Source organism: Oryctolagus cuniculus, chromosome 16 (genome assembly GCF_051225735.1).
Source record: "Oryctolagus cuniculus isolate XC-2025 breed Fujian yellow rabbit chromosome 16, ASM5122573v1, whole genome shotgun sequence".
Classification (NCBI taxonomy): domain Eukaryota; kingdom Metazoa; phylum Chordata; class Mammalia; order Lagomorpha; family Leporidae; genus Oryctolagus; species Oryctolagus cuniculus.
Window position 1 is genome coordinate 40,961,661 of NC_142882.1, and position 72,089 is coordinate 41,033,749.

The following is a 72,089-nucleotide window of genomic DNA, read 5'->3' on the forward strand; positions in this document are numbered from 1 at the left end:
ATTGACTTATTATGAAACAAAAGAATGAAAGGTTAGCTTTAAAAACTAAATATAGAGGGGTCTGGTGACATGGCATAATGGGCTAAAGCTGCTGCCTGCAGTGGCAGCATCCCATATGGGCACTGGTTTGAGTCCTTACTGCTCCACTTCTGATCTGGCTCTCTGCTATGGCCTGGTAAGGCTGTAGAGGATGACCAAAGTTCACCTGCATAGGAGACCAGAAGTTCCTGGATCCTGGTTCCTGTCTTTGGATTGTCCTAGCCCCAGCTGTCGTGGCCATTTGGGGAGTGAACCAGCAGATAGAAGACATTTCTCTCTGTCTATCCCTCTCTCTGCCTTTCAAATAAATAAAATATTTTTAAAAATAAGTAAGGAACTTGTATTTATATTCTGGATATCATTGAAAATGTTGAGAATTTGACTACAGTATGTTGTGGTGAAGTTCTTTTCTGGTCATGTCTGTTCTGTGTGCTTTCTGTTTGTGGACATCCTTTTCTTCAAATTGGGGACGTTTTCTGTAATTATTTCATTAAATGTGGGGAAATTAGGCACACGAGGAAATTCAAAGATGGCGCCCAAAGGAAGTAAGGTGGGTGGAATCCATGGGGAAAGGGCCCAGGACTTCACATAGTAAAGAAGCTTCTGAGGGAACTGTTAGATGCCAAAGTTTGAGAATATGGCTGAGTGGCATCAGAGAAAACAGGGATATAATGACAAAAAAACAAGGAAATCTCAACCCTAAGACAATCTAGGAAGTGCTCTAGAACTTGGGGCTGGCCTGATCAGTCAGTAACTTCTGGGTTTTTCTTGGCTGCTGTCCTGATTTATTTTACTATGTGGGAGACAGCTTCTCATCAAAACAGAAAAGCCCAAGATTCAGATTGTTCCTGCTGAGATTTGCCACCTGCAGTACATTGGTTCTTTCTGAGGACATTTACTCCAAACTACACACAGAAGGGACACCATAGCCCATTTGGAAGAGGGCATTCTAAGAAATGTACAGGAGGCCAGGAGAGTTAGTGATTATTATCTTGTTCACAAAACAATTAATGCCATTAATGCTATGTCTCCCCAAAACAGCCCTGGGATCTTCTCAGACACCCCACATTGGACCTCTTACCATGCAACCAAGGTGGTTTAAATTGGCAGCCACAGAGGAGCTATGTGGGATTTAAAATTATAATCCATAATGGTTTGCCAGTTACCTCTGACAGGATCTTTATTTTAGAATGCTTGTTGCCAAACACTTGAGAGTAGGGGAAATTCTAATTAATTCTCCTATGGCTCAGCCCTGAATGGATTACAATGTGCTGCAAAGGACTGCTCAGTTTTCTGGCTGTCATCATACTTCATTTAATCAGGAGTTGCTTGGATCAGGTTGGGGAGAAAGCACAAGCTCTGTGTTCATACACCTGTGTGTTTTCATTCCAACTGTACCACCCCAAGACCTGACCTTTCACCATTATAATTTGCCAGTTTGCTTGCTAATGATGTTTCCCAGTCTCTATAGTAACAAGCTAACTTGTTTTAGATAAAATAATTGAGAAGCACATGAAACGTGATATAAACATTTCAAATTAAAATGCCGTCTAATAGGGCTAAATTAATATTATATATAGTACATGGAAGTAGTCAAAAAACAAAATCTAAACTTATTATGGTAAATAGCTCTGAAATTCTGATGTCAAAATATTTCTAAACTTGTTTTTTGTTACATCATACCTCTTAGGGTATAATGCATAATTATTAAAATAACAGCACAATTATATGTCTGACAATAAGATAGGGCTAAATTAGCACTGTGTAACAGTATCAGGCTTTAAGTAATGTGGTCTGTACTGGGACTGAACTTCAGCTTCAGAATGGAGAGGGAGAGACAAAAAGACAAAGATGGAAAGAGAGAGAGAGAATGTTCTAGAAATGGATCCCACTGCAATGACTGAATCCCCAAAAAGCAGCCAGGCAGCTGAAGAAAATGTTCTAAGGACAGAAAATTCATGTGAAGTTCAGGCAAGTGTTATGGATAGATTCAGTTTGGACAGTGGGAATGGCAACAATATTTTTCTGTGAGATTTGATAGATTTAATTGAAGAGTTCATTTAAAAATACAAATTCCTTAGGTCCTACTTTAGACAAAATAAATTAGAATTTCTGGTATGGAAGCATGGCTTTTTAAACTGTAATTATCAGATAAAATGCAGAGAGCTCTCAAGCACCATTCACACATTTCTGTGGTTGGTAAGATCTTGCATAACTATGGTATAATGTTTTAATCAGGAAATTAGATTGGTACAATTCAGTCATGTCATTTACACATCACCAGTTTCACATAAACTGATTCGTGTGTCTCTCTGTGTGTGTATTTATTTCTGTGCAGTTCATCACATGTGCAGATTTGTATGGCGTCCACCATATCAGAATGCACAACAAGGCCATGCTTCCATTTTAATCACAACCACTGCTTTTCCTACACATGGCAATGAGGAATCTGTTTTGCCCTCTCTAATTTTGCTATTTAAAGAATATTATGTGAATGGAATCATGGGGTATGCAATCTTTTGAGACTGAGTTTTTTCACAGAGTATAACTTTCTGGAAATGCATCCAGGTTGAAGTATACATCAACAGTATGAATAAGATTTATTTATTTTCAAAGAGTCACAAAGTTATAAACAGGGCAAAAAAAAAGGGGGGGGGAGAGGGAGGAAGGGAGGGGGGAGAGAGAGGGAGGGAGGGAGTGGGGAGAGAGAGGGAGAGTGTGATCTTCTATCTTCTGTTTCACTACTCACAATGGCCAGTACTGGGCTAGGTCAAAGCCAGGAGCCAGGAACTCTGGATCTCCCGCATGTGTGGGAGGTAAACTCAGTTTTCCAGGAGCAGAATCAGGTGTTTTTCTTTCATGAGAGATTTTTCATGAAATTCTGGATCCTGGCTACCTGGAGTGCGACCACACAGTGGCATTTCATGGACGCCATCTATTTTCATCAGCAGCAAATTTTCCAGTTCTGACATCTTAACATTTATCAAATTTCAAGCAGAAGAGAGAAAATTAAGAGAAGGTAAAGCCCACTCCTCATGGAGAAGGAAATGGTTTTTATTAATTTTTTTACCAGTATCGATACTAGATTTTGGTAAATCCTAACACATGTACTTCAAAATGTTTATATTAATTTCCACTCAAAAAAGATAAAAGAATGTGTTCTTTTTTTCCACACTTTTTCCAAAATTGCATAGTTTTTTTAAATATTTGTCCTTATGGTACAGCATTATTTTTATTTATATTACCTTGATTATGAAAAAAATTTTAAATGCCTATGTTTATTTTTTTAGTGAGTTACCTGCCCATTGAATATTTTTCTATTGGACAATATTTTATTATTGATTTAAAGCACTCTGTACATTAATTTGATCATATTTTAGTGTGTTGCAGATAGTGAACATATGCTCCCCATGCATTTATTTATCTGACCATTTTTGTGATAATTCTGATGCAGAAGAAGGTGAATTTACAGAATGATCAAATGTGCCAATCTTTTCTTTATGACTTCTGGAATTTGCATGAGGATGAAGAGTTTCCTCATTCAGGTTTCTAAACACATTTGCTGGCTTTTCTCTTGGAATCTTTATGTTCTGTGAAAAGGCCATCCGTTCTGTTTCACTGATCCCCGTGGAGGGACTTGGTGTCGACTTTGTAGCTGGAAGTCAGCCAGGGTCTTGCCCTACTTCTTTTCCTGGCACCAGACTCCCCCTGGTAATTCCCTTGGGCAGGTCCCCCACTTAATTTGGAGCTCTGCAAGCCTGTGCCCAAGAGCTCACGTCCCAGCACAGCAGTTCCACAGCACTTTAATTAATTACCTTGCCAGTTGCTCCAGGGATTACCTTGGCTCCCCATCTAAACTTTTCCCTATCCTGGTGGGTTTTCTGGTGTTCTATTTGGGAAACTTTCTTTTTTCAGAAGTCCCCACTGAGTTATCATTTGCTCAACTCTGTGGGGTTTCTTTTCCAATTAAATCCCATCTGTTTTATAACTTTAAGAAATTCTTCAATAAAACTTTCCCTCTGAAGGCATCCTTCCTGTTTGTCTAGTATTGGTTGTTCTGTCATTTCCAAGTGAAAGCTTAGGTAGTCAGTCAATTTGACCTAGAAATGAAGGATGAATTTTAAAAATACCTTGTTGTATGCATTCTAAAGACTGAAATGAGGGATTAATTTCTAATTGGATCATCATTCAAAGTAGATATCATATTAATATATAAAAATCTAGATTATATCGGCAAGAAAGTTTCTTGCTACACAAAGTATACTTTCCAAATATGCAATTAATTGGGTCGAAGTATTTGTTAATATTAATTTTGAGGGGAAAATTTCAAATTTGATGTGACTACCAAGCCAAGATAAAAGCAGCTTTAATTGTTCATATTGGGCTGGCGTTGCGGCTCACTTGGCTAATCCTCCGCCTGCGGCGCCGGCACCCTGGGTGCTAGTCCCAGTTGGGGCGCCGGATTCTGTCCTGGTTGCTCCTCTTCCAGTCCAGCTCTCTGCTGTGGCCTGGGAAGGCAGTGGAGGATGGCCCAAGTGCTTGGGCGCCTGCACCCGCATGGGAGACCAGGAAGAAGCACCTGGCTTCTGGCTTCAGATTGGCACAGAGCCGGCCGTAGCGGCCATTAGGGGAGTGAACCAACTGAAGGAAGACCTTTCTCTCTGTCTCTCACTGTCTATAACTCTCTCTCTGTCTCTCTCACTGTCTAACTCTGCCTGGCAAAAAAAAAAAAAAAAAAATTTGTTAATATTTTTAAAGGATGTCAGTTACTGTCATTTATAAATAAAATTATTACTAAAGTTTTATGCAGATTGTGAGTGAAAGTATAACTTAATTAGCTTTGGAATGAGAATTTAAGACCTGTCGTGCAATGAATGCATGAATGAAGCTCAATCCAGAGCTGTTAATTTATACCTTGCAACTGCAATGATGCTGGCTGGCACCACTGTGGAACAAGAGATTGGCAGGAAACAATGATAGCACATTTTAGAGAAGACATAAGAGGATCTCTGTTCTCTAGGTGGCTGTTTGACACCAGTGACATACCAGCAATGCGCTGCGTCTGAGTCATTTAGGGAGCGGCGGAAGACATTGCTCTTGAGCAGTATCTGCAGGTGCATAAACCATGGCAGCAGTGAAAAAGCCAGAGCAGAAGATGGAAACAGAAATCTCTCATTTGCTCTGAAGATTTCACCATGAAACACGAGCTACCTCCAGACTCCTACAAGATTCTGAATTTAAAAAATCCTGTTTTAGGCAACAATTTAAAACACTCATATGACTTATTTGTGCTTATGTCAATTTATATAAATGGGACTAATCCAGATTTAAGCTAGAAATACCCACTGGCACAGATGACATTTTAACTCATGAGACATACAGAGTTCACTAGAGGAATGCTTGAAGATATATAAGAAAATGCACACATTTAGAAAAATGTTTTCTAAATATGAAGTTAAAGTTATACATAAACATTTGTATAATCATGTACCTAAACAAATATATAGAAATTGTTATTTCATAAAACAAAACCTTTAGCCTGCTGGTTTTTCGTTGCAATATTTTGGATCACAGCTTACATTTTTTTTTTCTTTTTTATTTTTTTTATTTTTTGACAGGCAGAGTGGACAGTGAGAGAGAGAGACAGAGAGAAAGGTCTTCCTTTGCCGTTGGTTCACCCTCCAATGGCCACCGCGGCTGACGCGCTGCGGCCAGCGCACCGCGCTGATCCGATGGCAGGAGCCAGGAGCCAGGTGCTTTTCCTGGTCTCCCATGGGGTGCAGGGCCCAAGCACCTGGGCCATCCTCCACTGCACTCCCTGGCCACAGCAGAGTGCTGGCCTGGAAGAGGGGCAACCGGGACAGAATCCGGCGCCCCAACCGGGACTAGAACCCGGTGTGCCGGCGCCGCACATTTTATGGAACCAGCTATTTCCACATAAACTCTGGAACTCCTTTGTTCCGTGGGAAGGATGTTCTCAGAGACCTGTACCAATATTGAATTGAATTGCTTTATTCTAGTAAATACGTATCATGTTCCCAGAAGGAATTAGTCATTATGCTTGGTTCTGATTTTGAAGAATATAACATTAGAAGCCTGAACACTCTGTTGGAAGATTTATAGCCAAAATGGAGAGAAATGTACATCTATATACATGAGACTAAACATCAGAATAAGACATGTGGTAATTGCAGGAAAAAAAAAAGAACACAAAAACGAATAATTACTGTCAGAATGTAGCAAAGCACTTTGCCAGTGAGCTGGCATTTCATTTAGTTCCTTAAGAAAACATGGTTTCAGCAAGTGACTATGGAGATAAAATAGGTCACAGACAAGGGCAAATGAAGGAGACTGTGAGTTAGAGGGACATTTCCGCATGCATGCATGCCTGGCAGTAGGGCAAATGCAAAGTGTGAGTTGAGTGTATTGGAGTGTGGGTGTGGCTAAAGGACTCATTTATAGAAATAACATTGAATAAGGGCTATATTTTCATCTTCACTTTAAAAAAATTAAGATAAAATGCTTTCAGGTAATGGGAAGACATGGAAAACTATCTGTTGTTTAGATATCAAGCATTGCAGTGCTAAAGGAAGTGAAATGGGACATTTGCATCTCTAAATTATGACCAGTGTTATACTCTCTGATACTCCTGCTCCTAACCTGAGTAGTATTTCAGTGGTGATCTTAGGGAGGCTCTTTCTATATTTAAATATTTTAAGCATTTATAAGCATATGTAAATCACTATTTATAAAAAGCATCTTTACTATGAAATACAATAAAATTTTAAAGTATGCATAAGGCTTCCACTTAAATTATTGCTTATGACATTATTTGCAGGCAGATAAGTGAGTATAAAAGTACAAAAATTTTTGTGACTTTTCAATATAGTCGTATTTTTTCTACAGAAAATATATCATTTTCCTATTTTAAGTGTGTATATGTGATTTTGTGTGCAAAACACTGGGAAGTATGTAACATGTAACATGGTGTCTGAAATTTTAAACTTTCTAAATGATAAATTCAAGGACCAAGTTTGATGTGTTCACCAAGGAATCTCCTGCCATTGCTTAGTTGTGAGTCATACTTGAATTACTCAAAATACATGGATTGAGTGACACATATTGTTTATTGTAGAAAATTTGAAGTACAGAAATTATTTTTTATAAAGGAAAACTAAAGTCACTCATAATTCTCTTACCTAAAGATGACCACCATTAAGAAATTGTTGAATGTCCTTCATGTTATATTTCCATATGTACTTATGAAACAACTATTTCTAAGTTTTTTAAGCCTATGAATATAATTACATACTTTGTGCTTTATTTACTAAGAATTACTAAACATTCCAAAGTAAGACTAATTTATTTATTTTTAAAATTTATTTATTTCTTTGACAGGGAGAGTGACAGAAAGAAAGGGAAAGGCAGAGAAAATGCAAGATCTTCCATCCACTGGTTTACTCCCTGAATGTCTACAATGATCAGGGTTGCTGATTTCATTTCATTTGGGTAAGTTCCCAGAGTGGAATGACTCTGACACATGGTAGATCTACTTTCAGATTTCTGAGGAATCTCCATACTGTCTTCCATAATGGTTGTATGAGTTTACATTCCCCCCAACAGTGCGTTAGGGTACCTTTCCCCTTGCCAGCATTTATTCTTTTTTGCTTTCTGGATGATAGTCATTCTTACCTGGGTGAGATGAAGCCTCCTTGTGGTTTTTATTTGCATTTCCCTGGTGGCTAGTAATCCTGAACATCTTTTGATCTATGCATCAGCTAGTTGAATTTCATCCTTTGAAAAATGCCTGTTCATATCTGTAGCCCATTTCTTAACTGGATTGCTTATTTTGTTGTTGTTGAGTTTCTTGAGCTCCTCATGTATCCTGGATATTAATCCTTTACTGGTTGTATAGTTTATAAATATTTTCATCCATTCTGTATGTTGTCTCTTCATTTTGTTGAGAGTTTCCTTTGATGTGCAATTACTTCTTGGCTTGATGTAATCTGGTTTGTCTATTTTTTCCTTTATTGCCTGTGTCTGTGGGGCCTTATCCGAGAAGTGTTTACCTATGTCAATGTCTTGCAGTGTTTCTCCTGTTTTCTTCTAATACTTTGATAGTATCAGGTCATAGATTGAAATCCCTGATCCATTCTGAGTTGATATTTATGGAAGGGGGAAGATAGGGATCTTGTTTCATAGTTCTGCATGAAGAAATTCAATTTTCCCAACACCATTTGTTGAAGAAACTCTTCTCCAGGGAGTGATCTTAGGTTAGTGTCAAATGTTAGTTACAGATGTGTGGATTAATTTCCAGAGTCTCTAATCTGTTCCATTGGTCTACATACCTATTCTCATGCTAGTATCAGGCTGTTCTAATTAAAACTGCCCTATCACATGTCTTGAAATCTGATTTTCTGATATTTTGTGATATTCTAGTGATATTTTTTTAAAGATTTATTTATTTTACTTGAAAGTCAGAGTTACACAGAGAGAGGAGAGGAGAGGCAGAGAGAGAGAGAGGTCTTCAATCCATTGGTTCACTCCCCAATTGGCTGCAATGGCTGGAGCTGTGCATATCCGAAGCCAGGAGCTGGATCTCCCACATGGGTGCAGGGACCCAAGGACTTGGGCCATCTTCTACTGCTTTCCCAGGCTATAGCAGAGAGTTGGATGGGAAGTGGAGCAGCCGGGTCTCCAACCAGTGCCCATATGGGATGCTGGCTCCTCAGGCCAGGGCGTTAACCTGCTGTGCCACAGCACTGGCCACAGATATTGTTGTTTTTTAAGATTGCTTTTGCTAATTGGAGTTTCATGATTTCATATGAATTTTAGGGTCATTTTTTTCCAAATCTGAGAAAAATCTCTTTGTGATATATATATATATATATGTATATATATATATATATCACAGGCAGAGTGGACAGTGAGAGAGAGAGACAGAAAGGTCTTCCTTTTTTTGCCGTTGGTTCACCCCCCCCAATGGCCGCTGCGGCTGGCGCATCGCACTGATCCGAAGCCGGGAGCCAGGTGCTTCTCCTGGTCTCCCATGCAGGTGCAGGGCCCAAGGACTTGGGCCATCCTCCACTGCACTCGCGGGCCATAGCAGAGAGCTGGCCTGGAAGAGGGGCAACCGGGACAGAATCCGGCACCCCGACCGGGACTAGAACCCGGTGTGCCGGCGCTGCAAGGCAGAGGATTAGCCTATTGAGCCACAGCGCCGGCCTTGATATTTTATTTGATATTACATTTAATCTGTAAACTGCTTTGGGATATTTTGTTAGTATTTCTTCCAATCCATGAACATGGAAGATTTTCCCATTTTTTAATGTCTTCTGCTGTTTCTTTCATTATGTTTTGCAATTTTCATTGTAGAGATCTTTCAAATCCTGGGTTATAATTATTCCAAAGTGTTTAAATTTTTTGTAACTATTGTGAATGGACTGATCTTACAAGCTCTTTCTCAGCCATGGTACTGTCTTTGTATTCAAATGCTATTCATTTTTGTGTGTTGATTTCATATCCTGCAACTCTGCCAAGCTCTCTTGTGAGTTCCAGTAATCTCTTAGTGGAGTCTTTTTGTTCCCTTATGTATAGTATCATATCTCCTGCAAACAGGGATAATTTGACTTACTCCTTTCCCAATTGTATCATTTTGATTTCATTATCTTGCCTAATGACACTGGCTGAAACTTCCAGAACTCCATTGAATAACAATGGTGAGAGTGGGCATCTGGTTTCATATCTTAGTGGAGGGGCTTCCATCTTTTCCCCATTAAATATGACACTGACTATGCATTTGTCATATATTTCCTTGATAGTGCTGAGGAATGTTCCTTCTATACCCAATTTGCTTAAGGTTTATCACGAAAGGATGTTGTATTTTATCAGATGCTTTCTCTGCATCTGTTGAAATAATCATATGTCTTGTATTCTTCAGTTTTTTAATGTGATGTATCACATTTATTAGTTTGTATGTTAACCATCCCAGCATACCAGGGATAAATGGCACTTGGTCTAGGAGAATGATCTCTCTTGTGTGTTGTTGGATTCTGTTAGCTAATATTTTGTTGAGGATTTTTTCATCTATGTTCATGAGTGATATTGGTCTGTAGTTCTCTTTGTTCTGGTTTTCACATGTTCTTGTGTAAGAATATAAAGAGAAAAATGGAAAATTTGTGTAAGATATGCTTCAAATTACCTTAGTAATGAAATAGAGTTCTAAAGGTTGAACTTCCATTAAAATTATTTTTTCTTATTTGTTTAAGGAAAAAAAAGGACAGTGGTGCTTAAATTAGGAAAGAAAAAATCATATTTAACCTAGAAATACTGTGCTGTCAATAACTGGGGTGATTTCAATTTAATCCCATAAAATCAAAACAAAATCAAATGCACCTGTTTTATCCGGTATTTAAATTTAGGGTCCAGAGCTTCTAATAAAGAATGATTTGATCTGAAAATGTATTTTCTTGGCTTCTTCATTTAACACAGGGACTAAAAGTACCACTTTTTCATCTGAAGCCAAATTCCACTGATTAACTGTGCTCTACTTGGCAGGAAGTATTGTCAGTTAACTCTAGAATGTTTAGAACATATCTTCAGAAATTCATTTTTTCTGTGAAAACATGGATGAGTCTACAGTAAGTGGTCACTCAGTTCATGCGCTGTCTCCATGTCTCAACTACTCCTCCCAGCACAGAACCAGTGGTGGAAGAGACAGATATGACTTGTCCAAAACTTGTATCTGGTCAGTGGTAGGAGTTGAGTTAGTGTTCCACACTTGTCTGATTGGAAAGCTTGGAATTCTTCCTCCATCTACAACAGCTATCTCTGGTAAGCCATGATTTTCATTGTAGTCAGTAAATTTGAGGTAGACTGACTGCTGTAGAGAGGGTTGTGCCTTCTGAATAGAACTGGATAGCGAGACACAGAGGAGCATCTGCCTGAGGTCTGTGGTATTCTCTGTCTCTACTGCTTTACAGATCTCCCAGGCCTGTGCATTTCCAACTCCCTCCCGCCTTTACATGGTCATCATATTCTACTTCTCTCATCTTTTAATTCCATTTTTCTATGAACTTTTTGAAGTGCCCTTGTAGATAGGCTATAGTTTAATTAAACAAGAACAAACACATTACTTCCATTTTCTTTAAAGCAAAACAAAATTAATCATAGCAAAATAAACATTTCCAGTATTAATGTTATAAAATAAACGAAAACAAGATTTAGTTTAGAATTCCCTTCAGAGTACCGTTTCCTTTTAAAAGAGTTTAAGACTTTTTTGTTTATGAATATAACATTTCAAATATTCTTGTTTATGCTATATTTTCATTAACACTAGTTTAAATAGTAAAAACTACTTAAGACTGTATTAAATTAGTTAAAACTAGTGAAGTGAAGGCCGGTGCCACGGCTCACTAGGCTAATCCTCTGCCTGCGGCGCCGGCACCCTGGGTTCTAGTCCCGGTTGGGGTGCCAGATTCTGTCCTGGTTGTTCCTCTTCCAGTCCAGCTCTCTGCTGTGGCCCGGGAGTGCAGTGGAGGATGGCCCAGGTCCTTGGGCCCTGCCACCCGCATGGGAGACCAGGAGGAAGCACCTGGCTCCTGGCTTTGCCGGTTATAGCGGCCACTTGGGGGGTGAACCAACGGAAAAAGGAAGACCTTTCTCTCTCACTAGCTCTGCCTGTCCAAAAAAAAAAAAAAAAAAAAAAAAAAAAAAAGCTAGTGAAGTGAAATGATATAATGAATTAAATGTAATAATTTAATCCAACAAAAATAAAGTTTTATTATGCCAACTCTTATAGCAGAATACTGTTTTATATAAAGATGAGGAGAACTGAAACACACAGGAAGTCTCCAAGTATGGATGACCATCACGAAAATGACAGCAGCAAAGCAAGTATAAACACTTTTTTCAAAATTTTAGTTGAAAGGCAGCATGACATAGAGGGAGAACCAAAGAGAGATGGTGGGTGGGGGATTTTTTTCATCTGTTGATTCATTCCACAAATACCCACAGGCTGAGACTGGGCCAGGATGAAGCCAGGAACTGGGAACTCATGTGGGCAGCAGGAACACAAGTACTTGAGACTTTCCAGTCCCAAGAGCAGGAAGCTGGATTGGAAATGGAGTAGCTGGATCTCAGACTAGCACTCTGATATGGGATGTGCTGTCCCAAGCAGCAGCTTAACAAGCTTTGCCATGATGCTCAACCCAACCACTTTTAAAGCACTTTCCAGGATAAAAATCAAAGGAGTTTATACCACCTCTAAAACTGTAAATCCAATTTGCTTTTATTATATCGCTCAATTCTTTAACAAATGGTGAAAATCATCACAACTTATCTTTCTACATATCACCATTGAACTGCAGAGTTTGACTAATTTCAGAAGTAAAAAATAAAAGTTGTGATAACCTATATTTCAGTTAACTGATTAACAAAAGAAGTGACTTGTAAACTTTCATTAAACATCTATTTTATGCCAGACACTGAGCTAGGCATGATATACAAAGTAGTACGTAACACAGCCCCTACGAACACAACACTGCAGTGTTGTGTGATAACAGCTCCCATATGGTATATGTGACACTTGTGGGTAGGAATTGTTAGCTGACTTCTGGGGAAACAGAGATCAAAGAGTTATGCAATGAGTGACATGATCCTATTGTTTGAGCATAGTCCCCTGGTTTAGCTTACCTCTTTCACTAATATTTTAAAGCATTTGTACACATTTCTTCCCTAGTTCTGGACTTTACAGAGGTACATAGTGAGAGATAAGTCCACCAAGAGGTCACTTACCCACCAGAGGGTGGACTCTGTGACATGAAGTCATCCAAAAGCAAGGCTTTATTCACAACCTTGCAAAGTGTGTGTGTGTGTGTATCCTTATGTGCAGTTCTTCTTCTCCATTTCCCAATAGCTGGACACTCAGGAGTTCAAAGTCTTCACACCACCAGTGTTTTCCATCTGCCTCCCACCTGTCTTAAGTTTTTACTATTTTTTGTTCTTTTAGGTCAGCCCATGTCCCATTCTAATATGCAGGCCATTTGTTGCTCTACTTTGACACCCTGTGTCATTTTAGAGTGCTGTGGTTGTACTGCATCTGCTAGATAAATGTCAGAAATGTTTCCACTTGGAACTGAGCATCTTATTCTTTGTTTGAAGAAAGAATACAAAGGAATACAAAGGCTAAAACAGCTTTAAAACTTTTGGGGTCTGTCGCTCCCCCTCTTCATGGAGGAACGACACTAAGCCCTGCCTAGGCTTCATATCCGAGTCACGGCACCATTATGTCGCTCCCCCTTTTCGTGGAGGAACGACACAGGACCCTGCGCTGTTCTTCTGTCTGCTCGGCCCTCCCCGGGTTTGCTGCTGGTTCTTCCCGGGTTGGCTACTATCCCTTCCACCTCCGTGGAAGGGCAGTTCCCCCTGGCCACATTCCCCACTTCCGCAGGGGAGCGGCACACCGCCGGCCGGCTCTTCTCGGGGGCTGCACAGGTGTTCCTTCAGCTAGATGTTCCCCTTAGATGTTCCTGGTGCATGCCGTCTCTCTCCTCCTTTATAGTCCTCCTCCGCCAATCCCAACTCGGCTGCCCACACGCCGAGTACGCTGCTCTCCAATCAGGAGCAAGTCCTACAGTTTATTGGTTGAACTGGAGGCAGCTGTGCGGAAGCTGTTTACTTCTCTCCCAGCGCCATATTGTGGGAGAGCAGATGCATAGAATAAGTCTTAATTCCAGTAACTCAGTCTAGTCCGGTTTGCTCCCCACAGGGGTCAGGACTGTGGCCTGTGGTGCCGGCATCCCATATGAGAGCCAGTTCGAGTACCAACTGCTCCACTTCTGATCCACCTCTCAGCTACGACCTGGGAAAGCAGTGGAAGATGGCCCAAGTACATGCACACATGTGGGAGACCCGGAAGAAGTTCCTGGCTCCTGACTTCAGATTGGCTCAGCTATGGCCGTTGTAGTCATCTAGGGAGTGAAGCAGCAGATGGAAGACCTTTCTCTTTCTCTCTCTCTCTCTCTTTGTCTCTGCCTCTCTATAGTTCTGCCTTTCAATAAATAAATGTCTTTAAAAAAAACCTTACTAGCTTTTAAGCATCTTATCTTTGAGAATGAACCATACATTTTTACTTTTCACAACCCTTTTTTTGTGTGAGTTTTTGTTTCTTAACTATGATGAAAAACTTTACAAGCAGGACTTGGCTAAAGCTGATGAGTCTTTGCTATAACTAGGGTTGTAGAAGGAACAATTGTGGTTAGGTTGTGAGACCCTGAAAACAGTATCCTATATTTGTGGTCTGAATGCTGTGAGCTGGTGCACTGATCTAAGATGGAGTCACTCTGGTCACTTTTTATGATCTGAAAATGGACCATTAAATATTTTTCCTATATACATAAAATTGTGCACCTCAAAAAAATTTTGTAGCAAAACTGCATTAATGATGAGAGTATGTTGAAACACATACATTCAAAACAATGAACAAAATAATGAGGACTATTACAGCAGCATTAAGTTAATCTCTTGCTGAAGTGTTTGGAGCAGCAGTGAGAAACCTGTTTGGGATGCCCACTTCTCCTATCAGAGTGTCTGGTTTGAGTACTGGCTCCGCTACTTTTCTGATCTAGCTTCCTGCTAATGCACACACTGGGAAGCAGCAGGTGAAGCACTTGGTTTCTGGCCTACCATGTGGTGGGAAACCCTGATGGAGTTTCTGGCTCCTGGTATTGGCTTGGTCCTGCCCTGGCTCTTGTGGGCATTTTGGGAGTGAAACAGTGTATGGAAGATCTCTCTATCTCTCAGTCTGTCTCTCTGCCTTTCAAATAAAATGAAAATAAACACATTAAGAATATTATTTTGCTCTTTGTCTCCTGTCCCTTAACAACCGCAGGACATCACACAGGCCCCTGGCACCATGAAGATCTGGACCTCCGAATGCATCTTGGACCACCCATAGAAAACCATTACAAGAGCTGCAGTGCAAAAATACCAAATCCAATGACCTCAAGTGTGGTTGTGCTGGATGTGCTGGACAGATGTACAGCCCCCTCAAAAAGTTGCATAGCCAAAAAAATACAATCTATATAATATAAATATTGTATAGGATATGAATATGGATATTCATGTAGGATATGGATCTTCTTTGGGTCCAGCTTAGAGGCCAAGAAATTTCTCAGACTTTGGGGTGAGATTGGTTCAAGTGTCCCACCAGCAAAAGTGTTTTGGAACAGGCTCACACCCACTCAGAAGAGCTGAATCTGGGAGCTGATGTTCATAACCTCATGCTCAATTCCATCACAGTCATAACCCAGGGTGGCAGTGATTGCTGCAGATCAAGCCTTCTTTGTTTTCTTCCAGAGAGCCAGGTTACCTGCATGGTGCTACATAGGTATGCTGCCTGCCTGGAAGTAGGGTAGTTGGAAGATACTTTGCCCCAAGAACTTTGTCTTCTGTTTTCTCATCAGCCAGGACCACCTTCCATTCAATTTGGGTCTTCTCCCCACTATTGGCATGATGCACAAGTTCTTCCATACAAATTCTGATTCCCCCAAATTGAATTTTAACTTTGAAATATGTCCGAGTTCAGGTTCATCATCTTATTTGTCACTCTCCAATTCTTCTCCAAACCAAGAATGTGACACTCTTTGAGTGAATTTAATAATGAATATATGTTTAATAAAGTCTCAAAAGTTATCCTGGTCCTATGGCTGTTGCTAGGTTGTATTACTTTTATTATATTAACTTTTTAAAAGTCAAGCTGGATTGCTCCCTGAGTGCTGGGTTTGTTTAAATAATCATTCTGACCATTTGTGTTGAAACATAGAGTTACTGTTCATTAAGCATTTATTTAATAATTCATGCCAAGCTCAACCTGGCTTTCTTTTTGTGGTTGTAACATTTGAAACAATTTAACAAAATATAAATAGTGGGTGACTGCAGTAGACACTTTATTTGAAATCCAGTCACTCAGTGATGAATACCCAAGATTCTGCATAATTTACTTACAACAGAGAATTCATAAATAAGCCTGTTGCAGCTGACAGTGACGATGGCTGTGCACACACAGAATATTCTGGCAAAAGTCATACTGAATCAGGAAGTGATCATAAGTTTTTGAAAATTGTACACTGGTTTGCATTTCCATTTTTATGCAAATTCAAAACCAAAATTATGCAAATATCCCTTTGAGTAACTACTGGGCTGTTGTCTAGGAAGCACATTTTTTCTTTCCTCATGGGGGAAATGGTGTCTTGCCAAAAGCTCAAGTAATTCTTGAGGCTAGATGTGTGTGGGGGTGTATGACAAAGAGAGTGAGTGAGTGAGTGAGTGTGTGTATGTGTGTGTGCATGCATGTTATACAGTACTCTGAAGATGATTTGAGGAAATAGGAAGAAAATTTGCTCTTTAGGTAGTGCACATATGGAAATATGGCCAGAAAATATTAATAGGTTTTGCCAGCAGAAATTGAGAAAAGAGAGCAGAACATCATTCTGTCTCTCTCTCTCTCTCTCTCTCTCTCTTTCAAGTGTGATGATATTCTATAAAATATGAAGAGAAAAATGAAAGTTTTGAGTAAACGCAGTATATATTGTTTTTCTAGAAAGCCTTCAGGGAAAACACAGTGCAGGCAGGAGGCATGTGCACTATGCTGTATAATCCCAGGGCTGTGCTGTCTGCAGAGTTTTAGGGTTAAAGAATGCTTTTTAAGCCTTTCTACCTGCTGAAAAACCACTTCCAGGAGAAACAGAAAATGTGCATAGCTCCACATTGTCTCCTCCCAATATCTGCTTAGCACACTGGTGAGTTTAACAAATGTCCACACATTGCTGACGCTCAGCCTGCAGGAAGTGAGACTTCATCTCATCCTTGGCTGTACTTGGCAGTTCTCACCTAACAGCCAGGAGATGAGAAGAGACAAGCACGGTGTTACCAGGGAGGAACCCCACCTGCACCACTTACTGACTGAGATCAGCCACTGGCAACACGTTACGGTGGCATCAGCAACCATGGATAGGATGTTGTCACCACCCTAGGTTCTACCTCAGAAGAGCTTTATCAGTCTGACCATAAGAAAACACCAGGCAAGTTGAGGCATGCTCTTATTGTTTAAAAATGGCAAGGTTGGAACCAGCATTTGGTGTAACAGTTAAGATACTGCTTGGGACAACTGCATATGATGCTGGAGTGCTTGAGTTGGGATTCCGGCTCCTCTTTGTGCTTCCTACTAATGAGCACTCTGGGAGGCAGTGAGTGGTGGCTGAACACAGTTGGGTCCTTGCCACCCATGTGGGAGACTCAGATGAACTTTAGCTGCAACTGGATCCTGGCAGAAAGAATACTGGAAGAATCTTCTAAATCAAAATAAAGCCTGTTACTTTAAAAAGGAATACTAATTAACTAAGTAAATACTGCAGCAACAACAAGTTACAGTAATATACATTGTCACTTTAAGAACAAAGAAAACTATATAGAAAAATATGTGAATATCCTTTAATATATTTATTTGTAAGTAACTAACTTTAATATTTTAATGATGGCTCTCACAAAAATGTATATTTCATTTAGGTTGGAGCATAAGCATAAAATGTTATATCCTGTTTTACAATTCATGTGTGCCATACATTTTTAGTTCTTTATCCCAAATGGTCAATAAAATAATTTTAACCACTTAAAATATAAGTGGTTATTTATACATTACGATTTTAATATCATTCTTACTTATTTTTATGAATTTCAATCTTTGATTCATCATGGCCAGTGTGTTTTGGTTTGTTTTGTTGTTGATCCTAATTTTTTTTTAATTTATTTGTTTTGTGTATTTGAAAGGCAGAGAGACAAAGAAACAGATCTCTGCTATTCACTGGTTTATCTCCCAAATGTCTGCAGTAGCCACAACTGTGGCCCGCTAAAGCCAGGAGCCAGGGATTTCATCTGGGTTTCCTATGTGGGTGGCAGAAGCCCAAGTATATGAGCCATCACCTGAAGCCTACTATGGTGCAAATGAGCAAGACGCTGGAAACAAGAACAGAGCTGACACTTGAGGAGCTATGTGGAGAAAGGAAGGCATGTTGGCCTGGGATTTATCTCCTGCATCTGTGGCTCCCCCCAGGGGATGTCAGTTTTTGGACATGGGCAAGGACCTAATGTGAGGTAGTGAAGGGCTCCAGGTGCAGAGTGTGAGCCAGGATTAATTAATTGTACAAGATTGCTTTAGCTATTCGAGGTCTCCTGTGTCTCCATATAAATTTCAGCATCATTTTTTCTAGATCTGAGAAGAATATCTTCGGTATCTTGATTGGTATTGCATTGAATCTATAAATTGCTTTTGGGAGAATGGACATTTTGATGATATTGATTCTTCCAATCCATGACCATGGAAGATTTTTCCATTTCTTGGTATCCTCTTCTATTTCTTTCTTTAAGGTTTTGTAATTCTCATCGTAGAGATCTTTAACGTCCTTGGTTAAGTTTATTCCAAGGTATTTGATTGTTTTTGTAGCTATTGTGAATGGGATTGATCTTAGAAGTTCTTCCTCAGCCATGGCATTGTCTGTGTATACAAAGGCTGTTGATTTTTGTGCATTGATTTTATACCCTGCTACTTTGCCAAAATCTTCTATGAGTTCCAATAGTCTCTTAGTAGAGTTCTTTGGGTCCCCTAAATAAAGAATCATACCATCTGCAAAGAGGGATAGTTTGAGTTCTTCCTTCCCAATTTGTATCCCTTTAATTTCTTTTTCTTGCCTAATAGCTCTGGCTAGAACCTCCAGAACTATATTGAATAGCAGTGGTGAGAGTGGGCATCCCTGTCTGGTACCAGATCTCAGTGGAAATGCTTCCAACTTTTCCCCATTCAATAGGATGTTGGCTGTGGGTTTTTCATAGATTGCTTTGATTGTGTTGAGGAATGTTCCTTCCAAACCCAGTTTGCTTAGAGTTTTCATGATGAACAGGTGTTGTATTTTATCAAATGCTTTCTCGGCGTCTATTGAGATAATCATATGGTTTTTCTTCTGCAGTCTGTTAATGTGGTGTATCACATTGATTGTCTTGCGCACATTAAACCATCCCTGCATACCAGGGATAAATCCCACTTGGTCTGGGTGGATGATCTTTCTGATGTGTTGTTGCATTCTATTGGCGAGAATTTTATTGAGGATTTTTGCATCTATGTTCATCAGGGATATTGGTTTGTAATTCTCTTTCAATGCTGCATCTTTTTCCGGCTTAGGAATTAAGCTGATGCTGGCTTCATAGAAAGAATTTGGGAGGACTCCCTCTTCTTCAATTGTTCTGAATAGTTTGAGAAGAATTGGAGTTAGTTCTTCTTTAAATGTCTGGTAGAATTCAGCAGTGAATCCATCTGGTCCTGGGCTTTTCTTTGTTGGGAGGGCCTTTATTACTGTTTCAATTTCTGTCTCAGTTATGGGTCTGTTTAGGTTTTCGATGTCTTCCTGGTTCAATTTAGGTAGGTTGCATGTGTCCAGGAATCTATCCATTTCTGATAGGTTTCCCTGTTTGCTGGCATACAAGTCCTTGTAGTAATTTCTGATGATTCTTTTTATTTCTGTGGTGTCTGTTGTTACGTTTCCTTTTTCATCTCTGATTTTATTGATTTGGGTCTTTTCTCTTCTTTAGTTAGTTGGGCCAATGGGGTGTCAATTTTGTTTATTTTTTCAAAAAACCAGCTCCTCGTTTGGCTGATTTTTTTTGTGATTTTTTTTTTTTGATTCAATCCTGTTGATTTCTTCTCTGATTTTAATTATTTCTCTTCTCCTACTAGATTTGGGTCTGGTTTGCTGCAGTTTTTCTAGATCCTTGAGATGCGTTGAAAGCTCATCTATTTGGTGCCTTTCCAATTTCTTGATGTAGGCACCTATTGATATAAACTTTCCTCTTAACACTGCTTTTGCTGTGTCCCATAAGTTTTGGTATGTTGTGCTGTTATCCTTGTTTACTTCCAGAAAATTTTTGATTTCTCTTTTAATTTCTTCTATGACCCATTGTTCATTCAGGAGCATGTTGTTCTATCTCCATGTGTTTGCGTATGCTCTAGGGATTCCTGAGTTGCTAATTTCCAACTTCATTCCTTTATGGTCTGAGAAGCTGCATGGTATGATTCTAATTCTTTTGAATTTGCTGAGACTTGCTTTATGGCCTAGTATGTGGTCAATAATTATTCCCTGAGATGTCTACCTCGTTATTCCAATAACAACTGTTAAACAGTCTGCTTCTCCCACTGATGTGATACATAAAATTTATCAGTTACCATCTTTCTGCATGTATTTGGTGCTGTTTCTGGACCATTTAGGCTTTTTGTTTGTGAACACATCATGGCAGTACTACAGTTTGAGATATTTTCTCCAAAAATACATGCATATGCAGTATGATTACAACTTGGAGAGCAATTCTGAAATGTTTCCTATTTCTGTATCATCTTAGGTCACTTTTATTATCTTTACAAGAATTTTAATTTTTTAGATATTTAGCATAGATCTTGGTAAGTTTAGTTAGATTTAATCATTTTAGTTGCTGTGGTAAAAGGAATTTTTTTTTGTTTCATTCTCTAAGTAAGTTATTGTGATGTAAAAGTGACAGATAAGAAAGGTTGCATAAAAATTAGAAAAGCCAGCTATACCAGACACATATCAATGACCTAAGGAGTATGAAATTACATTTATATTAATAGATGAACAAAGAGGACTATAGTTGTTCTTCACTGTGATCTGTGTTTGTTTGGAAGGCTTCCGTCCACCAGAAATGTGCTCATGACTTTGAGCTTCAAAATCCAGGCCTATTCTTTTACACTGCCCTGGAATGCCTGATGTGTTCCTCTTTTACCTTTGGAGAATTAAGTAAATCCAGCCAATTAACTATATCGAGAAAAAAATACAGTCTATCTGAAATGCTATTTTTATCATGAAATAAAAGTGTTATAATTATCAATAATGACAGTTATTCTATCTTCAATACTTTAACATATATTTTTCATTAGTATCCTAGCAATAATATCATTGCTGGAAAAATACTTTGTAAGAAAACCAAAATTAAAAAACTAAAAAGGAAATGTTTGTAGCATTCAGTTATTTTCCAAAAGTTTTATGTACTGTAAGAATGGTGTTAATTTTTGAACTTTTATTTATTATTGATTTTTATTTTATTTAAGAAAGAGAGAAATCTTTTATATCTTGGTTATCTCCCCAATTGCCCACAACAGCTGGGCTGGGCCAGTTTGAATCCAGAAGCTCAGAACTCTGGCGGTTTCACCAATGTGGTAGCAGGGACCCAAGTACTTGAGTCCGCACCTGCTGCCTCCACAGGGTATGCATTAGCAGTAAGCTGGATGCAGGCAGAGGCGGGACTCCAGCCTAGGTGCTCTGACATGGGATGCAAGCATCCAAAGTAGCAGCGTCATTGATGCACCACAGCACAGGCCCTGTTGTTACACAATTTAAAATAGGTTCACTTTTACCTTCTCATCTGAATTTCCTAGAGATTGTTCCCAGGAGTCCAGGTTATCTGCCCTTCTGAAACCAAATATGGTTTATAGAGTCACTTCATTGGATCCCATCCTGTTACAGAATCATTTTCTATGGATCCTTCCCCATTTCTTCTTTTTTATCTTGTCTCGTTCCTCGTCTTCCCTTCAGCCAAGCTCCCTCTCCATGTCTGGCTTTCTCCCTCCTGCTGCTTCCACTCCTTCCAGTTCTGCTCCTGGTGTCCTCTGGTCTTCTGTGGGAGCTCCTCGTTACTGACCTGTAACCTCCCTTCCTCCCCTTCTCTTGCCTCATCTCCTCCTATCCTCTTCTTTCTCTTTCTTTGAGCCTTCCTGTGTACTCCTCCACTTCTGGTAATCTAGCTTCTTCCTCACTTTCCTTTCTTTGTAAGTATCAGAATTCATGTGTTGTATTGTCTGTTTTTACAAAGTAAAAGTAACACAATTTGCTGAGGGATAAATTTTAAATTAATTTGTAACATTATAAACTATATGAAATGAGCCTGAAAAAAATTATCTTCGTCTCCTTAAAAATGTGGAGACCCACTAATTATGCTCATTCTTCACTGTCTGAAGGCAGCACTTTGATTTTTCAAGATGTTGCTTCACCAACTATGAGAATACAGAAGGTAAAACGGAAAACCGAACACTATGTGTGGTCTCCTAATACAGCAATCAGTCCAATTGTGAGGATGGATTTCTAGAAATGTAACCAGATGGTCAAACAAAATATTATGCCCAGATTCTGAATGTGTTTTTATTTGTTTTTACACCTGCTACACATTGTTCTAGATAAAAAGGAAACTTGATCCATACACATGAACATGATTAACTTGCTATTGTAACATTGCTGTATTTCCTGGAAAAGAAATAATGATTTGTTGCTTATCAGTACAGCTCTTTAGTCTTAGTCCTTTGCCTATACAGACTAAATAATTCCTTTAAAAAAAATACATCCTTACTATATCAATTGCTAAGCCTAAATAAGAATTTACATTGCATAATTAGAGAACAAATGCTTTTCTTAATGTCTTTTCACCTTGCGCAGGTAAAGGACAAACTTCAGGGCTTCCTCTGCCTTGACAGTTGATTCTTTGTTACTCTGGAATCAACAAAAGAATACTTTATATTCACACACACACACACATACACCCTCTTAAGTGAATGTTGCTCATAGCACAAACATCCACTTTTGTCTGTGAGCCAGCCCTGAGCAGCTCCCAATTTCCCTTCTTGAAGCCAGGATTGGAATTCAGTCTGAAAATGGGTCTCTGAGGCACTGCTGCCAGATCTGCTGGGAGAAACCTCATCCTCCCAGCTGATGGAAGCACCTGCAGTGCCGAATGGGTCACCTCCTTTGGAGACCAGCAAAAACTACTGAAGAGGCTGCAGCTGGTACCGCTTCAAAGAGCTCAACATTTAATTAGAGTGGTCTTCAAAACGATATCACCCTGATTTTCCAGTCTCTGTGCTGGTCATCAGCTGACAATTAAACATGTTCTCACATTTTAGACAAGAAGACAAGATTAAATGACTCAAAAGTCCTTTCTTTTTCTGTTTTTTTTTTTTTCTTTAAAAAAATCAATGAGTAATTATATGTAGTAAGTGAACAAAAAAAATAATTAGCAGGGAAGCATTTACCTTGCAATCTCTTTTTGGTTTCTATGGCACAAATAAAGGTCGCAATTGAACATTTATTACCCAGGTGGCTTTTATCAACTGCTCATTAGTATGGGCGTCATGGCTGAACTGAAAGGGAGACAAGGAAAGTCCACTCACAGCCCAGTAATCCTCTCAGTTTGTATTAAGGGGCCTGTCCTCTAAGGAATTCTAATACAAATATATCTTCTGTGAAGCATAAGCCAGATTTATTCCTGTGTCAGCCAAGGCCATCAAAGGGTATAAATACAGAGTTATCTATTTCTATTCATGGAGGACTAGCAAGTCTATGATGGGGTAATTATGCTAAGTTGACCTTAAGAAGAAGCAGCAGTTAAGCCTTTATCTTTTCCCTTATTTAAATTCATTGTTATCTCCTTCTACTGTCATGTATTCATACTTGCTTGTCCAGGCTTCCTTTTGCTGTACTAGCTCAAACATTACTCCATGATGTCTTGCTGCCTCTCTCTCTTTTTCCCTTCTTATTTTCACAGTTGCCAGTTTTGCTCAAACCAGAGTTGGTATTTCCTTGTGCATACAGCAGCACTGGATGAAGACGCCCAGTCCTAAGGAAGAGACCTGGGAACAATCATGTAACCCATCTGGGTCATTTCCCTGGCAGGTAAAATGATCAAGCCAATGCATTCAATCTCAGCGTTACTGAGATTAATTGGCAAGATGCATAGACTCATGAGGTGCAAGCCTCAGGATTCAACTTTCCCAAGTAATCTGTGTTGTGTTTCTTGCTTTCCTTCTGATATGGTACTGGTCAGGGAGATGGATTAGGTGCATGAGCTGGAGACCATACCTCCCTTGCCCCCCTGTACTCTCACCTGTATCCACTCACCTGTCAACCAGACTAAGTAAACACCTCTCTTTTGGAATGAATCAGAGGCCTGGAGAGCGCTGGGCCTCACCCTCTTGCCTGCCTGCTCTCTGGCCCATGTGCCCTCTCTCTTGCTGGGTCTTCTGGCTTGCTCCCACTCTCTCTCCTTGTGGACCCCTGCAGCGACTGATATGAAGTTCTCTGTTTACCCTTCCTGGTCCACTCTCCCTTAATAAAACCCTCATGTGCCTGTGTTTTCCTCTCACTCTCTAAATAAATGAACTCTGAACTTCACCTTGCTGCAGGCCGTGTTGGAGCCTGTACTTAGAATTCTTCCCAAAGTAAAAGGTAAGAACCCGAAATACTAATTTTTAAGCTAATCAAGCCCATTACACCTTCACTAACCTTTGAGGACTTGTCCTAGCTCAAATGAAACATCACTAAATGTTTTGTATAAAGTTCTTGTTAATGAGCATAGAAACAATACGTGACACACGATACCATAGTACGGTATGTGGTATTGGGCTTTAATACATTGTGCTGTGGTAAAAGCAGAGCGTGCAAGAGTGTTAGGTAAATATTCATTGAGCTGAATTTGTAACTTGTGTTCTTTATCTGTTCAAGAAAATAAGATGTATATAGCATATCTGTAACGGAAACCAGTAAGTCTTTCTTAATACTTATTTAAACAGAAAATATTCTTTTGAACTCTAGGTGTCTCAAGAATTACACTGCAAATACGCATGTTGGGTTTTAGCTGTATCATCCAGTTAACATGTAAAATATAAATGGACCTCATAATTGTACTGCATATTTATATGTAATGTATTGAATTACAGTGTGTGTGGTTACCTACCGATTGCTGCATTTGTCTGTTTGCTTTGTTACACAATCTCTTACTCAGCATTGCCTCACACCACCAACATACACCATTAGGAATGCTCAGCTCCACGAGGCAAACACTGACTACATCTATTTTTCATAAACTGAGTTTCTTCCCTTGAGCTTTGATTAACATAGTAATTAAAGATTATACAAAGCTTAAATTGCCTTTTCACAAGTCTTGATTGTAATACTGCTAAATGTACAGCAGTTTAATACTAATAAATTAAATATTTATATAAACAATATTATTAAAAATAAAAATGCACCATTCCGGTGATTTTGAATAGTCCTTAAGTAAGCAATTTTCTGATTTAAATTATTTTATTGAAAATGAAAAGGGAATAAGAAAGACAAGTTTTTTCATATATTTTAAAAATTTTTTACTTATTTTTTTTAAATTATTTTTATTTGACAGATAGAGTTAGACAGTGAGAGAGAGAGAGTGAGAGACAGAGAGAAAGGTCTTCCCTCCATTGATTCACTACCCAAATGGCTGCCACAGCTGGAGCTATGCCGATCCGAAGCCAGGAGCCAGGTGCTTCCTCCTGGTCTCCCATGCGGGTACAGGGGCCCAAGGACTCGTGCCGTCCTCCAGTGCCCTCCCAGGCCACAGCAGAGAGCTGGACTGGAAGAGGAGCAGCCGGAACCAGAACCCGGTGCCCATATGGGATGCTAGCGCCGCAGGCGGAGGACTAACCAAGTGAGCCACAGTGATGGTCCCAACTTATTTATTTTCATTTTATTTAGAAGGTATAGAGAAATCTACTGGGGAGGGAGAGAGAGAGAGAAAGAACTACTGGTTCAGAATAGCCTGGCTGGGTCTGGGTCTCCCACACACATAGCAGTGATGCAAGGACTTGAGCCAACCCCTGCTGCCTCTTCGGAAACTAAAATTGGAAGTCAGTCTCTGACTTGAACCTGGACACTCTGATATAGGATGCAGACATCCCAGGTGGTGCCTTAATTGTTTTCAAATGCCTACCCCCATTTCTTAAAGAGTTTTTGTTGTTGTTGTTGTTATTTAGACCAGTGAAGATTTGTATTTTTCACTTTCTATATTAAATTGAATTGGTTTGAGTATAAAATGTCATATACTTATTGTTGAGATGATTACTATTTGCGTGGGGGAGGGGAGGAGAAGCAAGCATCTTACCCTGAATATTGGCCAGTAGGCCAAATACTTTGCCCTTGAGATCTTTTTCAACAAGGAAAAATTATGTAAAAATACGATCAGGGAGACAACAGGCACATTTTGATTTATTGTGTTCCTGGATTGACCCCTGCTGTCCCACTCCAGTGTGCATTTCCTGGGCTCCCCCTGAAGGTGAGAAATGCAAACAGCAAGCAACCCACCAACCAGACAGTTGCCAGATGATAGGCAGTGGTGCACATTTTCAATGATTTACTGGATCCCTGTCCACCAAAGGTGCTTGGTATCCTATAGAAATTCTCAGTATGATGCTGCTTCCCCCCGCACACTGGGGTTCTCCCACTTTTTTCCCTTTCCTTCCTGAACTACTTGAGACTGGAGAACAAGAAAGATGGAGGCCATCATTGGCTGTTCGGTTAGAGACGTTGGGTTCCTGGTGTCTCATTGGTCCAGGTTATTACTGTCAAAATATTATTACCCCATAAATTTTTATTTTAAAAAGAATTATGAAAATATCCATTAATAATTTTAATTATATTATTCATATCAGTTTTTATCTCTGTAAAAAAGAACTTTTTCTTTGTAGAACTCTTCCTTCATGGAGGTCTCACAGCTATTCTCTCCCTCTCTCTCTAACTAATCCTGTACTGCAAGTTAGACACCCCCCCCCCCAATCATCCAATTGTTTTCCTCCAAAACAATACTAGCATAGGGGCTAGCATGTGACATAGTGGGTTAAGCAACACGTGGAATTCCATATGAGCTCCAGGTGGAGTTCCAGCTGCTCCATTCCTAATCTTAATCCCTCAGTTGCCCCTGGGAAATCAGCAAAAGATGTCTCAAGTGCTCGGGCCCTGGCCATCCAGGTGACAGTTTATATGAAATTATAGGATCCTGATCATTGTAGTCATTTGGAGAGTGAAGTAGCAGATGGGAAATCGCTCTCTCTGTCTCTGTCTCTCCCTCGCACTCTCTATAACTGCTTTTCAAAAAAAACTACTAGAACAGTTTTTGTGGCATTCCCCACCCCCCAATCTCCATAAATATTAACTAAATTCTCTTTTTTGATCCTAAAAAAAGGAAAACAATGTCCCTGATAATCCCCATGGCTATGTATTTATTGCCTGATTAATTCATCCTTTTCACTCCATTCACGACCTGCTTCCTGAGTACTGCCTGTTTACTACGAAGAAGATATAACATCCTCTTTGCTGCAAAGAAACATGCAAAGTAGTAGAAGCAAAATGAATCAAAATTCAAAATCACTGATGTTATTTTAGATCTCCAAGCTCACTCTTACTGACTGATTGCTACCTAGTTGTATATATTAGATCCAGCCCTAAATTGTCATAGTGTAATCTTCCTTCAGTAGAACAGTTTAATAATTTGTTATTTCCATTGCTCTTCCAAAAACATTTCAGAGAGAAAAAAACTAAAATTTGCACTTTTAGGTTATTGCATTCTTTAATCTTGGTACTATTTTCCTTATTTATACAAACACCCTTTCTTTAGCTAGCAGAAGCTTTATAAGAAAATACAGGAGGTCACAAGATGGCGGTATAGCAACAGGACTATCTGAATCACGTGGGGAAAAATAGATAGTTATAAAGGAGAGAAGACAGACACCAGAGATAGAGCCATGGGAAATTTGAGACAGGAAGCCCAAGAGACCAGCAGAGACTGGGCATGTCCATGCCGAAAGAGCAAATAAGAAAGGGAAGCGGCAGAGGCTCGGACCAGGGAGGTTGGCACTAGCCTCCAGCAGACCAGGTGAGATGGAAAATCGTGGGTCCACAGAGCTGCAAATAGCAACAGAGGGGAGAGCTTGGTGAACTGCTTGTGAAGCTCCATGTGGGAAAAAAGAGAAGGTATGGAGGAACAAACAGAGAGTTTGGGCACTCCCTTGCCCATCTCCCCCACCCCTCCCCTCACAAACTGGCAGCCAGTTGGGAAAAGCCATTTTCTTTGTTTATATTTTAGAACATAAGAAGGGGAATGCTGCCTTTGCCTCCTGTGCACATGCCCATCAATTGTTAGGGCCACCTCACCACAACCCCCACCCAGGAATGAGGACCTTTTTTTTTTTTTTTTTTTTTTTTGACAGGCAGAGTGGATAGTGAGAGAGACAGAAAGGTCTTCCTTTTGCCGTTGGTTCACCCTCCAATGGCCACCACAGCTGGCGCGCTGCGGCCAGCACACCGCACTGATCCAAAGGCAGGAGCCAGGTGCTTCTCCTGGTCTCCCATGCGGGTGCAGGGCCCAACCACTTGGGCCATCCTCCACTGCCTTCCTGGGCCATAGCAGAGAGCTGGCCTAGAAGAGAGGCAACCGGGACAGAATCCGGCGCCCCGACCGGGGCTAGAACCCGGTGTGCCAGTGCCGCTAGGTGGAGGATTAGCCTATTGAGCCACGGCGCCAGCCACCACAGCATTTTAGAAGAATTTCTTTCCCACCATGCAAGCTGTACAAGATGTCCTGGTAATCAAAAACACGAGTATACTCCATCCACCATTGAGAAGCCAGCTGGGTTCCAGTAGACATGGCTTGTACCAGCCTCCACAATGATAAGTGAGCTGGGCTCCAACAGCTAGGCTCTATGCTTCTATTTGCAATGTGAAGACACATAGCAGCTTATAACAGAGGGAAACCTCACCAGAAGAAAATTTCCACAGATAAGAGGTGCAGTTTTTTAAGCAAAGTGATATAACCCTGAACACAACAGATGCTAACACCAGGGCATCCCACAACTGTGAGGAAAAGGGCTGGTCACATCAACAGAAGAGAACAACATCCTCTAGCCAAAAAACTAGAGGGAAGATGCAAAGCCGTGGGGGGGCCTTCCTTTGCATACCTCCTCCACTCAGAATACTGAACAGAGCACCCAGACCACATCCAGCATACACCTTTTGGAACTCACTAAAAGTACAGACATCCCACTAAATAATGTAGACACAAATTAAAGAGAAAATCGGCCAGAAAAAAAGAAAAATACACAAATGCCCCAAAACAAAAGAAAAACCATAAATAAGAATAAGGAAGACACTATGAGTCCCCAAGGGAGCACTACAACTCTTCAAAAATAGAAGGTGAAGATGAAGAGAGAGAGATATCCCAGAAACAGAATTGAGAAAAATTAATCAGAAGCAAATTCACAATCTAAGTTAAAAGCTCTCCTAAGAAATTGAGATATTAAAGAGAAATCAGAATGAAATACTAGAAGTGAATAATTCAATAGCAGTGGAAAAAAATGCAGTGGAAAGCCATAACAGAATAGGTGAGACAGAAGAAAGAATATCAGAACTAGAAAATAAATTTCTGGAAATATTACAGTCAGACCAAAAAAAAAAAAAAAAGAAGAAATTAGAAAAGTAAAAAACACTGTTGGAAATCCACAAGATACTATCCAATGACCCAACAAATGGATCCTAAGAGTTATGCAAGGCGTGGAAAGAGAGAAGGGATTTGGGTCTGGGGCCATATTTCACTTGGTTAATCCTCTGCCTGCGGTGCCAGCATCCCATATGGTGCTGGGTTCTAGTCCTGGTTGCTCCTCTTCCAGTCCAGCTCTCTGCTGTGGCCTGGGAGGGCAGTGGAGGATGGCCTGGGTGATTGGGTGCCTGCACCCGTGTGGGAGAACAGGAAGAAGCATGTGGCTCCTGGCTTCGGATTGGCACAGCTCCGGCCGTAGTGGCCATTTTGCGGAGTGAACCAACGGAAGGAAGACCTTTCTGTCTCTCTGTCTAACGCTGTTAAATAAAAAAGAGAGAGAGAGGGATTAGAAGACTTAATGAAATAATAACAGAAAACTTCCCCAGTCTACACATCTAAACGTAAAGAAAACATCTTAAAATGTGCACAAGAGAAACACTAAATCATATTCAGAGGAAACCCAATTAGAGTCACTGCACACTTCTCATCAGATACCTTACAGACAAGGAAAGAATGGCAAGATATATTCCAAGTCCTAAGAGAAAAAAAAAACTGTCAACCTAGAATACTATACCCTACAAAGCTCTCATTTATTGATGAAAGATAAATAAAGATCTTCCACAACAAAAGAATTGAAAGAATGTGTAACTACTCACCAGACCTACAAAAGATGCACAAGGGTTTGCTACACAAAGAAAAAGAACATCTGTATGAAAGAAGATGAACACAGCAAATGACCCAAATTAAATAATTAGGACTATTAACAGAAATAGCACTATTAACAGAAAGATGGCAGGACAAAGTTGGTACTTAACAATAGTCACCCTTAATGTAAATGATCTCAATTCTCCAGTTAAAAAACACAGACTATTTGAATATATTAAAAATGAAAATGCATCTATTTGCTGCCTATAAGACACACATCTTACAAACAAAGATACACTCAGACTGAAAGTGAAAGTACGGGAAAAGTTGTTCCATGCTAACAGAAACCAAAAAAGAGCTGGTGTAGCCATCCTAATATCAGACAAAATAGACTAACAGAAAAACTGTTAAAAGAGACAAAGAAGGACACTATGTAATGATTAAGGGATCAATTCAACAGGAAGATGTCACTACTATAAACATATATGCACCTAATTACAGGGCACCTGGCTATCTAAAAGAAATGTTAATAGATTTAAAGGGAGACATAGACTCAAATACAACAGTAATGGGAGACTTAAAACCCCACTTTCAGGAATGGCTGGTCAACCAGACAAAAATCAACAAGTTGGGGCCAGCGCTGTGTCACAATAGGTTAATCCTCTTGCGGTGCTGGCATCCCACATGGGTGCTGATTCTAGTCGTGGCTTCTCCTCTTCTGATCCAGCTCTCTGTTGTGTCCTGGGAAAACTGTAAAAGATGACCCAAGCGTTTGGACCTCTGCACCCCTTTGAGAGACCCAGAGGAAGATCCTGCCTCCTGGCTTTGGATCAGCTCAGCTATGGCCATTGCAGCCATTTGGGGAGTGAAACAGCAGATGGAAGATCTTTCTCTCTCTCTCTCTAACTCCACCCTTCAAATAAATAAATAAGTCTTTAAAAAAATCAACAAGGAAACAGCAGAGTTAATCAAGACTATAGAACAAATGGACCTAACATATATCTATAGAGCCTTCCACTCTACAGCCACAGAATATACATTTTTTTTCACCAATGAATGGAACTTTTTCTAGGATTAACAACATGCTAGACCTTAAAGCAAGTCTCAGCAAATTCAAAAAAATCAAAATCATACCATGTATTTACACAGACTACAATGCAATGAAGATGGAAATAAGCAACTCTGGAATTTCTATAACATATGCAAACACATGGAAACTGAGCAAAATGCTGCTGAATGAACAGTAGGTCATAGAAGAAATCAAAAGAAATCAATTTCTGGAAACAAAGATGACAGTGCAACATATTGAAACTTATGGAATACTGCAAAAGCAGTGAAAGATTATAGCAATTGAAGCCTATATCAAAAAAATAAACAAAATCGACACACCATTGTCCCAACTAACCAAAAAAATAAAAAGAGAAAGAAGACCAAAATCAATAAAATTAGAGATGAAAAGGGAAATGTAACAACAAACACCACAGAAATTAACAGAATCATCAGAAATTACTACAAAGAGCTGTATGCAAACAAACTGGGAAATCTAGTTTAAAAGAAACTGATAGATTCCTGGACACATACAACCTACCTAAATTGAGCCATGAAGACATAGAAAAACTAAACAGACCCATTACCAAGATGGAAACCAAATCAGTAATAAAGGCTTTCCCAACAAAGAAAAGCCCAGGACAAGATGACTTCACTGCTGAATTCTACCAGACATTTAAAGAACTAACTCCAATTCTTCTCAAGCTATTCAAAATAGTTGAAACGGAGGGATCATCCCAAATTCTTTCTATAAAGCAGGTATTGCTTTAATTCCTAAACCTGGAAAAGATGCGAAAGAGAAAGAGAAAAGAGAACTATAGACCAATTAGCCTGATGAACATAGACACAAAAATCCCCAACAAAATTCTAGGCAATTGAATTCGACTCGTAAGAGTTAACTGTAAGACTTGTTCTCAAACAGTTTTCTGTGTGTGCCTGTGTGGGCAAATTGTTGAAATCTTTACTTAGTATAGATTTGATCTTCTGTGTATAAAGCTAATTGAAAGTGGATCTTAATGGAGAATGGGAATGGGAGAGGAAGAGGTAGGGTGATTGTAGGGGTGGGAGGGTAGTTATGTGGGAAGAATCAGTATATTCCTAAAATTGTACTTATAAAATTTGTATCATTAAACAAAAGGTTTCTTTGGGGAAAAAAAGAAAATACAAAAATATGTTGTGCCAAAAATAAAAAAAAAAAAAAACCCTATCTGCACAGGTGCTAGTCTGGCTTGGACTCAATTTTAAGACCATCTGGGAAAATGAGATCAGAGGAGAAAATTGAGGCTGTTTCTTTTTCTTTTCTGAACAGCATGCAAGAAGATTTAGGTCACCATGTGCATCTCCCTGCACGTGAAGAGGCAGAAGTGTGAGTCAGCTCAGAACATAAGGATACGGGACACGGTGAGTGAACAGAGAGATTCCATGGTTGCAGAAGCATTAATTCCTTCTACACAATCCAGTAGCATCATAGCACTTAGGTTGACAAGAATATAAATCATTTTTCCATCCAGAAGTTTGTTTTACATTTTTTCTTTTATTTAGTCACCAAATGCTATATAGTACCACAACCTGCTTCTCTGTATCCCGTCTCATCTGCTGGTATATTCTGCATTTAAACAAAAGTGGCTCATTCTGAACAGCACAAGGTCAAAGTCTCCTCCTATTTTCACAGACAGGAGTCTGTGTCTGTGCCTGTGACTCAATTTTCCCTTAGTATACTGAGGAGCAATTGGTGGAACAGGAGATAACACCTGTTGTGATCTGAAAGAAGTGCCTCTCTCCGTGGGTTACAAAGATTATTTATCTCTGAAAATCAACACACCATTCGACAATTGACACAGTATCTCATGAATATTTTCTGAAGTAATGAAAATTAGAAATATTATCTGCAACACATTCTGAAAACACTGGGTTTGTGTCACACAACACACTGATATCAGTGGCTTCCCATTTTCTTTGGCTCTTTCAAAATCAAAACCAAAAACCTTATGAGACCAAACTTATAAAAATATCTTTTAATGGTTTATGAAACCAACTCTTTGAAATGCATCCTTAGTTACACACATGCCTTCCTTTTGTTTATTCAGTGCTGATTTTAACAAATCCCTCTGGTGACCAGCTTCTATGTATCTGTTTTTCTTGAAGATATGCAGGCACTGTGGCCAAAAAAGCACCACTGCTCTCCCATTGTCAGAGAATACACCAAGAGATTAGCCACATGGCCACCGGCTTGGACTCAGCACATTCTGTTAGCACTGGCTGAATGTAATGTTTCCATTTCATTCTAACAGATGTGGGATTGTTGTTTTTCCATAAATATAAGGCCGACCAACCCAGGGGTTTATGTTTTTCATTATTTATCTCCTCTCTGGCAAGTCACTGAGACTTGTTACTTTGCATTTACATCATCCATTGCACATACTATTCCAGGCACTAAATCCTTTGACTTCATTCTCCACAAAAAGGCTGATACTCACTAGTCAAAGTATTTAAACCAAAATCTGGAGTAAGTTGGTGTGGTGATGAATGAGGCCTAAAGAGGTTACACTTTTCAGTCCCATAATTGGCAGTCCCAGATTTCTGAGCAGATAATTTCCAAGTATGAATTGTTCATTTTTCACTGGCTTATCATATTCCAATAATGCCCAATGTATTTTTTTTCTGTTAATGCGATCAACTCTCAACATACTTCTGAAAGATTTAGAATTCTTAAGCGCCCAACAGTTAATTTTCTGAGCCAGCATCATAAATATAAAAGTACTAGAGCTGGAATTTGGACTCATCCATTCTTCTCCACAGCCAAAGGTCTCAGAAACACACCGACACAATACCTGGAAATTGAGCATCACACAGCGTAATCATGCCTCATGTGTGAAATTTGCTGCCATGCATTTTTCCAGAAGAAAATTTAGGTTTATCCATGTATTTTAATAATGCAAACGTATCAAATAAGCTATAACAATTTGTATGCATCATTTTTTTAGAAATCCCAACATTGACTCTACTGAAATATAAACCATATAGTTTGGCAGTGATTTTTGTAACACTTTGCATTGGTTCTCTGTGTAGCAGGGATACTTCTGGCCTGTAACCTTGACCGATTATGACTTCATTGTGTGAAACATGATGCTGCTGGAGATGGTCATAGAAGCATAAAGTCTTCTTTCAGATCACAACAGGCTAGGCTAGCATAGAAGCATAAATGCCCACCTCTGATGACATTAAACTAGACATGAGTACAGAGACCTCTCCTGTACAGTTGCCTCCAGGCTCTTATGGTTGGGTACACAGCCAGGTGGGCACGGGCTGGGCCACAGGCTCACTGCGCTACTGGCCAACATCAGTGTGCCAAGTGACAAAGAATACTCCCAATGTCACATCTCATCTTACACATCTGACTTCAAAGAAACATTAAGTAAAATACCCATGTGTGATGGAGTATGCTTCCCAAAACATATGCTTCAGTATAACTTAGATCTATGATTAGGAGCAGAAAATTTATTTCTCATAAAACACTTTTAAATAATTTCTTCTTACTGAAGCTACACTGCTCTCACTTTCACCTGCATGAAATTGTGTGAGAAAAGAATACATTGTTATTCCCAGATTAATCCTGTGGAGCCAAGAAAATTGGAGATAAGATTAGATCTACATGTAAATGATCTAAAAAGCTTATAAATTAGAGCTTTTAAGTGCTCCACATCATTAATAGAAAATATTTCTATTTTGTGATCTAGACCCGTCTGTCATGAGGACAGGCAAGCTTGTCCTTGTGGTTTGCTGTCATATTCTCAGCTACCAGAATACTATCAAAATATCACACTTTTCTTTTTTTAACATGTATTTATTTATTCGAAAGGCAGAGTGACAAAGAGGCAGAGTCAGAAAGAGAGAGCTCTTCCATCCACTGGTTCACTCCTTAGATGGTTGCAACAGCTAGAGCTGAGCCAATCAGAAGCCAGGAGCCAGGAGCTTCTTCCAAGTCTCCCACGTGGATGCAGGGACTTGGGCCATCTTCCACTGCTTTCCCAGGCTATAGCAGAGAGCTGGATCAGAAGTGGAGCAGCTGGGACTTGAACTTGCACCCATATGGAGTGCTGGCACTGCAGACGGCAGCTTTACCCACTACACCTCAGCAACGGCCCCATCATGAGTTCTTAATACACATCTGTTGAATAAGTTCACATACTTCTTTTAAAACTCAGTACTATATCATACATTTTCACAGCCCTTGTGTACTCTTGGAAACCATAGGTTTTGAATATCTGAACACACTTCTTTAGTCAGTTATATCATACTTTTTTTTTGACACAATCCCATATTTTTGGACATTTAGTTTGTTTTGTATTTTATCCTAATATAAATTCTATGACATCGACCATTCTTGTTCACCCACATGTGCTACTTTGATTTCCTTAAAATGAATGTGACAAAGTGACTTTGCTGGTTCAAAGTATATGGTAGTTTTAATATATTGCCTATTTTATCTAGAAATGTCTTTCCAGTTTAAATACCCATCAGGGTCATGTGTCCGTCTCATTTTCAACTTTTCTCCCTAAAAGTATCAAAGTTCTAGAAAATGCTTTATAATTTGATAAATAAAAACACATTCCATGGACTCTGAACAAGTGCCTGTGAGAATGTGGATGAGAGCTGGTTGTTGCAGGGGGCTCACGTGCCTCCCTCACCTGGAGGTCACGCATTTTCCTTGGTGTTCCAGCAGGGCTGACCACTGAGCACAAGGCCTGGGTGACAGAGCTTTAGCTGCTGTGACCACCCTTCCCCCACAGCTCCAGCTACTGAAGAATACCGTGTCAGTCAGGGAGTGCCATCTAGAGATAGGAATAATTATTATAATTTCTCTCATTATACATATTCATATTTCTGAAAGAACAACTATTAAACAAATCATGTTAGATAATCGGGTCAAAACCAAGTGCTATATATGCCCAGAAATTTCACCAATTTCTCTATAAAAATAATATAGAAAAGTAAGATTTTTAACAAGATTATTTTGGCACTTGTAAAGAGGTAGAAAAATGTTCTATCTAGTAAGACCATCATCCTTTAGCAGAAGTTATAAATTGTATTTTTGTAAAAAATATAATTTGATTAACAGCTTTGCTTTGCATGTAATTGTTTCTTTGCCTCCCCCTCCCTTTCTGAGAGTAATTTTCCTCTCAATGGGTGTGGCCAAGAGACAGACAAGGCTCAGCTTCCCACTCAGAAGCCTGAAAATACGCACAGTTTATTTTCCCACTCCCTTTGATGACACCAAGGGTGAAGCCTGTGGTAGGAGCCCAACCTGGATCTTTGCACTCAGGACCTGATCTCAGGGGGCTGGGGTGAGTTGCCTTAGAGGATTTGCCTTGGCTGCAGCCATGACTTCTGCAGAATGATCTCATTCCCAGTGGCGACAGTAGTGACAATGTCACTGCACTGTTACTGGGCACAATTATGGGTCCACAGGTCCAGGCTTGAAAACAATGCTTGTCTCCCCCAGGAATGCCTAGGCTGTTTGATGAGCTTCTTCAAAATCTTGTAGTCATGTCCTTCTCAATTTTAAATAGATGGAAACAGTTTTTGTTGTAGCTGCTAAAGACTTAGTCTCTAACCTAAAATTAAACTAATTAATCATGCAAATATGACAGATGATGGAAGGTGTGTGTCTCTGATGAGTACTTTCACTTAATAGGTTAATTGCCCAAAGACAGCTCTGGTAAGTAGGGTAGTGAAAATAGGATATCATGCTACAAAGATTAATTGCAATAATAGTTGAAGGTCATAAAAATAATGACTTAGGATTGGTAGTTTTACTAATGGAAGTTATTTTGAAGCTTTGATAGGCATTCTACTGACATTTATGTGTGTGCATACAGGAGGCGAGAGATAGGAATTATTACTTCATCTTACTTCTAAAACATATGTTTACCATGTGTCTTATGCAACCAAGAGTTTACCACTTTATGGATAGAGTGAGACCCTCTTATACCAACACTGACACTGGAAATGCATTTGTTTCATTTATTGACACTCTATAGAGTGTTTAGTAGTTCAGCATCTCTGCCTTTATTTGAAATGTGGACTTTAATCATCTAGGTTATTTGTACTTGCAGTTCATATAACTCTGTTTCACTGTTTTTAAGTTGGGATTTTTAATTATTTTTGAGAGTCAGAGACAGAGAAAGATATGAAAAGAGACAACTCTGCTGGTTTACTCCCCAAATACCCACAACACGTAGAGACTGGCAGAGTGAAGGGCAGTGGCCAGGAACTCAGTCTGGGTCTCTCACACTGGCGGGAGGAACCCAATTACTTGAGCCATCACCTGCTGACCATGCTGCATTGACCAGAGCTAGAGTCCAAAGCCAGAGCCATGAATCAAAGCCAGGTATGCTATAGGTGTTTTAACTGATACCTTAGCTGTTAGGCCACACACCTGACTCTCTCTCTGCTTTTTTTTTTTTCAGTTTACTTAGTTATTTTTATTTGAAAAAATATATATATATATGTATATATACATAAGAGAGAGAGAGTGAGAGAGAGAGAGAGAGAGTGTGTGTGTGTGTGACAGAGAGAGAGATTTTCCATGTGCTGGATCATACCTCACCCCTCTCAAATGCCTGCATTGTCTGGGGCTGGGCCAGGCCAAAGCCAGGAGTTAGGAACTCCACTTGGGTCTCCCACATGAAGGGACTCAGGCACTTGAGCCATCATCTGCTGCTTCCTAGGTACATTACCAGGAAGCTGGATCAGAATCAGTGGAAGGACTTGATCCCTGTCACTCAGGCATGGAATGCCACCAACCCAGATGACAGCTAAACTCACAGGACCACAGTGACCACAATGCCCCTGCTCACTGCAGTCTAAATAACAGATTTGCACACACACTTCCTCCTGGAGAAGTATTACTCTTAGCATCCATCATTTGATGAGATGACATTAGTCTAAAAATATTTCTGTTCTCTGTTGGATAAATCAACATGGACTCACTTACGGAGATCCCTCTATCAGGGTTTCTGAGACAAGGATCTGTTCAATAGGAAAGATTATCATGGAGATTCTTCTGCACCTTATGAGAAAGCACACTGCAAGAGACATGGTATTTATAGCAATCCTTCCCAGATAAGAAATTCCTTCATTTTTTTGACTGATAAAATCTTCAATTTGTCAAAAAATTCATTTGTCACCGCAGGAGAGAAGTTCTTACTGATAGTTAATAAGCTCTCTTTAGAATAGATCTTACAGTTTTTCTCAGAATCTAATATCTTTTTCTGTTTAATCTGCTATTTTTGAAGTAGTTTCTGGAAGATTATGCCCTACTAAATCTAGTTTTTAGTTCTCCATTTATCATGTAATTAAAAATTGTTATTTGTTAACTTGCTTATGCTTTGAAAGACACTGAACCAAGTGTCTTATATATGCCAGTTAACTTAATTTTTTTTTTTTTTTTTTTTTTTTGACAGGCAGAGTGGACAGTGAGAGAGAGAGACAGAGAGAAAGGTCTTCCTTTTTGCCGTTGGTTCACCCTCCAATGGCCGCTGCGGCCGGCGCGCTGCGGCCGGCGCACCGCGCTGATCCGATGGCAGGAGCCAGGAGCCAGGTGCTTTTTCCTGGTCTCCCATGGGGTGCAGGGCCCAAGCACCTGGGCCATCCTCCACTGCACTCCCTGGCCACAGCAGAGGGCTGGCCTGGAAGAGGGGCAACCGGGACAGAATCCGGCGCCCCGACCGGGACTAGAACCCGGTGTGCCGGCGCCGCTAGGCGGAGGATTAGCCTAGTGAGCCGCGGCGCCGGCCAGTTAACTTAATTTTTGAAAAATGTATGCACAATATCACATTCATTTAGATAGAAGAAAATTGAAATCAAGGAAATGATGTGTGCTTTAAAAATTTGTTCCAGGGTCATTGCTGTGGGGTGGTGGATAAAGCCATAGGGCAGTTCAAGTCCAGCTGCTCTACTTCCATTCTAGCTCTCTGCTATGGCCTGGGAAAGCAGTAGAAGATGGCTTAATTCCTTAGGCCCCTGCACCCACCTGGGAGACCTGGAAGAAACTCCTGGCTCCTGGATTCGGATCAGGACAGCTCTGGTTGTTGCTGCCATCTGAGGAGTGAACCAGTAGATGGAAGACCTCTCTCTCTCTCTCTCTCTCTCCCTCTCTCTCTCTCTCTCTCTCCCTCTTGCAATTCTGCCTTTCAAATAAATAATCTTTAAAAAAAATAAGTAAAAATTTGTTCCATCGGCATTATATTATGTTGCTTTCCTCCAATAATCAGTGAAATTAACCTGATAGTTTTAGGAGGCTGTGAGTAAAGTAATACTGGCATACTGGCAAAAGTCAGGTATTGAAATGAATATAACATCAGATGTATGATTTATGGCCACAGTCAGCAGCCATCCTACAGAAAATGCTGCCACGTGTATCTTATTTTCTGTCCATGTTCAAAATATTATATTATCCACTAATTGAATTTCAGTCTTAAGCCTTATGTCTGAGTTATTCATATTTCATACCAATCTAGTCTTTTTATATTTAGAGATTTATTTTATTTATTTGAAATAGCCACAGAGAGAGAAGGAGAGGCACAGAGAAAGTGAGATCTTCCATTTGCTGCTTTATTTCTCAAGTGGCTGCAATGGCCAGGGTTTATCTAGGCCCAAGCCAGGAACCCTGAACTTCATTTGGATCTCCCACATGTGTGGCAGGGGTGGAAGCACTTGGAACATCCCCTGTTGTTTTCCTGGGTGCATTAGCAGTGCACCGTATTGAAAATGTAACAGCCAGGACTTGAACTAGTCTCTTATATTGGATGCTGGCATTCCAAGCAGCAGCTCAACCCACTGTATCTCAATGACGGTCCCCAATCTACTTCCTTTAGCTAGGTATCATTAAGTTAATATATGGCCTTTTTCATCTTCATGCATAACACACAGATCACTTGTTTTTTCTCAAAATGAGCTCAGTCACTTGGATTAGGTGATATTGGCATCCTCCATCCTCCCCTTTCAATAACTTACTCTAAATGTACATGAAAATCCTTTGTAATCAACTGGAACTGACCTCCTGAAAAGTCTGAATTATATTCTTTCAGGCCTTCCTCAGGGTCAGAACCAAGCTTAGCTATTTATGTATTTCCTTTTCTCAAACTAAGTATTAAATTCATCCTTTAAACCTCTTAACATTGTCTCTTAGATAGGATTTGTCACTGAGGAATTAGAGTTTGCATCCTATTCTTTGGAAGCCATAGTTTTCTCCAGAAACTACAAAGATATTAGAATACATTTGTAAGTATTCACAGCTTTAGAGTCCAGGAAAATACAAATTCAGGTCTCTAGGGACCAGCCATGGGTGTAGTGGGTAAAGCTGCTGCCTGCAGTGCCAACATTCCATTTGAGTGCTCGTTTGAGTTCTGGCTGCTCCACTTCTGTTCTGGCTCCCTGTTAATGCACCTGGGAAAACAGTGCTTGGAGCCTGGAACCCATGTGGGAAACCCAGAAGAAGTTTTCAGCTCCTGGCTTTGGATCAGCCCAGCTCCAGCCATTGTGGCCATATGGGGAATGAACCAGCAGATGTAAGATCCACTCCCCCCCACCCCCCGCCCCAACACACACACACATCTGCTTTTCAAATAACAAATAAGTAAATCTTTAAAAAAATGTTCAGGCCTCCAAACAGAGGTGTCCTCTCTCTTCCAAGGCATAGGACACCTATCCCTTGTGTGTATGCATGTGAACAGCCCAACCCATGCATCTCACCTCCACCCGCATCCTCTTCCATCACCAGCACATCACTTGACTGCTTTGTAAATCTCCAGGCAGCACACTAAGAGTGAAGCTTGTTTTTTCCAGGGCCTACCAGAAACACAAGTTTTTACAAAACCTGCAAGTAAGCTAAAGGCCATGTGGAAAAGGAAATCGAGGTTCCTGGCTACCTAGAATGTGTCCCAGCAGAGAAAGGACCTCTGGTTGGGTGTGTGCTCCTGGACCTGCCTTCTTCCCACACTATGGAGAGAGCATGGTTTGTTGGTCTCTCCTAAGGCACCATGGAGCCAGTGAGCATCTCAGGAGCAAGGTGCAGCACTGACTTTGACATCATTATTTTTTGAGTTAGAGCTACATGTAATTTATACCTTCTATCTCCCCATTTCTGTTGTGTGTTCACATGGATGTGTTTTGTGAATTATTTTAAGTAAAATTTATTTTGTAGCATGCCTTGACTTCCCTGCTCTACAATTATGCAGTAAGACACATAGCTTCATCTGCCCCTACCTGGGTCTTGTGAACTGAAAACAGCCCCCAGGCTTTGTACTTGGCTAATTTGCTTAACAAATGAGAGCCTTCCTTTCCTCATCTACTCAATACTATTATTGGAAGACAATGGGTGACATCTTCCATGTATTCAGCACCAAGCAGAGTTTATTATTTAATTCAAAGCTTTTAATGAGTATTTCACACAACATAAAGAAATATTGGTTCAGCTTTCACCTTGTCAATGAGACAGTTCTCAGTAAATTGAGGGCATGTTGACTTTGTGGAAAACACTGGTCGTTAGCATGGAAGCAACCAAAGACCCCAAGTTAGAATCCTTCTCTTTGGCAAATGCAGTATACCCTGCGTTCTTCTCCATGCTTCATCCACTGCCAAATACAACACTTCAGCAGTCAACAGCTTGAACTGATGTACAAATTCAAAACCCGTTTAGCTGTGCTTGACAACAAATATTTCCCAACATTCTGTGTGACCAGAAGGAGCCATTCACCTTCTCTTTGTCTTATCATCCAATGTGTAAAGCAGGAGAAACAGTGCTCTCTCTTCTCCCCCAGCTTGAAATCTGTCATTAAGATAAATAAGAAAGCCATGAAAGAATTGACAATCTTTGAAGAATGGATTCACCTGTTTATTGCTTTTATTTTTTTCTCTGTAGTCCTCTTTTCCCTCCTTTCAAAACTGTTAAAGCAGCACTTTAACTTTCATTTCAATTTTTCTATTCATTATTTAAGCCTTTCATTTCTGCACTATTTTGGTGTTTGTAGTTTGTAATGTGCATCTCTAGGATACGCACAGTCCTCTTGCTGTGGGGTGTAGAGTCCCCAGGTAGGTTTATCATAGGTTCTTCCCTCCATGAGCGACAGAATTCAAAGGTGGAGACATAAAGGGATACGAAGAGCAACATTCACTTAGAGCAAAGCAAAAGTGAAAACTGAGGAACTGAAGCTGATGTAGCACTGCTAATGCACCTAGGAAAACAGTGGAAGATGGCCCATGTGCTTGGGCCCCTACCACCCACATGAGAGACCCAGTAGAAGCTCCTGGCTCCTGGCTTCAGCCAGTTCTGGCCATTGTGGGCATTGGGGAATGAGCCAGCAGGAGGAAAATCAATTCATTCATACTTTCTCTCTCTCTCTCCCCTCTTTTCAAATAAATGAATAAATTTTTTATTTTTTTATTTTTTTTTTATTTTTTTGACAGAGTGGACCGTGAGAGAGAGAGACAGAGAGAAAGGTCTTCCTTTGCCGTTGGTTCACCCTCCAATGGCCGCCGCAGCCAGCATGCTGCAGCCGGTGCACCCCACTGATCCGATGGCAGGAGCCAGGTACTTATCCTGGTCTCCCATGGGGTGCAGGGCCCAAGTACTTGGGCCATCCTCCACTGCACTCCCTGGCCACAGAAGAGAGCTGGAATAAATACTTTTTAAAAGAAAAATCAGGCCAGCACCGCGGCTCACTAGGCTAATCCTCCGCCTGCGGCGCTGGCACCCCAGGTTCTAGTCCCGGTCAGGGGGCCAGATTCTGTCCCAGTTGCTCCTCTTCCAGTCCAGCTCTCTGCTGTGGCCCAGGAAGGCAGTGGAGGATGGCCCAAGTGCTTGGGCCCTGCACCCTCATGGGAGACCAGGAGGAAGCACCTGGCTCCTGGCTTCGGATTGGCTCAGTAGCGGCCATCTGGGGAATGAACCAACGGAAGGAAGACCTTTCTTTCTGTCTCTCTCTCTCTCTCTCTCACTGTCTAACTCTGCCTGTCAAAAAAATGAAAAAAAAAAAGAAAAATCAAGAACTAAGGCTAGGTGGAGAAACAGGGAAAGAGGTCATGAAGATACAGCAAAAAGGAGCAAACTAAAACAATTTCCAACACTGAAAAAGTCCCCAACAAAAAAAGGTTATAATGGTCATGAGCAGATGGGAGGTGTGGGCAAGAGGGCTACCCTGCAGCCATGTTGGCTATTTCCAGCTAGCACTGCTTGTAAGACTGCAACATTGTGGAACGTTGTGTTTCGATATAGGGAAAGGCTTAGGGGTGCATGGGAGGTAGACTGGATGGTGTACAGAAAGGGATGCTTGGATTGTGCATAGAAAGGGAAGGGATTTTGCACAGAAGGGAACTTGTCATAGGGGCCAGCTGCAACTGTCTGGCAGCAGGTAGGATCCAGATGAAATCTTAGATTACCTGGAGCTATCAATCAATGACTAGGACCGTCATGTGGGTCAGTATGGAGCTGTCCAAGTGGGGTTCAGCTGAAGCTGTCAGACCTTAGCTCCTTTCCATAGCTACTCCATACCCTCAACACCCTTGGCACTAATAATACCCTACTTCTCAAGCAATACAGAAGTCTTGCAATCTACATAGACAGTATCTCTTGGCCCTGACCCAGTGTTGCAGTAATCACAATATATTAATGGACATTATAAAACCCACAATATAATTCTAAGCTTTAAGAAATTAAAACAGAAAGTAAACATTTATCTACATATTTACAATTTTCAGTGCTCTTCATTCTTTTCTGAGGGTCCTACCAACTTCAGCTTCAGTCAGACCTAAGAGAGCAGGAGTTTTGGCAACAAAATCTCGTTTTATTTTATCGCAAAGTGTCAGATTTTGTCTTGTTTGTTGAATGATTTTTTTTCAAACCTAGAGTTTTTTAGACTCACAGTTGTTTTTTTTTTCTTCTTTCTGGAATAGAGGGCATTCCCCAACTCCTTTCAGCCCCCATGTTTTCCTGGGGTTTTCTCCTGATTATTTTATTATTTCCATCTGACGTGTGCTTGCAGCTCTATTCACCTTCAAAGTTCATTGTTCTCTTGTTCCTTACTTTGGATAACTTCTAACAATCTTCAGCTTGACTTGCTCTTCCCTATGTCATGCTCACTTCGCTAAGTTATCCAGTTAAATTTTTAATGCAGAAGGTATGTTTACTAACACTTGTGAGTAAAGAGAGATCTATGATGAGGCGTTGGTTACAGAAGATGAGAATTCACACAGTCTGGCGTCTGCAAGCTGACACATTCCTGAAAGGATAAAGGCCAGGGAGCAGATGCTGTGGATTCCAGTCTAAGTCTTCGGTCAGAACGAGGAGCACAGAAGGCAGGACAAGGCACGCCGCGTCTCAGCCCTGCAGCCAGGGTCAGTGCACTCAGTCTCCCCCATCTTTTTGTACTATTCAGGCCCTCAACAGATTGGTTGATTCCCAGCCATGCTACAAGCAATGATTTACTCTGCTCAGTTTGCCCATTCAAATGCGAATCTCTCCCAAAACCGCCCTGACAGACACACCCAAAAACAGTCTCTAACCAGATCTGTGGACATCCGACACATAAAATTGACCATCAGAGTCTATTAGCTTCAAAATTTGTTTAATATTAAATCAGACTTGGTAGATACTTGTACTCTTAAAAGTTATTTCTTTTATTTGATTGTTTCCTATATCAGATAATTTTGGATAGTATCATGCATTGTGGAGATTTCTGATTCTGTTTTGCTGTAATGAATGCTGCTTTCATTACTGTCTGGTACTTTTCTTGAGTGAGGCTGAACAGCAAACTCTGTTCCTTGTGTAACAGCTCCATTTCCTGGTCCAACCTCTGCCTTAAGTTGGGCTCTGTAGATTCTGATTTATGCCTGTGCAGTTGGGTCAGAGATGTGCATGCAGAGAATTTAGAAGTGTCTTTCTGAGTCAATCCCTTTAACAATCTCCATTTGTTCTTTGGAAAGAGTATCCTGACATTTGCAACAACATGGATAGAAGGTGACAGCATTATGCCCTGTGAAACAAGTCAGAGGAAGACAACAATTGTGAGCTCTCCTTATATAGAGAATCTAAAAAAGTAAAACTTATAAAAACAGAAATCAGAATGCTGGAAAATGGGCAAAATAAGAAGATTTTAGTCCAGGGTGGCGCTGTAGCATAGTGGGCTAAGTATTCACTATGGGTGTTGGTTCATGTCCTGGCTGCTCCTCTTCCCATCTAGCTTTCTGCTATGTCCTAGGAAAGCAGTGATGACCCAAGTGCTTAGGCCACTGCACCCACGTGGGAGACCTGGAAGAAGCTCCTGGCTCCTAGCTCTAATGGGCTCAGCTCTGGCCCTTGCGGCCATTTGGTGACTAAACCAGCAGACGGAAGACCTTTCTGTCTGTCTCTCCCTCTCTCTGTCTGTAGCTCTACCTCTCAAATAAATAGATTAAATCTTAAAAAAAAAAAAAACAGAGATATTAGTCAAAGGCTATAAACTTTCAGTAGTAAGACTGATAAGTTGAGAAAAATTTCTTTTTTTAAAGGTTTATCTATTTATTTATTTATTTATTAAGATAGAGTTATAGAGGGAGAGACAGAGAAATCTTCAATCCGTTGATTCACTCCCTAAATGGTTGCAATGGCCAGAGCTGAGCCAGGAGTTTCTGCCAAGTCTCCCACACAGGTGCAGGGGCCATCTTCTACTGCTTTTTCAGGCCATAGCAGAGAGTTGGATTGGGTACATACATGAAATCATTACATTGTACACCTTAAATTTATACAGTTTATCAACTACAGTTCCATAAAGCTAGAAAATAAATAATTAAATAAATTCTTATCCATTCTCATCTAACAATTAAAAAAAGAAAGTTGATTTGGTTACTCCAACTTATTTAAATTCCCTTGGGACTTCAGAGTCATTTTGAAAATTTGTACTAAAGCATCTACTAAGTTGTTGACTAGGGTTGTGTGCAGTGCATTTAGCGAAAATTGATATCTTAACACAACTGAATCTTCCAACCCATTGGCAGGCCCATCTTTCCTTTCATATTGGTCTTCTCTAATTTTTCTCAACAATGCCTTGACGCTTTCAGGATACAGTCCTGCATATATTTTGCCACATATAGTAAGAAGCAATAATATTTTTGTTATAGTGAACTGTTACTTTGCTAATTTTAATTTTTGATTATTTACTGATATCCGGAAATGCAACTGATTCTTGATTCTAATATCCTGTAAAATCAGCAAATCCATTTACCAGCTCTAGTTTGGGTTTTATACATTCTACCAATGTGTCTATGTAGTTGATCATGTATTTAGTGAATAAAAATAGTGTTACATTTTCTTTCCTATTCGAATGACTTTTCTTTCTTTTTGTTTTCTTATGGCATTTACTTGAGACACTAACATAAAAGATGTGAGTGGATGTGACTTAACTGGCTTATTCTTGACGATAAGAGAAAGGATTTGTTTTTTCACCATCTTGTTTGAGGTTATCTGTGAACTGTTGTATAAATATGCTTTGTCAAGTTGAATGTTTCTTTTACTTCTACTTTACTGAAGTCCAAGAATAAATACTGTATTTTGTCAAATGTTTATCCTGCATCTATGGAGATGATCATATTTTTTCCATTTAATTTTACATTATTTATTATAATGATTTATTGTTTAATGTTAAGCCAAGTTTCATGCTTGGCGTAAACCCTACTTGGTTATGAGATCTTACTCTGTTTTGTATGCTGTTGGATTTGATTTGATGATAAAAATTTGTCAATAATTCTTGCATAAATGCTCATGAGAAACACTTTTGCATTTTTTAAAGATTTTATTTATTTATTTGACAGGCAGTTACAGAGAGAGAGAGAGAGAGAGAGAGAGACAGACAGAAAGGTCTTCCTTCCATTGGTTCACTCCCCAAGTGGCCGCAACAGCTTGAGCTGCGCCGATCCGAAGCTAGGAGCCAGGTGCCTGGTCTCCCATGCGGGTACAAGGGCCCAAGCACTTGGGCCATTCTCCACTGCTTTCCCAGGCCACAGCAGAGAGCTGGATTAGAAGAGGAGCAACCGGGACTAGAATTGGCGCCCATATAGGATGTCGGCGCCACAGTCGGAGGATTAACCTAGTGTGCCATGGCACCGGCCCCACTATTGCATTTTTCTAACAAAATATTTTTCTGGATTTATATTTAGGATAAATCTGACCATAAAGAATGAGTTGAAAAATATTCACCTCTTCTATTTTCTTAAATAGTTTCAGTATGATTTGTATTCTTTGTTTTTGAAATAGTTGAATATTTGGTTGAATTAAACCATGAACTTGCCTGAGTATTCTCTCTGGGTAGGTTTTTATTTGTTTGTATTGCTTAGTTTTGTTTCCTTATAAATCCCATTGCTTTAATAGGTGTAAGGCCGCCAGCGCCGCCGTAGCTCAATAGGCAAATCCTCTGCCTGCAGCGCCAGCACACCAGGTTCTAGTCCCGGTTGGGACCCTGGATTCTGTCCCATTTGCCCCTCTTCCAGGCCAGCTCTCTGGTGTGGCCCAGGAGTGCAGTGGAGGATGGTCCAAGTGCTTGGGCCCTGCACCTGCATGGGAGATCAGGAGAAGCACCTGACTCCTGGCTTCAGATCAGCACGGTGCGCAGGCCACAGCAGCCATTGGGGGGTGAACCAATGGCAAAGGAAGACCTTTCTCTCTGTCTCTCTCTCTCACTGGCCACTCTGCCTGTCAAAAAACAAACAAACAAAAAAATAATAGGTGTAAGGCAATTCAGATTCTGTTTCTTCTCGAGCAAAATTTAGCAATTTTTGTCTTTCAAGAAAGCTTGCCATTTCATGTAAGTTTTGAAATCTATTGGCATAAAGTTGGTCTTCATACCTTCATACCCTGTTAGTATATTTATTTTTTTAAGATATATTTGAAAGGCGGACCTACTCAGAATTGTTGCATCCACTGGTTCCCAAATGGCTACACTGGCTGAGTCAGGCTGTTAGTATCTTTAATGAATAATGTTTTCTTTCTTATTTTTGGTATTGTTAATGTATGTCTCCTTTCTCTGTTTTCCTGGTGAAATTGGCTGGAATTTTATTATATTTGTCAACTTTTTCCAAACTCCAGATTTTTAAAAAACTGATATTCTGTATTTTTGTCTTTCACTAACTTCTGTTCTGATTATTTCCTTTCTTCAGCTTACTTTATGTTTAATTTCCTCTTCCTTTTTAGTTTCTTAAGTTACTTGCTGTGGGCAGACTCATAGAATGACAGATGTCCTAAACAGCACTCTGGCCTCAGAATCAGCCCTTCAGGCATTCGGATCCAGCTGAAAAGCCCATGAGAGTATTTCAGGCATGGAAAGCCAAGACACTCTGGAAAAACAAACAAACAAACAAACAAAAAACACCTAAATGAAAGATCTCCACGAGTGATACCCCAGTGGAAAGAATAAGTCATCGAAGAAGGAGGTACCTTTCTCTGAAGGGAGGAGAGAACTTCCACTTTGACTATGACCTTGTCTAAATATGATAAGAGTCGGTGAACTCAAAAGGCTTCCATAGCCTTGGCAACTCATGACTGGATCCTAGGGAGATTACTGATGCCATAAACAAGAGTGTCAAATTGTTAAGTCAACAACAGGACTCACTGTGCACTTACTCCTCATGAAAGATCTCTGTCCTTAATGTGCTGTACATTGTGATTTAATGCTATAACTAGTACTCAAACAGTGTATTTCACTTTGTGTTTCTATGTGGGTGCAAACTGTTGAAATCTTTACTTAATATATACTAAACTGATCTTCTGTATATAAGAGAAATGAAAATGAATCTTGATGTGAATGGAAGCGGAGAGGGAGCGGGAGAGGGGAGGGTTACGGGTGGGAGGGAAGTTATGGAGGGGAGCCATTGTAATCCATAAGCTGTACTTTGGAAATTCATATTCATTAATTACAAGTAAAAAAAAAGTTACTTGCTGTGGTCACTGATTTGAAACATTGCTTCTATCTCAACAGGGGTATGCTATCAGTATTCCATCCATAAGACTGACATGGTGGTATTTTTGTTTAGTTCAAAATAAGTTATATTTTTCTTTTTCTTTCTTCTTTTACCCATGTGCTAGCTAGAAATGTTGAATTTTCAAACATTTCAAATCAATTTTTAACAGATAAATTGGAAGAAGGAATGCTTAGCACCAGAGATCCACAACATTTACATTTTAGAATCTTTTGTCATTGTATTGTGATTGTACATGCTTAGCTTCCATATTTTAAAATTTCCTCCCTCCCTCCTTCCCCTCCTCCCTCATTCCCCCCTCCCTCTCTTCCTGCCTTCCTTCCCCTTCTTTTTATTGTTTCTTATATATAATTTACTTGGATTATTATACTTAATTTTGCTTGCACCCCTACACAGAATATGTTGCAGAAGTTCAGTTAGAGAAGTGGTTACTCATCATTTTTAAGCCATTTAAGTTATAACTATTTTATATAGACTTACAAAATTTAAATTGCTGAAAATAAACTGTTAATGCTATTTTAGTTGTTGCACTTAATCTTCTCATCTGCAGTGCCAGCATTTATCAGAGCCCTGTGCAGTACACAGAGAAGTACTCATCTGGAGCCATCCCTGAGAAGTGACAACCCAGGTTTGGTCTCATTCTAGTCCACTTCTTATTTTATCCTTATCTTCCTTCAAGTATATATGTTTTATATTTTTTAATTTATTTTCATTTTATTTGGAAGAGAGGGAGACAAAAGATATTTTCCATCCAATGGTTAACTCACCAAATGCCCAGAACAGCCAAGGCTGGGCCCATCCAAAGTCAGAATCTGTACCTCCCACTTGGGTAACAGACAGGAAGTGACACTGGGAGCTCCTTGTGAAACGTGCATCCCAAGTAGCAGCGTCAGATGCCTGTTGCTGTAACATTTTTTACCCCAACTTCCTCGGCATATTTAAAAAGATAAAAGTGCTTCGAATGCAACATTAAAATGTATGACTTATTTGTGTACAAGTCTTAAAGTAATTAATTGTCCTTTACTTTAACTGGTCACAATCAGATTACATAAAACCAATAAGAAAATTATGTAAAATCAGTATAATCATCTAAGTTAAGTTAGTCCCCAAGTCTCCTAAAGGAAACAAAATGAAATATACACTCTCATTAAAAACATCTTGATTCTGAAGGTAACTTATTAAATATTAATATTACTGGTGTAATTGCTTTCCAAACACATGTATTTTCCGTTTCTAACAGCAACATTTCTTTCACATCAGACTTTTGTTCAAATATCATAATGGACAGCCTACCAAAAGCTTAGGTAGCTGTAGGAATAGAAGTCAAGCAGTGAACCCCATACAGATGTTCCTGTCTTAAGAACTCGGAGAGCCGGCGCCACGGCTTACTAGGCTAATCCTCTGCCTAGCGGCACCGGCACACCGGGTTCTAGTCCCGGTCGGGGCACCGGATTCTGTCCCGGTTGCCCCTCTTCCAGGCCAGCTCTCTGCTGTGGCCCAGGAGTGCAGTGGAGGATGGCCCAAGTCCTTGGGCCCTGCACCCCATGGGAGACCAGGATAAGTACCTGGCTCCTGCCATCGGATCAGCGCGGTGCGCCGGCTGCTGCGGCCATTGGAGGGTGAACCAACGGCAAAGGAAGACCTTTCTCTCTGTCTCTCTCTCTCACTGGCCACTCTGCCTGTCAAAAAAAAAAAAAAAAAAAAAAAAAAACCTCGGAGAAAGAGAAGCCCATCACATAATTCCTTATAAGCCTCTCCCATTCCTCCCTCCTCTTAAATTCATCCTCATTTTTTTAAGAAATGCCCCTAGGGGATTTGTGGTGGTGTATCAGGTTAAAGCCCCGGCCTGCAGTGTCCACATCTCATACGAGTGCTGGATTGAGTCCCGGCTGCTCCACTTTCGATCCAGCTCTTTGCTGTGGCCTGGGAAAGCAGTGGAAGGTGACCAGAGTCCTTGGGCTCCTGCACCTGCGTGGGAGACCTGGAAGAAGCTCTGGGCTCCTGGCTTTGGATCAGCTTACCTCTGGTTGCTGCTGCCATCTGGGAAGTGAGCCAGCAGATTGAAGACCTCTCCCCACCCCCTCTGTGTGTGTGTGTGTGAGTGTGTATCTTCCTCTCTCTGTAACTCTGTCAAATAAATAAAATGAATCTTTAAAAAAAAGAAAAAAGAAAAATTCCGCCAGATCTCCTTCAGAACAGTCAGATAAGACTGAGCTTAAAAGTCATTTGGCTGGGGGACCAATGCTGTGGCACAATGGGTTAACACCCTGGCCTGAAGCGCCAGCATCCCATATGGTTGCCGGTTCTAGTCCCGGCTGCTCCACTTCCGAAGCAGCTCTCTGCTGTGGCCTGGGGGAAAGCAGTAGAAGATGGCCCAAGGATTTGGGCCCCTGCACCCATGTGGGAGACCCGGAAGAAGCTCTTGGCTCCTGGCTTTGGATCGGCACAGCTCTGGCTGTTGTGGCCATTTGGGGAGTAAATCATTGTATGGAAGACCTCTCTCTGCTTCTCCTTTCTCTGTGTTCTGTGTAACTCTTTCAAATAAATAAATAAATCTTAAAAAAGAAGTCATTAGGCTGGAATAACACGGGGCATCATATGCCCACTGGCCCTTGGGCAGGGATTTATTTGTGGTTCCAAATTCCAAGAGAACCCTCTACTTCATGCATGTAGACCAGCATCTCTTTCCTACAGTGTCTCCTCGTGAAACCTCAAGTGGCAACCTTGTCTCATTCATGTCAGGACAGCAATTCACATGACGGGAGAAAATTTCTGTCCATGAGACAATAAAGCCTTCCAAATTCTGTTGTTTTCATTTTACAGAATAAGGCTCATGTACTCCCCCAAGTTTTCATATTTTTCAAACATGTATTGATTTATTTGTGTTATTGGAAGGCAGAACGAGAGGGAGAGAGAGGAGAGAGAGATGGCTTCCGTTATTGGTTCACTCCAGAAATACCAACAACAATCAGAGCTGGGCCACAATGACACTAGCAGCTAGGAACTTCATCTGGGTCTCCCATATGGATGGCAAGGATTTAAGTACCTGAACCATGTCTGCTACCTCCCACAGTGTGTGTTAGCAGGAAGCTGGATTGGAAGTGGAGTAGCCGGAACCCCCATCAGGCACAGCAATGAGGGCATCACACACTGCATCTTAAGCTGCTGCCCCTCACCATCTTCCCCTCCAAGTTGTTCAGGGACTGCATGAGCTCACCACGTGTGGCACAGGTTTCTGACGCAGAGCTGGTGTCTTCTGGAAGGGTTTACATGCCAGGCTGTCCTTGGTAAACAAGTTGGTGTTGAGATGAGGAAGGAGAGGGAGCATGGGAGAGCAGGGGTTGCGAAGGGTGAATGACAGCACCTTGACCAGGGGACAGTTGCAGTAGATGAGACCTTCACTGTGTCGAGTTTCATAGCAGAAGTCTATGAGACGTGAAGATTATGGGCTTCTGTGACCACAACAGCTGGGGCTAGGCCAGGCCCAAGCCAGGAGCCCGGAGCTTCTTCGGTGTCTCTCAAGTGGATGCAGGGTTTCAAGCACTTGGACCATCTTCTGCTGTTCTCCCAGGCACATTAGCAGGGAGCTGGATTGGAAGTGGAACAACCAGGACTTGAACCAGTGCCCATTTGTGATGCCAGCATCAAAGGCAGCGGGTTTACTTACTACACCATAATACCACCCCCAAAAGGCGCCTTTTAATCAAAAGCTTTTCTTTGCTTTCCAAATATCCAAACAGGTTAGCAGATTTTAAACACTGGGCATATTTCAGTTCTTGTTTTTTAGTGATTTAAACATTTTTTTCTTTAACCCAGTGCTTGATAGCATGAAAGAGACACTTTTATGGGAAATTACAGTATCCCTTCCTACTATAAAGTCAGCTAAATTTCTAATCAGAATGATGGTCAGGAAAGCCTTAGACAGTTTTCTCATCCTAAACACAGGCTTTTGTTAACATCTGTTTCAATAGAATGGCAACAAAGTAAAACTGGCATCAAAGAATGGAGGCAAAACTCAATGCTAGGGCTTGCATTGCGGGGCAGAGGTCAAACCACAGACTGCAACACCGGCATCCCAGATTCCTGTCCACAGCTATTCCATTTCCAATCCAGCTTCCTGTTAATGGGTCTGGGAAAGCAGAAGATGACCCAAGTGCTTGGGCCTCTGTCACGTATGTGGGAGACCTAGATGGAGTTCCTGGATCCTGGCTTTGGCCTGGCCTAATCATGGCCATTGCAGCCATGTGAGGAATGGACCAGGGGATGGAAGATATCTCACTCTGTCTCTTCTCTTTCTCAAAGCTACAGAACTGACTGAAACACACACACACACACACACACACACACACACGTTTATGGGTGATTAATTATATAATATCTGTAGAAAATGTAATTAAAAGATAATTTTGGTGCAGAAAAATTTTTGACATCCATACAAAGTGCCTTCAAAACATTAATGGAAATGATTATTATACAGTAACTGGGCATAGATTTCAGTATTTTTAAAATATTTATTTTTAGGTGCTTGAACGGTAAAGCAACAGAGGAAGAGAGAGAGAGAATATCTTCCCTCCACTGGTTTACTCCCCAAACACCTGCAACAGACACAGCTGGGCCAGGCTTATAGCAGGAGCCAGGAACTCAGTCCACCTGTCTGGGGTGTCTGGCATGGACCCAAGCACTTGAGCCACCATCTGCTGTCTCCCAGAAAGTTGACCGAAGCAAAGGAGCTGGAACTTGAACTAGGGATTCAGTATCCCAACTGGCATCTTAACTAGCTGCAACACAACATCCACCCCAAAATTCAAAAAAATTTTTTTTGCATGAAACTAGACTGATTTAACTTCATTTTTATTAATTTTTGAAGTACTCTTGTATTTAACTATATATTCATAGGTTACAACAACTACTACAAGTTTCTTTAATTGATTTTAATTATGGAAGCATTATATATTTGATTGCAATCATTAATTTATTTTGTTTTTAAGGTTTTGTTTTTTTTTTTTTTCATTTATTTGAAAGAGAGTCAGACACAGAGAGACATAGAGGTTTGCAATTCACTGGTTGAAGTCAGGAGTCCAGCACTCAGTGCTCACCACTTGACCTAACTGAGTCATCATGGCTGCTTCCCAGGGTATGTATTAGCAAAAGTTAGAATGGAAGTGGAGCTGGGATTGGAACCCAGGAACTCCAGAATCGAATGCAAGTATCCCAAGCAGGGCCTTAACCATTGCTACAAAGCCCACCCCTGTAGACAGTATTTTAAAGTGTTCTTTTTTTCTTATAATCTTTCTCAGTTTGCATGTATTTTACTTACCATTAATATAGTAAAATCTATAAGACTTACGTTTTTATTTTCCCCCAAATTTCATAATTACATATCCTGAAAGGTAACATGAATTGGCTGACACAATAAATATGCTCTGGGTGCATATCAACGTATTATATTATAGATGGATAAACTATTGTGTATGAGGGCACAGAAAAAAAATGTGGAAAATGGAATGAAAAGACACATTCAGTTTGGTGAAATTCTTTTACAAAAAATCTACTTTTTTGATTTTCATAATAGGTGTTTTCTGTGAATGTTTTGAAGGTGTCTCATATATGTCAATTCAGATATTCATGCATTAAATACATCCATCCTGTGAAAAGTCAGCTTCCTCCCTGGCCACCCTCTCACGAATCTGGCTCTAGGACTCACGTGTGAGCACAGCGAACATTTATGTAAACTCAGTTACTCCTCTGCCTGGGAACCTGTTCTGTGGCTGCACATTCGCAGTGTTCTCCCAGCCATCCCTGCTCCTGGGAGACTTTCAAAAGCATAATCAGGAACCCAATCAACTACAATGGGATTAACGTTTTTATTATAATGATGTGCTAAATGGAGACATCTAATTGTATCCTCCTGGCTAGTCACATTTATTAGTTAAGAAATCTCTCATAAACTCTATTCATAATAGCTTCCTCATGTCTTAGAAAAATCAATGTTAATTTTGCTTCTCAAGGAAACAATTAAGGTGCTGGAAGAAAATAATCCCCGACTTTTTCTTTGGAGGCTTAGAAAATCATCGTGGGCTCTCTCCTGAATGTAAAACAGCATCCTTACACTGTCAGATGGCTTCCACCTACTGAGCAGGATCACAAGTGTGTCTCACCAAGGAGCAACACCCTCCTGCACACTACTGCTACCTACTACTGACTGAGCAGAGTCACATGCATGTATCATTAAGGCCAAACACGGAGAGAAAGGTATTATTACTTCCATTGTCCTGGTGGTTACACTGAAATGTGGGGAGGGTCACATGAGAACTCATGAATAACAAGTTGGTGCTGGGGGCATGGGTCCTACTTGGATTCTCCATAGACTGCTGGCCTTGCTGTGATTATGGGAACCTCCTTGCCATTATGGGAACTGCCTTCCCTTCTACACCTGCATTTATTTGACATTTTTCCCTTTGAAAGCCATTTTTCCCTTTGCAAAGTATGCCAAAGAAGTCAAAATCAGCTACATATTCAAATGATATCTGTATATGCAGATTAGTGTAACAAAAGATGCAGCTAATTTTTTTTTTTTTTGGCAGGTAGAGTGGACAGTGAGAGAGAGAGACAGAGAGAAAGGTCTTCCTTTGCCGTTGGTTCACCCTCCAATGGCCGCTGTGGCCAGCGCACCGCGCTGATCCGATGGCAGGAGCCAAGTGCTCATCCTGGTCTCCCACTCCCGGGCCACAGCAGAGAGCTGGCCTGGAAGAGGGGCAACCAGGACAGAATCTGGCACCCCGACCGGGACTAGAACCTGGTGTGCCGGCGCCGCTAGGCGGAGGATTAGCCTAGTGAGCCACAGTGCCGGCCTCAGCAGCTAATTAATAAGTAAGGAATTTCAATTGGATCTTCACAGAACATTGTGATATGGGGCCAGTGCTGCGCCTTGGAGAGTAAAGCCGCCACCTGAGGTGCTAGCATCCCACATGGGCACCAGTTTGAGTCCCAGCTGATCCATTTCCTACCCAGCTCCCTGCTAATGTTCCTGGGAAAGAAGTAGAAGATGGACCAAGTGCTTGGGCCCCAGAATCCAAGTGGCATACCTGGAGGCAGCTCTTGGCTCCTGGCTTCAGTCTGGCCCAGCCCTGGCCATTTGTGGACATTTGGGGAATAAACCAGCAGATGGGACACTTTGTCTCTTCCTATCTAACTCTGCCTTTCAAATAAATAAAATGAATATTTTAAAAAGTTAGATAGTAGAAAATAGAAAGCTTGTATAAGTTATTTGAAGATGCTAAAAGGCATCTCATCATAAACCCACAACTGGTACCATGTCATTTAACTTATTTTATTCATGGCAGCTTGTCAAATTATCAGAAATAAGTTTCAATAAGCATGAGAAATTGTGAAATAATTTATCAGCAGAGTAAGCAGGATGATGAGTTGACGTTCCTAATCTAATGCACGAGACTCCAACATTTATTATTTACATTTCAATTACATATTAGACCACTAAAGTGACTGTGTCTTAAAAACTCAATTATGAGTGCATTAAGAGATTATTCAATAGAAATAATAAATAAATATTAAAAGTATTAAGTATCCTCAAACAAGACTCCTTAGAGTGTATTTACTTTCTTTTCTCCTATGGGGCCATAGTTTCATGAAACATTTGTCCGATTTCTCCTTTCAATGACTGTCCATATGCATATTAAGACGTTAATTGACAAATCTTAAAGCATATGCTCAAAAAATCACAGCCCCTAAAAACCCCTAAAACATACATCAAAGTGATTCTCCTGTTAAGACAAGATTGCAGTATTCCAGCCACATGCAGAAGTGCTAATGCTCACCCCCCACTGCATCCTCCAGCATATTCATGTAACACTATGGTGTTCTAACAGGAGAAATGAAAGACAGACGGTGGAGGAGTCACAGACCATCAGCTGTGCCTTTGGTGCTGGAAGAGACTTCCACTCTGCTGTGATGCAAGGTTTCCCCGCCCCTTCTACATTTGCAAGGAGCTGGAAGCATCTGCTGGCTGACACGTGGCTGCTGTGAGTGGGTAGACCTGTAGGCAACAGGTAAGTTATAAGCATGCAATTCCAGTTAATTGTCATGCATGAGGCATGGAAGTCTCAGGATAAAGCAAACATGTGCTGTTAAAAGTGAAGACAGAACTGGGCTGGCACTGTGGTGTAATAGAATAGTCTCTGCCTGCAGTGCCAGCATCCCATATGGGCAGCCGGTTTGTGTCCTGGATGCTTCTTTTCCCATCCAGCTCTCTACTTATGGCCTGGGAAAGCAGTAGAAGATGGCTTAAGGACTTGGGCCCCTGATCCCATGTGGGATTCCCCAGGGAGTCTCGTGGCTCCTGGCTTTGGATTGGTCCAGCTTCAGGCATTGCGGCCATTTGTGGAGTGAACCAGAGAATGGAAGACCTCTCTCTGTCTCCCCCTCTCTCTGTAACTCTACCTCACAAATAAATAAATATTTAAAAAAAATAAGACAGCATTCATTCAGTAATGATTACATTTGTCATTGTCACCTGGTAATGTCTATGTAGTATGATAGGCTCCCACAAGGGTACAAAAGTACATGGGAGGCAGAATTAAAAGCTGAACTTATTTTGGGGGCCAATGTTGTGGTGTAGCAAGTAAAGCTGTCTCCTGCGACACCAGCGTCCCATATGGGCTCCAGTTCATATCTTAGCTGCTGCACTTCTGACCCAGCTCCCTGCTAATGGCCTGGAAAAAACAGCAAAGGATGGCCCTAGTGATTGGGTCCCTTCCATCCATGTGGGAGACTTGGATGGAGGTCCTGGCTCTTGGCTACGGCCTGGCCCAGCACTAGGTGTTGTGGCCATCTGGGGAGTGAACCAGTGGATGGAAGATTCTTCCTCTCTCTCTCTCGTCTCCCCCTCTGTCTCTGTTAAGTCTGAGTTTTAAAGAAATAAGTAACTTCTTTTTTTTAAATAAAGTTATGCTTATTTAGGTACAAAAATTCATGAAACCAATGCAAAGGCATGGTCTTCAAAAACAGCCATAGAAAGTGAATGTTAGGGAAAACCATTTCTAAACTTTTCAAAGCTTAATGTTTTTTGAGATAACAAATTTCAATTTACATTATAGTCAAAGGCTTAATGGCTCTACTACATAAAAAAGCTCAACAATTAAAAAGTAAATAGACGATAGTGCATTGAGGAAAAAAGGCCAGGGCTATAAACAATCAGATGAAAAGTTGTTCAACCTCACTCATACCATGTAAAGTTTTAAAATAGTCACAACATCATTAAAACTAAAGTGGTATGTAACTCCTTCCAATTTGACAAAGATTTAAAACAGATTGACAAGACACTGTATTTGCAGCAAAACTGATACACACAGGCAACTCTTTCTGGTTTCAGTTTTGAATTTTTTTTTTCAATTTTAGCCCCCACATGCAAGACAGAACATGTGGTATTTGTCTTTCCCTGCCTGACTTATTTCACTCAACATGATGTCCTCAAAATAGCTTACACCAAAACAAATATGTGTGAATTCCATTTTTCCATGAGCCTTTGGAAGCACCCTGTTGGATGTTGTATGCTAGCCCTGCTCATCTTCTCCAGGCTTGGGATGCGCAGGACACACTCTTCCAGGACGACAGCCCTGGAGCCCCGAGATTCTGAGCATCCCCTGGGGACAGGCTGTGCTGACCAGCAGGGGAAAGGGGCAAGTGTCTCTCTCTCTCACTGTCTAACTCTGCCTGTCAAAAAAAAAAAAAAAAAAAAAAAAAAAAAAAAAAGAGAGAGAGAGAGAAGATTATGGTTCCTTTGCCTTCACAGTTCCCCATGGGGTCAGGCTGCAGGATGACTCAGTTCGTTTCTTCCTCTACCCTCTGCTTCAGTGACTTCCACTCAGCTTTCCCTGGGAGCATGCCCCTGTCTTACATAATCTGGGTGGGAATCCCTGTCCCCGGCTCTGCTTCAAGGGAACTTGTCCTTTGTGGCTGCTGCAGGGCCACTGATCTTCATGATGGCAGGTGCACAGTATCTGTGAGTCTGCAGAGTTCACACAAACACCAGTTCCTGAACAAATTCTGGATTGTATTTCATAATAAACATACACTCAAGAATTGCTGAGAGATCCTAAATGTTCTTATCGTAAAAAGTGAGGTGATTGATATGTTAATTAACCTGCTATAGCCGCTGTAAAATATATATGTGTATACACATATGCAAACATCATGTTGTGCAAATGATAAATGTATCTTTTATTTGTCAATTTAAAAATTAAAAAAGTTTATGTATATTCCAAAGATGCTTGGGTCAAGTGCAACTAGCAGGTAGAATTGCCTGTAGTGTCCACTGCTGGAGGATGCTTGCTGGACACTTACCTTTCCTCCTGGTTCTGAGTTATGCCTCTCGTCTTACTGGTGGATTTCATGCAGGGCTGATGAATATGCTTGTTGCTCACCTCTGGGAAACACTGTCCAAATACTGCCACTGTGTGTGACTGCTGACAGTTCCAGGTTCCCTCACAATTGCTGCTTGAACAGAACTTTCAAGAACAATACGGCTCTGTTTTTCAAAAATCTAGATTTTCAAATTTCTGGTCCTGTTGAAATATTGAGAGGATAGAATATTAAAGGCATCAGGTTTAAACTCTTAACTCCACTGGCTCTATTTTTTTTTTTTATTTTGGGGGTGAGCATTATGTTGCAGTGGCTTAAACCACGGCTTGGGACACCAGCATCCTATATGTGAGTGTTGGCTCAAGTCCTGCCTACTTATGTTCCAGCCCCCAAATAACGTATCTGGGAGGCAACAGATGATGGTGTAGCAGGTAAAGTCGCCGCCTGCAGGGCCAGCATCCTGTATGGGCACCAGTTCGAGTCCTGGCTGCTCCACTTCCAATCCAGCCCTCTCTTTGTCCTGAGAAAGCAGCAGAAGATGGTCCAAGTGCTTGGGACCCCTGCATCCATGTGGGAGACCCAGAAGAAGCTTCTGGCTTCTGCCTTCAGATTAGCCCAGTCCCAGCCATTGTGGCCATCTGGGGGGTGAACCAGCAGATAGAAGACCTCTCTGTCTACCTCTGCCTCTCTGTAACTCTGCCTTTCAAATAAATAAATAAATAATTTAAAAATGCATACATAAATAACTCTTAAAATAATAAAATGTATCACTTCCAGGGGAAAAGCTCTACCCATGTGGTTGTGCACAGCTTTAACAGCTATCTTACTTTCAAAAACCATCCGCAGCCTCCAAGCACAGTCTTTTTCTGACAAGGACAGGGGGTCTTTTAGCTGCCAAGGTTTCGCCTGAGTCAATTTTAATTAAGCAGCCAGGGCAGAGGCTTATCTTGTTTCTGCCCATCTCAGTGATATTAATGGATGTCTGCTGGAGGCTGAAGACATTTTGTTCAGGGACATCTGGTCTCCCAGTGGTGGAGCTGGACCCCAATACCAGTCAGTGTAGTGAGAGAGCATCCTCAGGACTCAAACCCTTTTTGTCCTGCCAAAGCTTTATGGGGAGCAGAGACTGCAGCAGGATGCTATGTGATATGTCACCTAGATGGAATGGCAAATGGCAGTTAACTGGCCTCTGTGTATGGGGAGGTTCTCTGCTGGAAGTTACATGCTGGCTGTGTAGTCTCTCCTGGGTGCCTGCCATGCAGTCCCCTCCAGCGTGCTTTGTCTTCCAAAGGAGTGGAGGAGCTGGGAACCCACATCCGCAGAGCTTGCTCCCTTCAGGGTGGGACCACAAACAATAACACCAAGAAGCAGAAGAAAGCATCTTTGTTTCTTTCCAGTGAGGGTCAGCTGCTCCCATGCTGGAGCGAGTGAGTGATACAGCAGCCTTCTCCTCAGAGTCCACTCCTGTTCAAGGGCACCCGTGGCTTCCTGAGAGCAATGCAGGGCATTTAGGAGACTGTGCGCCCTGCCTTGCTGACTTGAGGTAAGGAGATGTAACCAGGGGAAACAGGTGCATGCTGCAGGCTTCAGTAAGTCGAGGGCCTGAGATACTTAATCTGAGCTCACACTGAATTAAAATTCCCGTCGTCTGTCACAGTGTCTTTCCCAGGGCGCACCAGCACTCAGCTGCAATTTTTGCTGTCTCATTAATCCTCTCTGCTCTCACCCTTCATTTCCTCTTGGATAGGACTGGAGTGGAGCCGCCCCCGGATTCTTGGGCACTTACCTATGCACCAATTAGCAGCAATTCCTGAGCATTTGGGAGTATCTAGAGGAGAACAAAAAGCTGTAGAGGAAAATAGAAAGCTGATGTTTCCAGTGTGCATTCAGGCTGTCATTTCCAGTTTCCACTAACAGGTGCCATAACAGAGCAGAGTCATGGAGCCCTCTGCTGACACCTGGTGGAGAAGGAAAATACAACCTCAGCCACAGTTTTTAACGAAGTTAATTGAGTGCACTTTTTGCTTTGAAACAAAGTAGTTTCCTCTGAAATTAAAAGTTGATGGAATTAACAAGCACCCCAGGCAGCAATGCATGCACACATTTCTTCTTCTGTGTTGGTGTATTTCTTTGCCATTGCAGACTAAATCTTTTTTTTAAATGTTTTAAATTTTTGAGATAACATTTTAAATTTACGTTTTAGTCAAAAGGCCTAACGCACCACCTAATAAAGAGTTCAACAAGTAAGAAGTAAAAAGGCCTCAGTTCAGTGGGAATATAGGCAAGGGCTATCACCACTAACCCTCTTCTGATTTACAAAGCTGACGTGTCCACCCTGATGTGGTGCTGTGAATATTGGAGACTACGTACGGAAAGTATATGGTTCAACCCCAAATCACCTCTGCTTTCTGCCCACCAGCACAAAATGCTCTCAGGTCTTCCTCTCTTTTTGCAAACCCAACAGAGGGGCCATCTCTGCCTATGGCTTTATCCTCCTCCCTCTATTCTCCTCTCTCCCCTGCTATCAACACTTATTTCTGGCTTCTACCCACACCTCCAAACCTACAACATTTACAAATAAAATAACCGCCATCAGTCAACAGTAGCAGCACCTGCCAGGTCATCCACCCTCCCTCCTCTCCCCTCCCCTCTTCCCCTTCCCTTCCATTCCCATCCTCTATTCCTCTTGCCCACCCCTCCCCTCCCATGCCACCTTCCCCTTCCCTATCCTCCTTTGCCTTTCCCTCCCTCCCCTCTCTCTCCCTCTCCCATTATCACCAATCTTCTTCTTCTTCTTCTTCTTCTTTTTTTTTTTTTTTTTTTGACAGGCAGAGTGGACAGAGAGAGAGAGAGAGAGAGAGAGAGAGAAAGGTCTTCCTTTGCCGTTGGTTCACCCTCCAATGGCCGATGTGGCTGGTGCGCTGATCCGAAGCCAGGAGCCAGGTGCTTATCCTGGTCTCCCATGCGGGTGCAGGGCCAAGGACTTGGGCCATCCTCCACTGCACTCCTGGGCCACTGCAGAGAGCTGGCCTGGAAGAGGGGCAACCAGGACAGAATCCGGAGCCCCGACCGGGACTAGAACCCAGTGTTGCTGTGCCGTAGGTGGAGGATTAGCCTAGTGAGCCATGGCGCCGGCCTCACCAATCTTAACAAGACTTGCACTGACTTTCTCCACTCCCTCCACGCAGATGGGCTCAATTCCCACTAGTCCTCCTTTGAAAGGTAGCCTCTTCAGAAACTGCTGTGATGGCCAAGGGTTTTGTGGTCAGGTGGACACTCCCCGGACGCGTTTCGAAGTGACACAAGTCACTGGGCAATATTTGCAGCTCTCACCAACTTCCTCACTCTCCGACATTCTCCTGAGCCCCTGGAAGCCACACTGTTCTGTCTTTACACCTGTGGCCCTCCGTGCTCAGCCTCAGCCCTCCTCCCCTGTTCGCTTTCCTCCACACAACACTTAGATGATTTTTGTTCCTCGGGATGTTTGCTCCATGTGTTCCCCTTGCTAAACCCATCGCAATTCAGGGCCCTAGTTGTTAGCAACAAATGCTGGTAAGCTCAGCTTCCAATTTCCTGTGTTGGTTTCCTTGTTTATACCCAAGTCCCATTCTCTCACCCAATTATTCAACAACAATGTCAATTTCCACCTCCCAGTCAGTTAATGAGCCCTTGTTTGCTCCACAATAGCAGCATTTAGATTCCAATATTGTGGTAATGTCTGCAAGCAATACTTTGTTTTAATATAATATATGTATATAATACAATGTTTTAATATAATGTTTCTTTTAATTTAAATCACATTCTTTGCATTACCATAACTTCTTGCATTTAATTCAAACATTAAAAAGGAATATTGAATACAATGCGGAGGTTCATTTGCTTTTCCACTTTTAGAAACATATACAATAAAGTGCACACATACTCACCTACGGATACACAGCCTCTCACCTCTCCTCAATCATGAAACATTTACAGATGGGAATTTGGCACATTAATTAAGATTCTGCTTGGGAAGGCTGTATACCATAAAGGAGAATCTGGGTTCAAATCTTGTCTCCACTCCTGATTCTGGTTTTCTGCTAATGCTCACATGCTCACTGTGGGAGGTGGTGGTGATGGTTCAAGTACTTGGGTCCCTGCCACCATGTGGGGGACATGGATTGAGTTCCAGGCTCCTGACTTTAGTTGGGCCCACCTCAGGATATTGACTGCATTTGTGGAGTGAACCAGGGAATGGGAGATCTCTCTCTCTTTCTCCTTGGCTTTTTCTTTCCCTCTGCCTTTCAAATAATAAAATTTAATTATTGAAAATTTTAAAATCATTTCTACTTACCACCTACTGTTTGTACTTGAGGTTTGGTGGTGGGCAACATAAATGAGGCCCTTTCTCTCCTTCTTGCCTTCCAGGTTTACATCCCAGATGGATGGGAAACAGGAATTTGAAAGCAGTCTGCCAGCCTTAACTGCTTTGAAGAACTAAAACAACATGGTCAGAGAGACGTGAAGTGTGTAGGAAGGCTTTTCTAGACATTTCTAAGAAGAAATATTTTTTGCTATCAGTTAAGTCACAAGAAGGCATCGGGGGTTAGCTTTTGTAAATATCCAAGACAAGCTATTTGTAAAGAAAACAGAAGTTATTTTTTTAAAAGATTTTACTGGCCGGCGCCGTGACTCAGGCTAATCCTCAGCCTGCGGTGCCAGCACCCCGGGTTCTAGCCTCGGTCAGGTGCTGAATTCTGTCCCGGTTGCTCTTCCAGTCCAGCTCTCTGCTGTGGCCCGGGAGTGCAGTGGAGGATGGCCCAAGTGCTTGGGCCCTGCACCCACATGGGAGACCAAAAGAAGCACCTGACTCCTGGCTTCGGATCAGCACGGTGTGCTGGCCACAGCGGCCATTGGGGGGTGAACCAATGGCAAAGGAAGACCTTTCTCTTTTTCTTTCTCTCTCTCACTGTCCACTCTGCCTGTCAAAAAAAAAAAAAAAAAATTGCCACTGCCACCAAATCTCTCCTCTCCTGGGGTTAACTTTTAGTTTGCGTACTGAAAAAGTGACAATTATTTTCACTCAGGTTTTTAAATGGAATTGCCCCATTTTCCAGTGTTCTGGGAGAGAAGTCTTATGTAAGCCTGGCTTTTGTTCTTTTGCAAATAACGTTCACTCTCGCTTGTTCACACCTCTGCGGCTTTCCCCACATTCCCTCCTCTTTCACAGGGATCCATCCAGCTGTGAATTTGTTGCTAAGATTCATCTGGTCAGACAGTCAGTCTGGTGACATATCTCTTCAGCTGTAAGAAAGTTCTGACTCACTCCTGGGAATTTACCCAAAGGAAGTAATCAATGTACGAAAGTGTTACCTATACCCCTATGTTTATAGTAGTTCAACTCAGTATAGCTCAGATAGGGAATCAAGGTGTCCATCAACTAGGTAAAGAAATTGTGGTGTATATTTATGTGTGTGTGTGTGTGATGGAAAACTACTCTTTTTGTAAAAGAAAGAAATCCTCTCTTTCACAACAAAATGGATGCAAATGAGACCATTTTGCTTAGTGAAGTAAGCCAGCCCCCAAAACGACAAATATCCTATGTGTTCCCTGATTTGTGGTAATTAATATACAGAATACAGGCTGGTGCTGTGGCTCACTTGGTTAATCCTCCGCCTGTGGTGCAGGCATCCCATATGGGCACCGGGTTCTAGTCCTGGTTGCTCCTCTTCCAGTTCAGCTCTCTGCTGTGGCCCAGGAGTGCAGTGGAGGATGGCCCAGGTGCTTGGGCTCCTGCGCCCGCATGGGAGACCAGGAGGAAGCACCTGGCTTCTGGCTTCGGATAGGCACAGCACTGGCCAGGCCATTTGGGGAGTGAACCAATGGAAGGAAGACCTTTCTCTCTGTCTCTCTCTCTCTCACTGTCTATAACTCTACCTGTCAAATAAAAAAAACATATACAGAATACAAAAAACAGAATGTATATGAGTGAAATTGACATTTGTGATTTGATTATTGTTTACAACCCTTGTCTATGCTCTTGAGGACCAGTGATTTTTCTGCTTGCTACTTGTTGAATTCCGTATTTAGTGGGCAGTTGTTTGTGACTATGAAGCAAACTGAAAGTATCTCATTTTAAAAGTTAAAAGAAAAATAAGGAAGAGGACAGATGGAGGGGGTAGGATGGGAAGTATCATTGTGCTCTTAAATCTGTATATATGAAATATACATAATTTGTTCCCTTTATATATATTTTAAAACATAAAAAACCTTCTAATATTTCTTTTTTAAATATTTATTTTGTTTATTTGAAAGAGCTACAGAGAGAGATAGAGACACAGAGAGAGGTCTTCCATCTGCTGGTTCACTCCCCACATGGCCACAACAGCCGGAGCTTTGCCAATCTGAAGCCAGGAGCTTCTTCTGGGTCTCCCATGTGGGTACAGGGGCCCAAGTACTTGGCCCATCCTCTACTGCTTTCCCAGACCATGGCAGAGAGCTGGAATCAGAAGTGGAGCAGCCAGGACTCGAACTGGCAACCATATGGGATGCCAACGCTCTAGGCCATGGCTTTAAACCACTGCACCACAGCACTAGCCCCCCCCCCCTTCTAATATTTCTAATATTTCTAAATGGGTGTTGGGAATTTGAATCCATTGTCCAAGTGCTCCAGCGTTTGTCCATCGCTTCTCCCCATTTGCAGGGTACACGCTTGGGAGAATTCTTGAAACCGTGAAGTTGAGCCCACGTGGCTTTCATCCATCAGCCTTCCCATTGCACACTTGCATTAGTGGCTCCAGGAACTCCCCATGCACTCTGGTGTTAGAGCATTTTCTCAAGGTTTTCCCTGTGGGGTAGACCCTACATCAGTTACTCTCAGTGCCCATGTAGGGGATGTTACTCTTAGGTGAGCTCATTTTTAAGAATTCCTTAAAATTTTCGATTTGCCCATGGCGTTTTTTCCTGCTTGTGATGTCATCTATTTATGACTTCATGTGTGTAAGGTGCAGTGGAGAGCATCATGTGTTAAATAGAAGACTACAAAATGCCAATCCAAAGCATGATGAGACATCACCAGTTGGATCGGTTATTATCGACAGGCAAAAGACAATATGTGCTGGCGAGGATGCAGAGAAAAGGGAATCCAAGCACGCGGTTAACAAGACTGAATTGGCAGTCACTGCAGAAATCAGTATAAAGTTTCCTCCAAAAATTAAAAATAGGGGTGGAAGTGCAGGCTGGCAGTCAAGACACTAGGGCACCTGTGTCCCAGATCAGAGTGCCTGCGTTTGTTGGCTCCAGCTTCCTTCTAGTGTGGACCCTGCCATCAACAGCTGATGGCTCATATAGCTGTGTTCCTGCCAAACATGTGAGAGACCTGGACTCCATCTTTGGTTTGGTCCAGTCCCAGCTGTTGTAGGCATATGAGGACTGAACTGATCTTTCTCTGTCTCTCTCTCAGTCTGTATATCATAAAATAAATAACATCTTTTTAAAATTTAGAAATAAACCTGCCATGTGAACCAGAAGTTCTACTACTCAGTTTATATCCAAAGAAAACGGACTCAGTCTGCCCATGAGCCAAATGCACACCTGTGTTTATTGCAGCTCCAAGCACAATAGCCAAAACACGGAAACACCTGAGTGTTCATCACCTGATGAACGGATAACAATATGTGGTACATAAACACAATGAACTGCTACTCACCCATAACAGAATGAAATCCTGGTACCACAGCTGTGGTGTAGCAGGTAAACCTGCTACCTGCAGTGCCAGCCTCCCATATAGGAGCCAATTCGAGTCCCAGCTTCTCCACTTATGATCCAGCTCTCTGCTATGGCCTGAGACAGCAATGGAAAATGGCCCAGGTCCTTGGGCCTCTGCACCCACGTAGGAGACCCAGAAGAAGCTCCTGGCTGCTGGCTTCAGATAAGTGCAGCTCTGGCCATTGAAGCCATCTGGATAGTGAACCAGCAGATGGAAGCCCCCTCTCTCTCTTTCCGTCTATCTCTCTCTTTCTTCCTCTGCCTCTCTGTAACTCTGCCTTTCAAATAAACAAATAAATTTTTTTTTTTTTGACAGGCAGAGTGGACAGTGAGAGAGAGAGACAGAGAGAAAGGTCTTCCTTTGCCGTTGGTTCACCCTCCAATGGCCGCCGCAGCCGGCGCGCTGCGGCCGGCGCACCGCGCTGATCCGATGGCAGGAACCAGGAGCCAGGTGCTTTTCCTGGTCTCCCATGGGGTGCAGGGCCCAAGCACCTGGGCCATCCTCCACTGCACTCCCTGGCCACAGCAGAGGGCTGGCCTGGAAGAGGGGCAACCGGGACAGAATCCGGCGCCCCAACCGGGACTAGAACCCGGTGTGCCGGCGCCGCTAGGCAGAGGATTAGCCTAGTGAGCCGCGGCGCCGGCCAACAAATAAATATTTTAAAAAATGAAACCCTGTCATTTGCTACGATATGAATGAAAATGGAGGTCGTTATGTGAAATAAACCAAGTACAGAAAATTAAGTACTCACTGCATGATCTCGCTCACATGTGTAGTCTAAAGAGGCCGATCTCATAAAAATTAGCAGTAGAGTGGTGTTTACCAGAGGCTGGGAGAGTACAGGGGAGAGAAGTTTGAGGAAAGGTTGATTATCAGGTACTAAGTGAGGGGGAAACGAGAGGTAGAAGTTCCAAGTATTTTTGCACAGTAAGGTGACTATTAACGATGTTAATGTACTATATACTTTCTAAAAAACATAAGCTAGGAAAAAGCATGTTTTAATGATTTACCATAAAAAATGATAAATGTTTGAGGAAACAGATGTTTACCTTGAATTAAACAATGTTTCCAATGTATATCCATGTACCCCATAAATGAGTGCAATTTTTACATATCGGTTAAAAAAAGAAAATGCCTACCTAGATTTCTCTTGATTTTTTCCTCTTGTTCTGCATAGAAATCAAGCACTCCACAATAGCAATAAATGTGTTGTGGTTTATTATGGCAAAACCCATGTCCCTTTCCTGATGTAATTTAGGGTTGAACACAGTAAATACCATAATAATCAAAATATTAGCTGTTGATAAAATAAACATACTCATGTCCATCATTAGTATGTTGTCATTAATGAAATGAATATTATGAAATTTCAAAATTGTGAAATTTCAATGCATTCAGCATCTCGATGAGTTTACGATGCATAGTAGTCACCTTGTCTTGCTATGTTGTTGTTCCTAAGGGATTTTATTTGGCTTCCGTCTCTTTATTCTTTCGCCTAAAGGCTACATAAATAATCCATCAGTCCTGGGGCCCTGAAGTTGAACAATGGCAGCCTGTGGCTGTCTGAGGTGAATCAGTCCTGGCAGAGTCCAGGATGCATTCTAACCAGGGGAGATTGTCAGGTAAGTTCCCTCTATCAGGGGTGCGTTGGGAAACCCTTCCATTAGCAAAGGTGATGTCACACTTACACAGGAGGTGATGGCTATTCAAGCATTATGATCCTTAAAAATACAGATATGTGAAATATTTGTTTAACTCTTTGTTTAGAAAGAATTGAAGATGGCTTGGAAAACATCAGTACATGAAGAGTCATTGGCAGTAGCGAAGAAAACACCAGTAGAACATTGAATGCAGGTGCACAGAATAAAAGCAGGGATCAGGCATGCACAGAAGGGACCAGAAGTGGGCTTCTGAGGAACTCCCATGGTGAATAGATCCAGTTCCCTCTCAACCCAGCATACAGCTACTAAGGAGAGAGTCTAAACACCGGAACACTTGTTTCCACAGAGGAGAGGCTGGAAGCAAACAGGTTCTCCCACTTTCCTCAGGGTCGGTGTGGGGTTTGTCAGCGTGGGGCCTCCTTTGAGGAAGGAGCTAAAAGATGAGTGTGCGATCTCAGGAGACCTCAGGATGTGCTCCTCCGTGGCCCCTTGTCTCTGAAACCTGCCCTGGCCTCCAGAGTGCACTGAAGGTCCCCTGTGGAGGCTGCCTCGTGTCTCTGAGTCCCTCGAGTGTGGCCTCAGCTCAAGGGCCAGGAGCTTGTTCCAGGTCCAGCTGACTGATCAGCCCCCTCTTCTGACCACAAGGAGCCCCGAGTCACCGCCACTCTCCAGAAAAACAAACTTCCTCTCTAAATGGAAGTATCTCTGTCAACTTTGCACAGCAATCGGTGTACCAAATACATACGTTTAAAAATATTCCAGGATTCTATAAAGATTTGGGTACTAAAGCCCAAATAATATAATAGCAGCTTATTCCATTTTAACTGCACTCATATGAAATCTTTGCATGAACCTTGAAAAAAACTGACATGCTCTGAGCCCAAATTTCTTCTCTTGAAAATACGTTTGTATTTCCTAGGGACAAAGAAGCAACAGTGACACCAAGCACCTCGGATGAAACGACATAAAGCTGGGGGGTGGAACTCAGCTCAGTGGTTAAGATGCCACTTGGGACACTGAATCCTTTTTCAGAGTGCCTGGGTTCAAGTCCTGGTTCAGCTGCCAATTCAGCTTCCTGCTGCTGCGCATGCTGAGAGGTGGCAGGCGATGGCTCAAGTACTTGGATCCCTGCTACTCGAGCAGGAGAAATGGGTTGTGTTCCTGGCTGACACTTGAGGGTGTTTGAGGAATGAACCAATGAGTTGAGGTGCTCTGTCTTTCCATCTGTCCATTAATAAATAAAGGGAAATTAATTTTAAAAGGAAGACATGAGTGCAAAAAGTTATTCAAAATTAAGAATTTCTGATATTAGAAGTAATGTTTAACATTTTAAAAATATTTATTTATTTGAAGGGCAGAGTTACAGAGCAGTAGAGAGAGAGAGAGAGAGAGAGAAAAGTCTTGCATCAGCTGGTTCACTCCCCAAATGGCCCCAGTGGCCAGAACTGGGCTGATCTGAAGCCAGGAGCCAGGAGCTTCTTCCAGGTCTCCCACATGGGTGCAGGGACCCAAGGACTTGAGCCATCTTCTACTGCTTCCCCAGGCCATAGCAGAGAGCTGGATCAGAAGTGGAGCAGCCAGGACTCCAATCTGCACCCATTTGGGATGCCAGCGCTGCAGCCGGCAGCTTTACTCACTGCATCACAGTGCTGGCCCCGAACATTTTTTTTTTTAAAGGTAAAATCAAGCCAGTCTCTACTTTTGTCAGCTATTAATTACATACAAAATTCAGGGACAGAGTAATTTTATGGGTAATTTATTTGGTAATAGTTTATACAAATCGTCTAGAAATGATCTTCTATGCTTTCTTCAATCTAGATGTTGACAGTTCTTTCCATGTCTACTGATTTATCAAATATATTTTCTTTCTCTCTTTCAATTCAATTAAACATTTTAAAATTTATTCTTATTTTATTTAAAAGGCAGAGAGACAGAGACAGAGGCAAAGACACAGAGAGATCTTCCATTTTCTGGTTCATTCTCCAAGTGTTGGCAAGAACAGGGGCTCAGCTAAGGCAAAGCCTGGAGCTTTAAACTCTGTCTGGGTCTCCCCATGGGCGGGCAGGGACTCAGATACTTGAGCCACCACTGCTGCTTCCCAGGAAGTGTGTCAGCAGGAATCAGGATTTGGTAGAACAATGAGCACTTGCATCTAGACATTGTGATATGGGATGCAGTGTCCCAAGTGGCATCTTCAACAGAGTGCCAACACCCATCCCTCGACTCAATATATGCAAAGGAAAAGTCACTATAAAATATGGTGAGTGCACAATCTGTTTTTCATAGGGAACATTTTAAACTTCACTTTTGAAGGAATTAAAATGACTAACAAATACACACATGAATAAGCATTATTAGGCAATTTGAATTGCCCTAAAATAGAAATTAACTCTTATGTTCTTTTGACCTTCAAAAGCGTAGTTCTATTTGTGGCTACTAGGTGGCAGAATTGCCTCTGTTTTTAAAATCAAATGTTTCCCGTTGAATTTCAGCTTCACACGCAATTACAAAAATAAATAAAATAAAACAAAAAGATCCGCCATGCCCTGAAAGCAGCTTCCCCAGTAGTAACATCTTGCAGAGCTCTAGCTTGGTGTGACACAGCACGTTCAATGGATGCAGCCTACCATCCCGCTTGCTGTGTCAGTTGCCCCTGCCCTTCCATGCACGTGTACACTGTTCCTTGCAGTTTTACAACATCTGTCGATTTGTGTATCCACCACAGAGTACAGAACACTTCCAACCACACAAGGATGCCTCCTGTCTCCTTTTCAGAGCCACACCCACCTGCGTTAACCTGGTGATTATCCTATGTGCCTATTCTATAGTTTGATCAATTGAAAATTAATATAAATGGAAGCACGCAGCTTGTAAATGTTAAGGCCAGCATCCCACCACACACACTCAGCACAATTCCTTGGAGATTTATTCAAGCTGCTGCAGGCGTAGCTTGCTCCTTTATGTTTCTAAGTTGTATTTTATGCTGCACATGTACCACGGTTTGTGTACCTGTGTCCCTGCTGACATTCCAGGCTTTGGCTATCAAGATTAAAACTGCTTGGAACACCTGTTCACGGTGTCACGTGAATGTACAGGGACATCCTTGTGGAATCAAAATCCAG

At 41.4% G+C, this 72,089-nt stretch overlaps 1 long non-coding RNA gene across 1 annotated transcript; it reads left to right on the forward strand.

The window, feature by feature from the left end:
• The first annotated feature begins 23,730 nt into the window (after window positions 1-23,730).
• On the forward strand, window positions 23,731-39,338 carry LOC149121704 (uncharacterized). Its single transcript, XR_016223078.1, has 3 exons — window positions 23,731-24,368; window positions 32,486-32,577; window positions 39,079-39,338. It is a non-coding gene; the product is annotated as an uncharacterized LOC149121704 (long non-coding RNA).
• Window positions 39,339-72,089: the final 32,751 nt, after the last annotated feature.